This window comes from Pygocentrus nattereri, chromosome 7 (genome assembly GCF_015220715.1).
Source record: "Pygocentrus nattereri isolate fPygNat1 chromosome 7, fPygNat1.pri, whole genome shotgun sequence".
Taxonomy (NCBI): domain Eukaryota; kingdom Metazoa; phylum Chordata; class Actinopteri; order Characiformes; family Serrasalmidae; genus Pygocentrus; species Pygocentrus nattereri.
The window spans coordinates 37,449,406-37,521,494 of NC_051217.1; the positions used below are offsets into that span (position 1 = coordinate 37,449,406).

General features: G+C 40.8%; 2 protein-coding genes across 2 annotated transcripts; both read right to left on the reverse strand.

The window, feature by feature from the left end:
- Window positions 1-21,135: 21,135 nt before the first annotated feature.
- barx2 (BARX homeobox 2) lies at window positions 21,136-49,677 on the reverse strand. The gene is made up of 4 exons (XM_017709078.2): window positions 49,145-49,677; window positions 32,411-32,711; window positions 24,572-24,656; window positions 21,136-22,114 (listed from the first exon to the last, which is right to left on the reverse strand). Exons 1-4 carry the CDS (start codon window positions 49,329-49,331, stop codon window positions 21,803-21,805), a joined length of 885 nt encoding a protein of 294 aa, XP_017564567.1. The 5' UTR covers window positions 49,332-49,677; the 3' UTR covers window positions 21,136-21,802.
- Window positions 49,678-58,286: 8,609 nt separating this feature from the next.
- On the reverse strand, window positions 58,287-62,967 carry rbm7 (RNA binding motif protein 7). Its single transcript, XM_017709080.2, has 5 exons — window positions 62,783-62,967; window positions 60,196-60,358; window positions 60,009-60,096; window positions 59,805-59,907; window positions 58,287-59,496 (listed from the first exon to the last, which is right to left on the reverse strand). The coding sequence occupies exons 1-5, from the start codon at window positions 62,873-62,875 to the stop codon at window positions 59,158-59,160; spliced, it is 786 nt and encodes a 261-aa protein (XP_017564569.1). The 5' UTR covers window positions 62,876-62,967; the 3' UTR covers window positions 58,287-59,157.
- Window positions 62,968-72,089: the final 9,122 nt, after the last annotated feature.

Here is a 72,089-nt window from a genome sequence, read left to right on the forward strand (position 1 = left end):
TAAGTATTGTAATTCTAAAATTATTACTTAATTACAGCTCAACATTTCAGATAGTGTCTCAGAATTTTTATTATCCCATCCATCCATCCATCATATTCCGCTTCTCCGGGGTTCGGGTCGTGGGGGCAGCATCCTGAGCAATGAGGCCCAGACCTCCCTTTCCCCAGCCACTTCCACTAGCTCCCTGGGAGGGATTCCGAGGCGCTCCCAGGCCAGCTGGGCGATATAGTCACACCGGCGTGTCCTGGGTCTTCCCCGGGGTCTCCTCCCTGGTGGACTTGCCTGTGACACCTCCCAAGGGAGGCGTCCAGGAGGCATCCTAACAAGATGCCCGAACCACCTCAATTGGCTCCTCTCGACGTGAAGAAGCAGCGGCTCTACTCCGAGTCCCTCCCGGATTACCGAACTTCTCACCCTATCTCTAAGGGAGAGTCCAGCCACCCTGCGGAGGAAACTCATTTCGGCCGCTTGTATTCGCGATCTCGTTCTTTCGATCATTACAAGACAAGAATTTTTATTCTTTTTTTTTTATTAGAAAATTTATTCACTTCATTTTAAACAATCATACAAATAATCACAAATGAAATGAAAGGCAGCAGAAAGAAGACAAAACTCTTATGATATCTGGCCCTTTTTTCCCTGAAATAATTTCGAACACTAATAATTTATAGAAGACAAACTAAACAAAAACAACTCTAAACAAAAACAACAAAAGTCATTCTCGTACAAAAGTTCACAAAAATATACATTATACTATTCCATATTTTTTAAACAAACCAACTTTTATCACCCTTTTAAACACATGCATTGATCTAGCATTTTAACTTCACTCTCCAGGTTATTCCATAACCTTATTCCTTGAATTGAAGTACACCGCTCCTTCAAACTGGTTCGGAATTTAGGCTTTACAAACATCTCTATCCCCTTAAGATTATAGCAGCTCTTTCTCTTAACAAAATTTAATTGAATGTTTGAAGGTAATGTGTTTTTATGAGCCTTATACATTAACAATAAAATATTAAAGTCAACTAAATCATAGAATTTCAATCATTTCAACCGATAAAACAATGTATTTGATGGATCTGTGTAATGTTTTCTTGTGATAATTCTTACAGCTCTTTTCTGTAGAACAAAAATAGAATTTATAATTGTTTTGCATGCTTTCCCCCAGATTTCAATACAGTAAATGTGGAACAATTATTGCATTATACAACATATACAGAGCTTGGTCATTAAATAACTCCCTTACTTTGTACAACACCACAATGGATTTTGTCTTAATAGCTCACAATGTTTCAGTATTTAAAGGGAAACTGTCATTTTGAGATTTAAAGGCCCATTTTTAGGCAACTGCTGTCAAAAAAAGGAGAAAATAGGTGATTTTTTTTTACCTTCAACTGGCAGGAATGGGCTTTGCTAATAATAATAGAGGATGCCCATTTGATTTCACTCATTGTAGCGATGTGATGATGGACATCTAGCTTATTTTTCTTGTTGAGAATTATATTGCATTAAAGCAGAGCTGTTGTGAAGTTTGAGCGCATTCAGAAATGACCAGCCTCATTGCATTCAATACTTGATTAATGATTTTCTCAGTTTTCTTCACCCTCATCGCTCAAGTATGGGAAAAAAGGTAAAAATCAGAGCACGGCATAAACACACATACACACACACACAAACACACACACATATACAGCCCGAAATACACACCTGTGCATCTCTTTCATTCCTCCTCATGCCTTTTGGTTTCATCACAGTTAAGTGCTTATGAAATCACGCTTGCTATTGTTTGGCAGGAGCACCCGTCCTCCTGCCTGCGGGTTTTAAAGCACTCACCTTTTCAAGGGCACGGCCACATGAGATCTGTGAATGCGCGGCACGCCGCCAGAAACCCAGCAGATAAGATCTCGAAGGAAATATTACAGTATTGCATAGTCGATGCAAATTGCACTGAATGTTTATAGCAACCGGCAGCAACACGAGGCCGTGGGGCGGTGGTGGAGGTGCAGGGCTGAGGGGGTTTGCTGGCTCTGTTCCTCATGGGACTGTGGTTTCTGATGGTTTTGACAGCCACTCAACTGAATGTGACTCACCTGAGTCAACTGAGAGCCCTGTCTCCACACACATATGTCCATGTAAGTGCCTATGAGTGACGCATAATGGGCTTTTTGTCTCATGCTAGATGGTGGATGTGACTTCTACCTGGCTCACGGAGATCCACAGGTACACACGTACTCTCTATCAGTGTGTTGTGAAAGAGAGTGTACGCGAGTAGCAAAGCATAATGGGCTTTTTGTCTCAACCCTCAAGCTCATGGAGATGTAACTTGGCTCATGCATAACCCCAACCATACACAGCCTGCACTGATTCGCTAATCCTTTCCCGGCCTGTCGATTCAGACTTCTAAACAATTTAGTTTCCTGCCTTAATTTTAGGGGGGGGGGGGGGGTAATAAAACATTGGCGAAAGCTTCGTGACTCGTCCCCTCAGAACAGCTGCAGTTTAATAAAGCTCGCAATAACTTTCCAATCGAAGCTAAAGCTTGTAAAACCAAATAGCATTTTAACACCGCCCCCCCTTTCCGCAGTTCACCCCAAGCCCCGTCATGCTGGAAAGAAACTTCAGGCTGAGTTACTTCTACCTGTAGGCTCATGAACATGATTGTGGCTTTCTATTTTCCAGCCCCGTTGCTGGAGCCCTGGGCACTCTAAAAATATATGAGGCGGTTAATACTCTTGATCAGGAGGACGGTCGTGTGCAGACTATGACATAGTAAAAAGCAACCTGTGTTTTTCTTTCAAACCATATTTTTATACAGACTTCTGCGGCCACTAATCCAGACGTCGTTTGAGGTTGTGCTGTTTGAGTCCATTACTTTTAAAAGTCCCTGTAAATCTTGAATAAATTGGATGTATGTAAAACTGCAGGCAGATGTAATGAGGGAGATTTAATGCATAAACTTGGACTCTTGCAGGGGTGTAGTTTTAGGCAGTTTTGGGATTTTCCAAAACAAAGTTCAAAGTAGTGACATAGGCAGTAAAGATGGTTTTGTGAAAAAACTTGGTAGAATTTTCAAATGCATTAATGTCCTGTCATGTCATAGCATTGCTATGTACACTGATCAGGCATAACATTATGACCACCTCCTTGTTTCTACACTCATTGTCCATTTTATCAGCTCCACTTACTGTATAGCTGCACTTTGTAGTTCTACAGTTACAGACTGTAGTCCATCTGTTTCTCTGATACTTTGTTAGCCCCCTTTTACCCTGTTCTTCAGCAGTCAGGACCCCCATGGTCCCTCAGAGAGCAGGAACTATTTGGGTGGCAGATCATTCTCAGCACTGCAGTAACACTGACGGTGGTGTGTGTTAGTGTGTGTTCTGCTGGTACAAGTGGATCAGACACAGCAGTGCTGCTGGGGTTTTTTAAACACTGTGTCTACTCTCTGTCCACTCTGTTGGACACTCCTACCTTGTCAGTCCACCTTGTAGTTGGAAAATCAGAGACGACAGCTCATCTGCTGCTGCACAGTTTATGTTGGTCATCCTCTAGTCCTTCATCAGTGGTCACAGGACGCTGTTGGCTGGATATTTTTGATTAGAGATTGGTTGATTTAATTGGTTGATTCTCAACCCAGCTGTGACACTGAGGTGTTTAAAAACTCCAGCAGCACTGCTGTGGCTGATCCACTCGTACAAGCGCAACACACACTAACACACCACAACCACATCTGTGTTACTGCAGTACTGAGAATGATATACCACTCAAATGGTACCTGCTCTGTGAGGGACCATGGGGGTCCTGACCACTGCAAAACAGGGTAAAAGTAAAAAGAAAGAGCTACAAAATGAATCTATATAGTAAGTGGAGCTGATAAAATGGACAATGAGCATAGAAACAAGGAGGTGGTCAGAATGTTATGCCTGATTGGTGTATATGTACAATATGAATAATATTGCCTTTCCTGTCAGCTGTACAGTCATCACTCTAACTATTCCAATGCTTCACCGTCTAGTGATACAAAATAATAGCAATCAACCAGAAAGCAGAATTTACATAATTAACCAATACTAAAACCCGCTTCACTGTAAAGTACACATATGTTCATCACAGGCAAATCAGACAAATGAGATGGACAAAGAAGGTTAAAAAAAAAACACACACAGCAAACTTAAAAACTTAAACCTAATGTTTATTATTCCAGGCTAAAGCATACTGCCATAGCGAGTGAACCCAAAAGAAGATGACATGATTGAGATAATATCAGAAAGCTGGCAGGCATGAAAAATGTTTATGGTCCATTTGTCTTTCCTATGATTATTCAGTGCTCTGAAGTAATTCATAGCATCAAGTTTGCTTTATTTATTTATTTAATTTCATAAAGCCTATAAAGCGATGCAAAAATATACATACATACATAATATCTGGACAAGGCCCACATTTTTCATCCTTCTGTCTGATCTTGAAACCTCATTGTATTTTGAAAATAAACATAACTTTAACTTTTTGTTTTTCTCATTCTTCCTGCCCACAGTACACTTGTGTGCAAAAGTTTCGGTCAAATCACTTTTTTTTTACTATTCTAAGTGAAATTATTTTTAATATCTTCTACACTTCTGTACATTTTACTGCACATATATACAGAATATACTTCACATTTGCTGAATTTAACACATTTTGTGTGAAAATATAGTTTACACATTTTTTTGTGTATTATTATGTTAAACAAATAAATAGAAAACATGCACTGAGATGCCATATTTAAGTTAGTTCCTTGCAGAGGATGTTTACTTACTTACTAAAACATTGTGAGTTCAGCTTCTTTTATTATAAGGGTTTAAAAATGACATCACCATCTATTTGACAGGAAAGAAGACAGTTACAGCCGCACACGACACACACCTTTAGAATATAGCTTATGAAATACGAAAGCTATGAAGAATAGGACGAAGTGCATTTTGGAAGCACTAGTGGTTGCAAGGAGTTTAAGAAGCTACAAGCTCTTTCAGTGAGGTCTGAGTTGCGATCATATCTCTTATAGAAACTTTGTAATCCAGCCTTGAACTGCACTGACAAATAAATCAACAATGAAAAATCCAACATTTAATGTCTTCTGTGATTATTTTTCCATTCCTCTATGTTGAAAAGCTGGTGATTAGCAGGTCCGTTAACTGTCCACTGACGCCTTGGGTCAAGTGTGTCGACCAGTCAGCGGTTGTAGCTTGAGATTAGTACAAAATAGCATGTAATTATGCAAATTTGAATAGCTTGATGTTACTAGGAACATCAAGTGTAGATAGAAAGAAACATACTATTTACATTTAGTGTACATAGCAACCTCATTCTATTTATACATAGTGCAAATAGCATCTGCTTTAAAACTACTGCCATGTAAATGCCAGACATGGCGAGGCCAAAAAGAAATAAATAAAAACTCAGAATGGAGTGGAAGAGGAGCAGTTACAGAACCCCTACAGTCGTGTTCTCAGGGAGCTGCCTCTTGTGCTCTCATTGGCTGTTTATGAACACATTTCAAACTACTTGCTGTATCCCACTCCAAGATATGTTGCCGATAATTTCAAACACCATGAAAAACGTTGTAGAGCTTTGTGGACTGAATAAGCAGCATCTTTGACCTGTTGTAGTTCTGATGGGCAAGAGCAGCGATTAGTTGCTAATCTTCTGGGGTTCACACATTCAATCTTCATCCAGAAAGCTGGGGCTAAAATCGTCTTGGAATATATTGCTGTCATCCAGCTTGTGTGTCAGAAAATTTCAGGTGATATATTTTCAAATGTAGCGTCATGAATTGTTTGTATTTGAATATTTGCAGTACGTTTCTTGCCTAAGACGTTCATTTGCTCACTGATCTGTAACAGTCAGCAAAGTGGGACCCTGTTCTACTGGCTTTAGGCCCTGCCAGTCAAGCGCAGTAATCCTGCCCACCGGCTATCCTGCGACCCCGCGCCAACCTCTGACATCAGTGTGGTTGGAGTGGAACGGTTGCCCGCAGAAACGCCTCCAACATCCGTCTCTGTTGGCATATTTGACAGAAGGGAAACAGTAAAAATTCTAAGAAAAAGAGAAGGTCCTCAACACCTGCCACTCAAACCGACCTCCTCCCCCGCCAACTTGTGGAGAAAATCAGGCAAAGACAAATCGGCTGATGGGAATAGTCAACGATGGAAATGTCAGAAGTAGAAAAATGTAGGTAGAAAAGAAAACCAGGCAGCTTGACATCGACGTTTCTGAATCTTTCCGCTCGCTTTGGGCAGAGTGCCCTCAGATCTGGTCCGCTGGCATGGGGGAACGTGTGAGCAGAGGATTAGTGTTGAGAGAACGTTAAAGCTGTTTGCACAGGCAGGACAGTTTTCTTAGCATTCTCAACCAACGGGACAGAACAGATCCAATCAGTGGAGATTAAGCTCCAGTGGGAGAGTCAAATATTTTATGAAATCTGCGAGCGCTGAGCAAGTCTATTTACTGCTGAAGTGAAGTTTGCTTGAGAAGAAAAAGGGGGGAAATTGTTCTGCGGCAAACATCGGAATGTCTTCCAGGCTGGATTTACTCACTTACGGTGGGAGCCCATTGCCTCTGTGAGGCGGTCTCTCTATTGAAACAGCCTGTCAACAAATACGTAATTGCACAGTCATTTCCAAAGGCACTTGATCCTACTTTACACAGTGTAGCTCTCTCTCTCTCTCTCTCTCTCTCTCTCTCGCTCTCTCTCTCTGGGGTGCTTTCTTTCTTGGCTTGGACTGCTGCTTCCCGGCGTGAAATGAAGAAAGCGTGTTTCATTTCGCTTAAATGAAGTGCATTAAGAGTTCTTTAATCATTAGGGGGGAAACCGCAGGGAAAGAGACACTGGCAGGAGAGGCAGCTAACGCTGAGAGAAAGCTAACAGGGCCTCGTGATAGTGAGTATTTGTGTACGCAGCCCAGTTGCCCAAGAAAGAATTTCGGCTTTATATCTTTGGCCTTGTGTTGGACCTTGGTCTTGTTGAAGAAAGAGGAAGCCCTGAACTAATGCACAGTGTAGCCAGGCTAAAGGCGGCTCCAAAGGCCTGGAGCAAAGTGGGCAGCAGACGCAGAGAAGCTGGGTGCAGCTGTGCGTCTCAATGACTTATAGCTCTAGCACTTGCGTGACAATAACCGTGCTTCACTCTGCCCATCGGCCTCCATTAGGTGGAACCTGATGGATTAGTGGTGCGGCCCAACAAGAGATTCAATTTGAGAACCATGTGCTATATTCCAGAGGTGCTCTGAGTCGATTAATGCGAGTTCGGGTCAAGTCTTGAGTTACTTGGGTTCGAGTCCAGGTTCAGTTAAGAGCCCTGGCAGAGAATTTTAGTTCAGCCTCGTTATTAGCTGCAGGCGTTGATTTGTACAAAAGACGATACCTATTAAATACCTATTAAGTTTAACAGAGCTTAGGAGCTGTGAGTAGAAGAACAGTCTGAGGGACAGAGCTGAAACACTCCACTGATCAGGCATAACATTATGACCACCTCCTTGTTTCTACACTCATTGTCCATTTTATCAGCTCCACTTACTGTATAGGTGCACTTTGTAGTTCTACAGTTACAGACTGTAGTCCATCTGTTTCTCTGATACTTTGTTAGCCCCCATTTACCCTGTTCTTCAGTGGTCAGGACCCCCATGGACCCTCACAGAGCAGGTACTATTTGCGTTGTGTGTTAGTGTGTGTTGCACTGGTCTGGGTGGATCAGACACAGCAGTTTCCACTCACTGTCCACTCTATTAGATACTCCTACCTTGTTGGTCCACCTTGTAGATGTAAAGTCAGAGAGGATAGCTCATCTGCTGCTGCACAGTTTGTGTTGGTCATCCTCTAGTCCTTCATCAGTGGTCACAGGATGTTGCCCACAGGACTCTGCTACTATTCTCAGTCCAGCAGTGACACTGACGAGATTAAGAACTCCAGCAGCACTGTTGTGTCTAATCCACTCAGACCAGGCAACACACATTAACACAGCACCACATCAGTGCTACTGAAGTGCTAAAAAAGGATCCACCACCCAAATAACTGAGTACCAAGTACCTGCTCTGTGAGGGTCCATAGGGGTCCCCACCAGTGAAGAACAGTTACTGTGAGCTAATATATTAACTCATGCATATAAGAAAAAGAAAGCTCAGACAAACATCCTATTGTGAATCTGTAGTATTTTAGGGATTAACTAACAACAAATTAAATGTGATTTTCTCATTGTTAATAAATTATACTTGTCATTTTAGTAGTAAAATAATGGCAACACATTCTTGTACTCAGTACTTTTAAATTAGAATTACTTGTAAACTTCATCATGTATTTGTTATAAAATGTGCACTAATTATTACTAATTATTACAGTATTATTCCTGTAAAATACTTACTCACTTAATGCTTAAATGTGTGATATTACAGTGAGGTTTTGAATGTGTTTGCGTCTTTCCACATATTTGAGGTCTCTGTGTTCTTTATTAGCGTACACTGTGTGCACAATTATTAGGCAAGTGAGTATTTTGACCATATTATCATTTTTAGGCATATTTTCTAACTCCAAGCTGGATAAACTTGAATCCTTAATGGATTTAAGCATAGCAGGTGATGTGTATCTGTGTAATGAGGGAGGGTGTGGCCTAAGGAGGTCAACACCCTATACCAAGGTGTGCATAATTATTAGGCAGCTTTTTTCTTTAGGCAAAATGGGCCAAAAAAAAGATTGAACTGACTCTGAAAAGTCAAAAATGACCAAAAGTCTCTCAGAGGGATGCAGAACTCTTGAAATTGCTAAGATATTGGGGCGTGATCACAGAACCATCAAACGTTTTGTTGCAAATAGTCAACAGGGTCGCAAGAAACGTGCTGAGAAAAAAAGATGCAAATGAACTGCCAAAGATTTGATAAGAATCAAGCGTGAAGCTACCAGGAACCCATTATCTTCCAGTTCTGTCATATTCCAGAACTGCAACCTAGCTGGAGTATCAAGAAGTATAAGATGTTCAGCGCTCAGAGAAACGGCCAAGGTAAGGAAGGCTGAAACCCGACCACCACTGAACAAGACACATAAGCTGAAGTGTCTAGACTGGTCCAAGAAGAATCAGATTTTTCAAAGGTTTTATGGACTGTTTAAATGAGAGTGACTCTTGACGGACCAGATGGACGGGCCCGTGGCTGGATCAGTAACGGGACGGAGCTCCACTTCGAGTCAGACGCCAGCAAGGTGGAGGTGGGGTACTGGTATGGGCTGGTATTATTAAAGATGAGCTGGCTGGACCTTTTCGGGTTGAAGATGGTCTCAAAATTAACTCCCAAGCCTACTGCCAGTTTTTAGAAGACACTTTCTTTAAGCAGTGGTACAGGAAGAATCTGCATCTTTCAAAAAGATTTTTATGCAGGACAATGCTCCATCACATGCATCCAAGTACTCCTCTGCATGGCTCGCCAGTAAAGGCATTAAAGATGAAAAACTTATGACATGGCCCCCTTCCTCACCTGACCTCAACCCAACTGAGAACTTGTGGGCAATTCTTAAACGGGAGATTTACAGTGAAGGAAAACAGTACACCTGTCTGAACAGGGTCTGGGAGGCTGTGGCTGCTGTTGCACAAAAGGTTGATCGTCAGCAGATCAAGAAACTGACAGACTCCATGAATGGAAGGCTTATCACTGTTATTGAAAAGAAGGGTGGCTATATTGGTCACTATTTTTTTTTTATGTCAGAAATGTTCATTGGAAAGCTTTGAGTTGTTTGTTTATAATTCTCCCTTGAACAGATGAAAATAAAGTGAGATGGGAAAATGTGGGTTTTTCATTTAGCTGCATAATAATTCTGCACTGTTATAGTTGCCCAATAAATGTGCACATATAGATATTCCATCCATCCATCCATCCATTTTCTAAGCCGCTTCTCCGTCAGGGTCGCGGGGGGGTGCCGGAGCCTATCCCAGTGGTCATCGGGCGGAAGGCAGGATACACCCTGGACAGGTCGCCAGTCCATCGCAGCATATAGATATTCCCTCCTAAGAAAAATAAAACTTCACTTTATTTTTCTTAAACATTCATGTTTGAGGTTTATTAACATTTTAGATTAACCGAGAGAACAGTAGTTGGTCATTAATAAAAATAATCCTCAAAAATAAGACTTGCCTAATGATTGTGCAAACAATGAATAGGCTAGAACCCGTCACTAGTTTTGCTATTGGTACATATCATCATTTTATTTTACACCACTAAAGAAGTACACTGCACCAAATCTTATTCAGTTGATATCTACAATTTGTTTGAAATCTAGAACTTATCATCACTTTAAACAAAATAATGTAGCTCTTTGGAGTTTCTTTCTCAGTCATTCCAAACCCTGGTGCCTGTTATCGCTGACCTCCTTGGCAATTCCTCTGAAATGGTCTAAACGACAGCAGAAAAACTGATTCATGATGCAAGGAAGCCCGCAAGTGTGTGCATGTGTGTGTAGGAGGCAGCCGCCTGGCAGCACGTTGACCTGCGCCTCAGCGTTAGCTGAGGCAAGTGGGGGGCGGCTGGTGGGAGGCTAATTGCTACTTTAAATACATTAGCTCAAGCTCCCAAATACAAGGCAGCAGCTGCTGAAGCAGAACGGCATTAAGCCACTATTACTGAGGTGTCGGTGGAAGGAGATCAATTGCCATCCCAGCTACTGATTGGTTAATGATAGGAAGGGATTCAAAGACAATCAAATTGATTGGGCCTCCCCCACAGATGATGTCAAGGAGAATTTATTTCAGAGCCGTGGCTTCAAAGCCGAGAGGAAATCTGGCCGTATGGAGAGGGTAGTAATTAGATCTTTAGGAGGGGAAAAACACTGACACTGATAATGATTTCATTTCATGACATAGCCTGACATGCAGATTTTACTGCACATCGTTCTTGGAAATCTTATGGGAATAACTGTCAATCCGTCTTCTTTAGTTGTACTTTGAGATTTGCTGTGTCTTTTAATATGAGTAGAGAAATATAAACAAAGAATAAAGATTAAAAAAGGAATGAATTAAAACATTCTACCTAACAGAATTATATCTTTATAAAGATATAAAGATCAGCAAAAAGTAGTGTTTCTCATGATCTTGGACTTATATTGAAAATGTTAGACATATTTTTGACCATTTTTATATGCATTTATATGTATTATTTCTCCTTTCTTGCTCTTTTAGTTTGCTTATCGTTGCCACTGGGAACCAGTAATTCCACCCAGTAGTTCTTTGGTTATTATAGCAGTGAAAAGTAATATCTTTTATATAACTTATCACTGTTATAATATATATATATATATATATATATATATATATATATATATGTGTGTGTGTGTGTGTGTGTGTGTGTGTGTGTGTGTGTGTGTGTGTGTGTGTGTGTGCTTCATGATGAAAGGACCAAAATTACTTAGAAAAAAATGACTTAGGAAAAAGGTCTGGTTACATTGACTTACATTGAAAATAAAATAGGTCTTCTCCTGTAAAGAGTTATTATTTTGGAGATATGAGGTATTGTTCTGACAGAAGTGATTTAAACAAACTTAAATGAATAATTAGAACAGCTCAGATTGTAACTACCTAACAACACATGTATAAACTATCATAAACACACAATCACTGATATGTTTTCTCCAACATAATCTACTGCTTCAGGTGCAGCCTGGCTGTAGCACAGAAAACTTGGACTTAGTTTATGTTCGTGTTTATGGTAATGATAGGTTTTCATCCTCTGCGGTGGAAAACAAGGGGGTCATTGTACATGCGGTTTGAGGGAGGATCCTCCTCTCTGGATGGTGATTTCAGCTTGTGGAATGCAGAAAGCACTTCTCTTGTCATAACAGAGGTAGAGGGAGGATGTTAGGGGTGAGTTTTTCTTTCCTTTCTGTAACTGCCTGAGTGCGAGTTAAGCTGACAGGCGAAGGTGTGCAACGGATGGAGCGTTCGGAGCTCAGGGTTTGGGGTGGGGGTGGGGTGGAGAGGGTTTGATGTTACAGCACCTTGCCTGACCCTGGCCTGAACTTAGGGGCCCGGGAGAGAAAATTACAGCCTCTCCAATTAGGGCTGCTCTACCTGCAGGGTGTTTCCATAACCCATCCCTTACCGCACCACACAACAATTACCCAGAATGCCATGGGCCTGCCATGGCCTGCCATGCCAAAACACAATCACAAAGCCTCTATCTCTTTACATGTGCCTCACTCATGCCTACACTACTCACTGTGTACTGAACAGGAGGTCAAACTTCATTTATTTATTTATTTATTTATTAACACACAATCACAAGGCCTCTATCTCTTTACATGTGCCTCACTCATACCTACACTACTCACCGTGTACTGAACAGGAGGTCATACTTCATTTATTTATTTATTAAAACACAATCACAAGGCCAAGATTTCATCCCAATCCTACAGAATACCTGCATTATTTGTCCTGCTCTCACTCACAGCCTAAATGTTTAGTCCTGTTTAGTCCGCAGTCCTGTATAGTAGTGTTAGTCATGGTTGATGGTGTTTGCTACACACCAGACTTGCGTTTATTTGACTTTGTCACATATTCACATTTATTAAAAGCACTTTTCACATCTGTGGCTGTCTGACTGTCTGACAGTTTGGCCATTTGTGAAGGCTACATGAAAGTAATTCATGTTATGGTTTGTTTCACAATTACTTAAAAGGAGTTTATTAGTTTTTGTTATTCTGCACTGAAATATTATTTGTACAGGGACATTCACTCAAAATTCTGTTGTAACTCCCATGAGGATGAAGCTATCTACCAAAAAAATATGCTACATATATTGATGTATGTGTAATCGATTGCATTACATGCAGTGCTGGAAGTGATCTCCGTTTTCTGCCAGACACATGAAGGGGTACGAGGGTAGGCACCCCGAAGTTTCAAACAGAGGTTAAGCGTCATGACAGCTGTCCAGTGCCTACTTCATTGCTCTGGTGCAGGGGCATCCTGGCTTGTTCAAAGCTCCATATACTGGGGAGCACATTGCACATTGTTTCGTTCAGACTGCTTCATCCTAGCAAGAGTTACTATCGATATTCATGGTTATTCTGCTCCTGTCCGCACTGTGCTGGTTAACTTCCCACTCCAGTGCATGACACTAAAAACGAGCTCCCCACCACAAGATAATGTGACAAGCCCTTCCTCACAGTGGGAAGATGAACAGATACATGAGTGGATCTTTTCTGATTTGATAAAGAGCAGAGCTTCATTTGTTAAACTGTTCATAAACAGAATGCGCTGAAACCATAAGAAAAACAAATACTTTTCACATTTTTAATTAAAAACCAAAATGTATTAGGTCTTCACTCTCCACTACCAGTGATGAAAATCTGTTGCTAATGGCATTAAACAAAGGTGAACCATTTGGCTAGATACCAGTTGTAGTTCATTTCTTTCATTTTTATTGTTAAGAAGTGGTTTGGTGTGAAATGTTTGATTGTAGACAAACATACTGACTTGGTTGTCTCTGCAGAGGTGGTGAGGGGAAGCAGGGACTTCCAGAAAGCCTGCAGTGTTAGTTTTTCTCATAAAATTGCTCCCATCCATTGGAAATCAAACCAGTTGATTCCTCTGTCAATTTGTAATCATGGTCATAGTTAACCTAAGGTTTTAGGACTTTAGTTAGTTTCTGCATTTCAAATTCTAACCAATAGGAGAGCTGGCTAAGCTATATCTACCTAGATAGCAAATTTCTCTTGGGCATTTTAGGAATTTAACCCTTTTGTTTGCCTCCCGAGACTTGAATGCAGGCATGATTCTATTGAATGAATATGAGCTAAAAATTACAGACATGCATTTTTAATAAAGAGAAATCTTTAGGGCTTCTTTGAAGGCCTAGAAGGCTTGGAGGATTTCCTATTGTTGTAGAATTATTACAAAATATTCGTGACCCTGGGATACTATATTATTTATTTAATAATTTACACTGTCCAGATTTCTCCATTTTATGGTCAGATAATTACATGAAAAATATCGGATATCAGCACTGACCCACGCTGGTGTATCCCTACTAATTTTATCTTAAACTAACGCTATTCAATTACCAACCAAGTAATCCTCAGTACACCCGTCTCACCAGTAGCAATGCTGTGCTTGAAAGGCCCGAACACAGGCTAATATGAGCAAGCATGGTGAGAATTGTCTTCTCCTCTTTCTGTACCAAATGCATTGAGCTCTAGCTTCTCGATGGCCATGAGGATGAAACCATCGCTAAGGACACGGCCCTGCGGTGAAGTCAGCAGTAGTTTATTTGCAGCTCAGTCTCTGAGCCTCAGGCATCGAAACAAGGCCAAAATCAACAAAAGCTGAGCTGCCGATGGCTTGTTAGGGTTGGCAGTTGTCACCACGTCGACTTGCTGTCCATCTCTTTCTCTCTCACTTTCTCTCTCTTTGTCTCTTGGCCCATGCATGCAGATACCGGCTCTGTTTTTATAGCTGTTTGTAATGTCCTGCTGTACTGCGCCTGACTCCTTCCGCTGCGGAAAGCCAATCACAGTTTTACAGGGTTGTTTTGTTGTGAGGTTTGTTGTAAAGTATTCTCTGTTGATCTTTGCAGAACAAATGCAGCTCATAGCACATGACTTCACATGTGGGAGGCGTTCCTTAGAATTCCATGCAACTGTCTATGGAATGGTAGAAATCTATTAGTTCACTACCGGTAGCTTGGAAGTGTACAGTTGCCTGCAAAAATTTGAAAATAAAAAAAAGGTTGGTGATTTTCTAAGTGAAAATTGAAGTGAAATACTTTTTTTTTTCGAGCAATTTAGTGTACAATTTCACTTATTTACTGAGTTTCGATCAGTTCAGCAAATAAACAGATATATCTTAAAATGTTCTAGGTAAAGGAATCAACAAAACATGTAAATTGACTGTGGCAGGAACCTTTGCCTACAAAAATATTTATAATGTATGGATGCAGAAATTCAGTATCTGTATTTGGTCCATGTAGCAGTGTTAAAAGGTAATATTAAGAACAATTGCTTTTTTCATTTATTTAGAAAAACAGTTTTCAAATATTTACTCACTAAGTTATTAGGTTTTAACAAAAAAAAAACACTATCCAATGTTAACTATTTAAAATCAATGCACTGCAAATACACTCATTAGACAAACTCTAAAAATGACTTTTTTTTTTACAATGAAATTCCTACTGAAGCCTGAGTAGACTGATAAACCAGTGTGATGTTATTAATCTCAGTGTTACTGAGCTCTGCTAAAGCCTGAGTAGACTGATAAATCAATGTGATCAGTTATTAATCTCAGTGTTACTGAGCTCTGCTAAAGCCTGAGTAGACTGATAAACCAGTGTGATGTTATTAATCTCAGTGTTACTGAGCTCTGCTAAAGCCTGTGTAGACTGATAAATCAATGTGATCAGTTATTAATCTCAGTGTTACTGAGCTCTGCTAAAGCCTGAGTAGACTGATAAACCAATGTGATCAGTTATTAATCTCAGTGATACTGAGCTCTGCTAAAGCCTGAGTAGACTGATAAATCAATGTGATGATCAGTTATTAATCTCAGTGTTACTGGGCTCTGCTAAAGCCTGAGTGGACTGATAAATCAATGTGATGATCAGTTATTAATCTCAGTGTTACTGAGCTCTGCTAAAGCCTGAGTGGACTGATAAATCAATGTGATGATCAGTTATTAATCTCAGTGTTACTGAGCTCTGCTAAAGCCTGAGTGGACTGATAAATCAATGTGATGATCAGTTATTAATCTCAGTGTTACTGAGCTCTGCTAAAGCCTGAGTAGACTGATAAATCAATGTGATCGGTTATTAATCTCAGTGTTACTGAGCTCTGCTAAAGCCTGAGTAGACTGATAAATCAATGTGATCAGTTATAATCTCAGTGTTACTGAGCTCTGCTAAAGTCTGAGTAGACTGATAAATCAATGTGATGATCAGTTATTAATCTCAGTGTTACTGAGCTCTGCTAACGCCTGAGTAGACTGATAAACCAATGTGATCAGTTATTAATCTCAGTGATACTGAGCTCTGCTAAAGCCTGTGTAGACTGATAAACCAATGTGATCAGTTATTAATCTCAGTGATACTGAGCTCTGCTAAAGCCTGAGTAGACTGATAAATCAATGTGATCAGTTATTAATCTCAGCGTTACTGAGCTCAGCTAAAGTCTGAGTAGACTGATAAATCAATGTGATGATCAGTTATTAATCTCAGTGTTACTGAGCTCTGCTAAAGCCTGAGTAGACTGATAAATCAATGTGATCAGTTATTAATCTCAGTGATACTGAGCTCTGCTAAAGCCTGTGTAGACTGATAAACCAATGTGATCAGTTATTAATCTCAGTGATACTGAGCTCTGCTAAAGCCTGAGTAGACTGATAAATCAATGTGATCAGTTATTAATCTCAGTGATACTGAGCTCAGCTAATGCCTGAGTAGACTGATAAATCAATGTGATGAGTTATTTATCTGAACACCTGAGTTTTCTAATTCAAGTCATTCTAAATGCATTGCTTTTTTAAGCATTATAATGGAATATGTTATTGAATCGATACAGTGTATCCAGTGTTTAGCCAACGCTACTTCTATAGGATCAGATGCGGAAGTCTGAGAAGTCTTGATCTTGGTCTTCTGCAAAGGAACATGCTTTTAAGATTTCTGCACCTGTGGATAAAAACAAGCCATCTAAACAGTTAAATTTTCCTGAGTGTTTTTTGGTGACATTTATGTATTGCTTCTTTCCCATTTTCCTGTCTTTGTACCTTTACGTGACCTTACCTGCCTTTACTTGCCTCAGGGCTGCTTTTACCCTGCCCTTTCTACCTTTAGCCTCTCCACTCCCACCCCCACTCCTAATGGGAAACACGTATGCATGCATACGGAGATATACACAAATATATTGTATGTAGACCATATGCACACGTTTGCATAGATGCCTACATGCACACAGGTACATGTTAATGCTTTATTTCAATCAGCACAAAGTATCCGGACCCAACATTCTGCTGCAGCTTATAGAAGTGCAACCATTAATTACATGTGCCTGAAAGCATGCCCAGTATGTTTGCACAAGGTGTAGAAGTGCACTGTGCCTGCCTTACTGTTAGCAGTGTTTACTTTAGCAATCATCCATGAGTGCCACCAGCCCACACAAATGCACCTTACACACTTCAAACCTGTTGGATGGGCTCACTGCGCGGCTTTCGGGTTTAAAATAGGTCAGCGTAGAGGAAGCGTGAGGCAAGACAAAAATGGCTCAACATTGTCATCTGTTTATTTGTCAATTGAACAGGTTGTGCTGCATTTGCAGCACAAAGTGAATGATTTATTAGTGTCAGAGCACAAAGGATTATTCATAAACGTCGAGTTTCTGCTGGCTTGTCTTCATGCACAAAACCATCCCAGTTCTCAATTATTTTATGAATGAAATGTCTGTTCAGAAAAAAGGGCACCTGCGCCATCCCAATCCTGCTCACCTATGATCTAGATCCGATCATATCATGGAAGAAATTCAAGCAGAAACAATAATTAATAAACTTCATTCATGCAACCGTGCAAAATGTCAAAGCTGTGCTCAGGTTAGTTTTTTAGATATTCATTTTTTAAGTTTGCCTCGTTAGACTTTCAACTGCATTACATCAACTGGTTTTGAGATGGAAAAACTGCATTTGAGTTAATACAGTCCAACTCACCTACAACTTGTTTAGATCATCAGGTTCTAAAATGCATTAAATTAACTGTCTCAGGTTGGGAAAAGTGCATTTAGATCATTCCGCAGGATCTATCCAATCGTGTTTTGGATTTCTGTGGAAAACTCAACCAAAACTTCAATTTTATTCATACAACTATGCAAAATGACAGATGTGATTTTTTTTCGTGAGGAATTTCTCAAAATTGAGAAATTGCTGAACTGATTTCAGGAAAAATTGCATTTGGGTCATTCCATGGAAACTCTTCCATGGACTTCTTCCACAACATCAGGATTTCCATGAAAAATTACTAAAAAAAATAAAATCAAATAAAAATATTCAAAGTTGTGCTCAGCTACAAGTTTTGCCCAGCAGGTTCTAAATTGCATTAAATTAATGAGTTACATTACATCCACATGAGTTACATCCACAGCAACACAGCTAGATCCATCAAGCCATGTCATTTCCAAAAAAGTCATTCAACAACCTTAAATTCATTAATAATGTCACACAACATTTTAAAGCTGTGCTCCAATTAGCTTTTTAGTTATGAATATATATATATGTATATATGTATATATATATATGTATATATATATATATATATATATATATATATATATATATATATATATATATATATATATAAAACTAGACCACCTAATAAATGAACTATTTGTGGGCATTTATTAACACAAAGCCACTAGATTTAAAGTGCAATGTTATTTTTAGTGTTGTCTTTATATCAAGCCAATATTTCAGCTCAACTCAATATTTTAGATACTGTGCAGAACCTGATGGGACTGTGTGATAGAAGGAGCACCAGCTAATGGAGAAACTGAATTCAATAACAAAAATGCAAAGTCAAATGTAGCATAGCTCAATAAATTAAACTCAAGTTTTGGCTTGAATTTTTTAGGAAATCCTTGATGTGACTGGACAGGGCCCTGGTGAGTTGGCATGAATTGACCCATCTGGCTTTCTTAGCATGAACCTGCTAACGCCAAGTGAAACACAAGGTCCATATGGACCAAAGAGTTAAGCTAGCGTGAGATTCTCTGACAGTGGAAGCTTTGCCTAAAGCTTCATGTCTTGAACAAGACACCTTCCATCGTCTCAACACCACATTTGTCTTGTCACCTCAAGCTGAAGAAGTCAAATGAAATTCCATCAGAGGTGACACCTACCTGTGAATGACCCCAACCAACGTAGTTGAATGTCTTCTTTATTAAATGCATTAAATATGCAAAAACACACACTCAAGGTGGAAATGACACAAACTTTGGTTAAAAGGGAAAAAGATTTAGCAAACATAGTCCACTTTTCCAAAACGAAAAAATAATAAAAGTACATCCGTCGCTCTCCCAGAAATACTTAGTATGTGCAGCAGGATTCATATCAATCAATATTTTATATCAATCAGTTTCCATATATGTATGTTTATGTACATGTGTTTTTTTCAAACATATTGTAAGGAGAAAAAAAACAACAACAACAGCTTTATAGCTTTTAGCAAAAGCAGAAATGAGTAGAACAATGGACGCTGTGTGGCATGCAGACTGGAAAGAGCTGCAACGGCTTTGGGTTTATAGACTGTCAGTCAGCGGGCTGGAGGCGTGTGCTGCTCCGCCCCAGGCTCCAGCGTCTCCCACACATTTTAGTGTTTGTCAGTTTCTTACTTTTGCCTGACACCCACAGTGATTTATGCAGCTCTCCACATCTCCAACAGGTTTAAACACTTTCTTTAAGCGATTAAAGAAACATTTCAATGCTTAAAATAAAGTTCAAAAGACATACATCACGGTGCAAAAGCCAGAGACCACCATTCATTTGTTTAATATCCAAAACTGGAGTTCAAACAGTATTGAATTTATAGAGAAAATGAGACTCCTAACAACCATGCAAGACCTGGTAGACGCCCAGCTTTCATCTTTGAGTGAAGAAGAAATCAAGCTCTACCCTAGCTTCAGATCTGGAAAATTCCCCCGGTGTTTCTATCCATCCGTCCACTGTGAGAAGACAACTTAATACTATGGGTGTGAAAGGATGGGAGGAAAGGAAACAGACTAAAAAGAAGCTGCTGGAGTCCTCAGAGCAACGGACTGGCCTATCCAGTGGCCAGACTTCTGGCATGACTTGGATCATGAAAAGAAGAAAATCTAACCAACTTCTAAGACTGAACTTCGGAGGTGTGGAAAAATATCCCTGCAGATTTCTTTGGAAAAACCCTGGAATATCCAAAGCTGTTCTACAAGCAAAGGGTAACAATCTATATACAAAAAAATCTATATCGCAGATGTCGGAAACGAAACCTTGTATCTCCATTTTTGACAGTTTTTGACATAATTTGAAAATGTCTGTTGTCCTTTACATTGTGTGTAAATTTCATGATGATTGGACCAAAAGAATCCAAAATTACTTGGAAAAATACTCTGGTTTCATTCACTTGCATTAAAAGTAAAGTAGGTTTTTTCCTTCTCCTGTAAATTTACAATTTTGGAGATATGAGGTTTTCTTCCAACAACAGTGATATTTATCTGTTTAGACTTCTGTTAAATATATGTTTTCTGCTTATTTTCCCGGTGCTGCAAAATGAATAACTTGCGCTTAGGGTGGTCTCTGAGTTTTGCACAGCACTGCATTCTAAACTACTATGCAGTGCAAAAATGACCTCCATTAAGCTTCTATGGAACATGAAAAGTTCTATCAGAGAGAGAAGCTGTTTTTTAAAGTCTGTAATATATGACTAATGTAGCTACACAATAATCTCTAACAGTTGTGCTGTTATTTTAGACGTAGGACCTCATTAAAACAGGTAATGGTCTTAGACAATTTTCCAGCTCCACACTTAATCTTGTGGGTACTGATGCATTTTATGTTTGCAGTTGTGCAAAACCTGAATACAGTTCTATTGGATTACATTGAAGTCTATGGGATGTCATTTTTGCCTTGACTGACAGAACAAACCCTTACATCTCCAAAAAAACGGGACTTTACAGAACAAGGAAAAACTTTCACAACTTTTAAATGACGTTAATAGAGATTGTGGACTATTTCTGTTGGTCTATTCATCATGACATTTTTGACAAGACATAAACTGGCTTTTTCAAATGATGTCAAAAAATTCAAAATGACAAAAATAGTTATATGAGGTTTCGCCTCAGTAGTGCTGATTTGACTGTAGACTGAAATCAGCCAGGCCACACAACAAAGAGAGGAAAGGATCGAGCTCAACGCTTTCATAAACCTCACGGAATACGAACACTTCGGTTTCATACATTCAGCATGAAGCAATGTCGACTCTGCACAAGTAATAAATACAGTTCCAAATATTCATATATAAAGACTGGGAAGGTGGTCATGCACACAAAAGTAAGTAAAGCAAATTCAATCTTATGAAAACAGAACCAGCGTCTTAGCTTGATAATACAGAAAATGTTCTTTGGAAAGTTTAAAAATAGCACTTTTAATAGCAGTTAATAAGAGTAATAACAAGCCTGTGCCCATCCTTGCCAAGCTTGCTTTAAAAAGCCATATTTCCTCATGTAGAAAAATAAAACACTGTACAAGTGTACACCTGTGTTCAGTACTTGACTCTTTTTTGGCATTTAATGGGAAAAGCTTTTAAACATGAGACAAAAAGGCACTATTACCTCCGAGGGCATTTCAGCATTTCAGATATACGATCTTTGGCAGAGAACAAGACGCCGCAGTACGCAGACAGACCGTATTCAACACAGGCAATAAAACAGGCAGCAATTATGATGTAAGGGAGGAAATCGCTCGGGAAAATAAAAAATAAAAATAAGCGCTTACTGTTTGTCCATTTGGAACACGGAGTACTAGTGTTAGGGTAATGTGCAACTGCCTCTGTGATGCAATTTTGTCAAAGTGCATTTGGCCGTGCACAGCTGATCATAAAATACTGAACTCAGAAAGTCTCAGAATGGCAGCTGAACCACAGAAGCGATGTTGCAGAGTGACTCACAGCACCTCGGCCCATTCAGCCCAAAGCAGGCCTTGCCCAGTTCAGGTCTTTTGAGCTACGGTGATCAGAGGCACTAAGTGCTTTTGGTGCACTCTCAGTCTTTGCGTTGTGGAGGCTAACCACGTTTAGCTGGTTGTCATAGTCTCTGACGATAACTGGGTCGCCTCTTCCCGACCTGAGGCCTCCAGAGGCAGGGGGTGGAGGGGTTCGCTCATCCCGCTGCTCGTGCTCAGGTCTTGGGGCTGCGACTGGAAGGCTTCTCCCTGGGCTTGGAGCTGAGCCTGGGCTTGGACTTGAGCTTCGGACCTCAGTTGTGCCTCCTCTGCCATCCGAGCCAGCCGCCGCTCCTCTGCCTCAATCTCCTCCGTGGTAGGGATGGAGTTTTTCTTGGGTCTGCCTTTGGGCTTGGTGGGGGCTTCATGTCCTCCTTTTAGCACCTGAATCAACACATATATACCAGACATATATTTTCAAATAGTCAATGTAGGTGACACATAACATTGCCATTACCATGCTATAAACATGTCATAGCAGATGTCATGAGAATGGAATGACTTGCCATGACAGATTTTGTTGAGTAATAACACCTTTCACGTTACCATAACTGGTAATTGTTTTAATAGCTGCCGTAATGTTGGCCGTCATAACTCATGACAGCATATGGCATGTTCACAGCATGGTTATGTAGCAGGATTTAAATAAAACATTACCAAAAAAATTAGCTTCTTGCTAATGTTACAGACTCTTATAATAAACTGTGAGATGTCTGCACTCCACCAGAGGGCAGTAAAGAGCTCACATTTTACATCTTGGTCAAAGCACATGCTTAATTCAATGAACGAAGTGTAGAAAGACTACTGCAGCCGACTAAAGGCTACTGCGTATTGTACGAGAAGCACAGTACTATTGACAGTACAGTGCAGATATAGCACATGCAAAACACTGAAAAACACACAGGTTAACCCCTAAAAAAACCCTATAGGGACTTTGAGCTGGTTGCACTATTTTTAACTTACACAAGTGTGGATTAAAACGTTGGGCTCACCGATGGGCCCTGACCATTTAAGGGGCTAACATCAAGCTGATTATTTTGATGGTGAAAGTGAGAAGACAATGGTAAAAAGCAGAATGGTTTACCAAATAATTTGTTATGTAGTTCTGAGAGTGAGGAAAGAAGTTTGAACCCACCCACAGGCCTATAGAGTTTAAGAGGTTAAACGAGGCCTTGATAAATGTAAGCCTGGGTCAAAGGCCAATGTGGTTATTACAGTGATTAAGGGAAGATGTGTGGCCCAGAGGGGCTGGGCTATTACGGCCATTAATCTCCTACAAGAACAAGCTGCAGAGCTTTTGTTCTTGGCCGAGGAAGTGGCCACACTGACGCAGACCTGCAGTGTCCCCTAAATCATCACTCATGTTACACTTTTAAGCGCAGCGCCTCTAGGCTACAGCTAGCTTGACAATATATATGATGAATGGAGAGCATTCTGAGGAGAGCAGGTTAAAAACTGTTTAATGGATTTTTAATGATATGTTCCAGAATCTCTGCTTCCAAATAGCTACTGCAGCTTGGTGGTCCATTTTATTGCCAAGTCAAAGGTACGCAGCGTTAAGAAATGTGAATATAAACCTCCAATCTGTCGGATCTATTTTGCAGAAAAGATCAAGTGTAAAAGACCCAGTCAAAAAAGAGCTTTTACAATGCAAAGCTTGACTTTATTATCTTTTAAATATAACAGGTAATTCATAGGTGAGGTGAAGTGCATCAGGTTAGCCTTTTTAACATCAGAGTCACTCTCGCTTCTCTGAGCCTTTCACCAAAACCGATAAAGAAGGGTAACACTTTACTTTATGCTGTTCATAAGGCTACATGACACCTACATAAGCTTGTCATGACAACTGACATAACCCTACATATCTGTTTATGAATGCTTATTCCAATAGGCACTATCTCTCATTAAGGCTACTTTGGCTAACTTTGTTCAAAAATGGTAAATGTAACCTTTATAGAAAAAGACATCTGTTGGAATAAGCATTTATAAACATTTACAAAGGGTTTGTCAGTTGTCATGACAAGCTTATGCAGGCATCATGTAGCCTTATGAACAGCACCCTACAGTAAAGTGTTACCGAAAGCAGACCACTAGGTTATCAGTCAAGTAAAGTAATATTTTCAGTAAAACTATATTTTTAATGGAAAGTGAATCAGTGTTTGAAGCTGGCTACCCAACTGACATACATTAAGCTAACAGCTTGACATTATTGTTTATTCAAAAACATCCAAAAAATAACAGCGAAACAGTAACTTTCAAGGAGAAGGCAAACATTTCCTTAACTCTTAATGTCAGGTAATATACACAGGTGTTTTTCTAAGTAGTTCTAGAGCGTTTCTATTGGTTAATACATTGTCAATTTTTTACGTAATGTAAAATATAGGCACTCTCTTTATATAGGACAATATCCATAGGTTCATAAATAGAACAACAGAAGTTTAAATTCCACTAAATTGTCCTCTGCTGCCTCCTGATAAAATAGAACCTTAATAGAATGCAGTTCCATGTGATTTTCTCAGTTTTGGCTTTTTAGAGCTGGTAGACTTTAAAATACCCTTCAAAACTGATGGACATGGATATGCTTTATTGATCATATGTCATTTTGCAGAGTAGCACAGAGTTGCCAGCAGAGCAGCACTGTTTGGGGCAGTGGAGGGCTGAGTGCTTTGTCCAAGAGCACAGCCAGGAATACCCAATCAGTCCTGGGATTTGAACCTGCGACCTTCTGGCTGCTCGAGAGAGTTCTTTAAGAAGCATAAAATGGCCAATATAGTCAAAACTTCATCATGTGTAGGGTTTCTGCAGACTATCACACAATTCTTAGTTCATCGTTACACTTACCATTTTCTTCCACTTCATGCGTCTGTTCTGGTACCAGGTCTTAACCTGGAGTTGAGTGAGTCCCAGAGACTGAGCCAGGTCCAACCTGAAACATATAAAAACACACACAGAGAACATGTAAATCACTGTAAACGATCAGTACAGCACTACAAAAAATGACAGCGCTTGCAAGGCCTTGGAACAGTTATTGGAACCGGCTGCAAATGACCAATTGAACCAGCTGCCAATGACCAAATGAAACCACAATTGTGAATGAATGTAACAGTAATTAGACCCAGCCATGTCCTTTGTGCCGTCTGTCAAAATAAAGGTAGCTATGTTCAACTGGCAGTGAAGAGGATCCCAACACCAATCCTGAAGTCACCTGTTGTACGACACATAAAAGCCAGTGGGTGGCCCTCCATGGTCCAGATGTCCATCTAATCACTGCATAATCAGCGAAGCTGGCGTGACATATCAAAGGGGGTTACATGACTCTGTCTTCCCAGACGGCCTGTAATCGCAGACCTCCCATCGAATCCTATCACCATTTATCTATACAGGAAAAGGTAATCCTATTGCGGCAGTTCTTAGCTCCCCTAGAGGCGGCCGAGGGTCTTCTGGCAACTTCAGCAAGCTTTCCGTGACTAATGCAGCGATTGGTTTGATGGTAACGTGATAGCCGTGAATAGAAGGGGGCTGTATCAAACGGCCAGGCAATCAAACGACTGGACAGGGATTCCAGCCACGTCTGCCTTCAAAGTGGCTCCCAACAGCCTGAGAAGATTAGCCAGTATTTCTCGATCCGTCAGAGAAGTGCTCGGCCATTTGAAGTGAGGCACAAAGATCTTCTGGAAATGAGCAGATTATCGCACTCTGTCATGTGCTCTCTTTCTTTCTCTCTCTCTCTCATTTGCAGTTATCTGAGAAACGACATGAATCTCAAATTCCTTATGGTCATACACAAACTGTGCAAAAGTTAGAGGCCGCTCTTTCATGTGTCCAAACGGCGATTCAGTACATATTTATCATCAGAAAACATACAGAAGCGACACAGAAGCCTCAACAACTATATATATATATATATGTTTTTTTTTTTTTTTTTTTTTTCAGTATCCACCATTTGCCTTCATTCCACCACAGCCTCCTTTCTTTCCAGAAGACTTTTTTTGCTTTCAGATTTTCAAAGAAATATGCAGGGATATTTTTCCATGCTTACAATTTTCAGTCTTAGAAGTTGGTTGCATTGTATGCTTCTTAAGATGAAGTTAGATCAATTACAAATTTAGAGTCATCAATCCATAAAACCTTACTCCACATTACAGATCTGTTTCCTTTTCCTAGTACAGCTAATCATCCTTTCAGACCCATAGCGCTGAGTCATCTTATCACAGTGGAAGGATCGACAGAAACACCTGTGGATGTTTTCAGATCTGAAGCAGCTTGATTTTTTCCTGTCTCTCAAAGATGAAAGCTTTAAGTGCTGTTTATCTGATGCGGACAGTGTTGGTGTCTGACAGATCTTCCAGGTGGTTGTTAAGTGTTCTCTCTGTGTCTCTAGTTATTTTCCTTTGTCTTTCTCATTCTTGATATGTAATTATATATACACACACACACACTCACCAGCCACTTTATTAGGTACACATTGCTAGTAAAAGGTTGGACCCCCTTTTGCCTTCAGAACTGACTTAATTCTTCATGGCAGACTTTCAACAAGGTGTTGGAAACGTTCCTCAGAGATTTTGGTTGGTTATTTGAGTTACTGTTGCCTTTCTATCATCTCGAACCAGTCTGCCCATTCTCCTCTGACCTCTCACATCAACAAGGCATTTTCGATCCACACAACTGCCGCTCACTGGATGTTTTCTGAAATTTTTCTGAAATACTCAGACCAGCCCGTCTGGCACCAACAACCACGCCACGTTCAAAGTCACTTAAATCACCTTTCTTCCCCATTCTGATGCTCGGTCTGCAATTCAGCAAGTTGTCTTGACCACCTATTGAGTTGCAGCCATGTGATTGGCTGATTAGCTATTGTGATAACAACGAACTGAACAGGTGTACCTAATAAAGTGGCTGGTGAGTGTGTGTATGTATATATGTAGGAACAAAACCTCATATCTCCAAAAGGGTAACTTTACAGGAGAAGGAAAAAACCTACTTTATTTTTAATGTAAACCAGAGGAACCAGACTTTTCTCCATTTAATTTTGTGCTGTTTCTTTTGGTCCATTCATCATGAAATTTACAAACAATGTAAAGAACAATGGGTAACTTCAGATTATGCCAAAAACTAAAAAATGACAAAAATGGAGATACGACGTTGTGGAAGTAGGGAGCAGAAAGGTAAGAATGGACAAATTAAATACTGATATATTTACATATTTGACATTTAAACTAAATATTTATAATGTTTCTTGCTTTTTTCTGACCCTGAAAACTGAACATCTTGCACTAAACAGCTGCTTTGACTGGAACTTAAATAAATGAGGGGTGACAATTCTTGACTCAGATCCAATCTTTCTGGATGTGGTGGTTCATATTTGTAGGAGACCCATATCTGTCATTAGTGCGAACACAACTCATCCATGAAAGGACCTGCATGCACACCTTTCACCATCATGTTAGCTGATCTGGAAACACCGAGATGCAAGCCACAAAAAAAAAAGAAAAAGAAAAAAAACTCAAATAAGATCAAATAAGATGTTTCTGTTCACACAGCTCTGAAAAAATTCAGATTTCTGTCAAATTTCAGAAACAATCTGCACCACTTAATCCACATGATGTCGAAGTGTCACTAAGTGTCACTTAGTGGCAGAAAATGCAACAAAACAGAAGAAATCAAAGAAGCTGCAGGTGTTGTCAAAACAACGGACTGACCATCCCAGAGCCCAGAACTCTGGGATGACTTGGATCATCAGAAGCAGAAAATACAGTCAATGTGTACTGAACTTTGGAGGTTTGTAAAAACATCCCTGCAGTTTTTTTTTGGGAAAATGAAAGCAAGTTTTCTGAAAACACTGGAAGCTGCAATAAAGACAAAGAGTGAACACACTAAATGGTAAAAATACATTTATATGTTGAGGCTTTTGAAATACAAGGCATTCTGGATGTGAATTTTATTTTCATTATAAAATTACCTACGGCTCTGTTCATCACTCTGGATACATCTACAATTTACTAACTTAAAAAAATAGAAACCAAAAAAAATATACTTTTGTGCAAGTATGTTGAACAACATCACTGTTACTGAATTACTATTGAAAACAGTGATTCCACACTTTTGACCTCTCTCATGTCTGACTGTCAGTTTTCCAACAGAAAGCAAACACAGATGGTGCTTTTCCTTTCACCTAGACTTATTGTGGAGTTATTTGGAAGTTATTTTGAAATTGATGTTCATGATAATGATAATGCTTATGCGGTGATCATCTCTACCTCATAAAAACAATTATGACTAAATTATATAAATCATTGCGGTCTATATTATAGCAAGTTTTTCATTACTTTTATGAGGTTTTGATTGTCTGGTTGCTTGCGCAAGCTCATCTGCGGCCAAAAACAGCAGGCGTGCGAGAGAGAGAGAGAGAGAGAGAGAGAGAGAGAGAGAGAGAGAGAGAGAGAGAGAGAACAGATAGACCTGCGGCTACGGTGATCTCCTCATTCTTTGGTCCTATCTCTAGAGGGGGAATTCCTCCAGGTTGTGGTTTTCATTCCACTGGGATTTTAATTTGTTCATTACTAAGACTAAGAGTAGCAGATATGAGCATGTATCTCGTGTGTATGTATGTGTTTGTTTAGCTCTTTGTGGGCACAAGATGTCCCCAAAATAAATGCTTTTTTACGAAGCAATTCAGGTTTTGGAAAAAGTAAATGAGCCATTTGGCTCATGAGCATAAGGTTAGGGTGAGATTAGGAGTAGCACAGCAACAGCTATAGTGTTTATTTAACACTTTATTTGAAGGCCACCTACATAAGGACTTCATAATACATGCATAAGCATTGAATGAGATATTTAGAAAGCAATACTTTAGTGTTTATGGCAATAATTGCAAGACAGCAATGTGTTGTTGTGACAGCAATTATGTGTGACATAAGGGACCTTAAACTAAATTGGTGGACCCTTGTTCCACTTATAACACATGCCATGGAACAGGCAGTGGTCTAATTGAGAACACCAACTAGAAGGTAGGTAGAAGCCTAATTAAGAGCAAGAGACAAGATATGAATTATTTTTATAAGAACATAAAAAGCAGGTCTCCTTAATAGATGACATTTAGGTTCCAATACATGGAAATCATGCTTCATAACAGTGTTATAAATGCCCATCACTTTAGTTTAAGACCTCTTATGTCAATTACAATGTCATTTACTTCATGAAGCATTTGATGTCATCTTGTGATTAAGCTGTTGATAAATACTCAGCTACTGCTTTATAAATGCATTATTTAATGCATACACATGTGTTATGAAGTTCCTCTGAAGGTAACCCTACCATTATGGCAATATAGAAAGCACTGGAAATGCCCCACCAGGACAGAAATGTGCACATATGTGCTGCAATCCAGGTTGGAGAGCTAGTTTGCAGGTGAAGTTTTGTGGTAGGTGGCCCGTCTGCATCATGGACGATTTACTCCTTGTAACGTGGATGATCAGTGACAGCTCCATTGCTTTTTTCAGGCAGGAGCAATGTGACCCTAGGCTGAACAAGACGGAAAGTACAGCCAATTGTTTTCCATAATTGACACATTTTGAATCCTTGTAGGTGGCTTCTACAGCTCCAAACACAGTCTAGCTTTGGACCAAAATGACAGTATGTCCAGTACAGCCAACCCCCCGAAACATGAAGCCTTAAATCAAATGGAAAATGCGTTAAGGCTGAGAAAGAATGACCCACGAGAGGCGACCTAAGACACTTCGATTACCTCATCTCATTGTGCAAAGCTCTAAAGCAGTTTTATATACACCTGCATGTGTATTAAATGATTGGCATGAAATCAATGTAATACATTTCTGTTTGCTGTTGTTGGCACATGTCCCTCTCCTCTTGAATGGGGGTAGTGTTTCTTTTAGAGGTTTTTTCTGTTATTCAAAAAGCGTGAGGTTAAAATGTTACTCTTGTCCTGACTAGAACATTGCAGTATGTCATTCGTTGGCTTGTGCCGATTAACTGGGCTTGAGACGTTCCCCAAAAACATAAATCAAAATGTCACAATGATAATCAGTGCCATTCATTCACCAAACCTGCTCCTAAAGCAAAAAACCTAGTTCATGCTTACATTTACATGTCATTGAGGATTCTTGTTTTGCAAAAGATTCTCTGCATTACAGTATAATTCTGTTTGATTGATAAATAAGGACAGATGGTGGATGAATACTGAGAAAGTCAGGATACTTTGCCAACTTTTTGCACTAATGAAAGCAGGAAATTTTAACAGTATGCACTTCCAGTACAGTAGTGTCTCTTCATAGTTCTAACCTCGCTGGGAACACAGTGCGAAGTGTTTGCTAGTGCGACCACACCCTCAACTGGAGGCCGATTCAGTTTTGTCACATCCGTCTCAAATGTCTGTCATCATTTGTAATTAGCTTCATCACTGCCAAACCTTGCAGGAACTCCTAACCCGTTGAAGTTGTACTTGTGCCATAATGTCAGGCTGAACTTCTTACCTGCCGTGTTCTCATATCTAACATGTCTGTCTGACACAATCAGTAGCCAAGCAGATCTTTGTAGATGTGTGCATGGGCGAGAAATTGAACCTGACCCGCCCCTATGACTTTGAGGCCTGACCCGAAGAGGCCCAACTGGTACTGCTAAATTTGAATACCAAAACCGATCCGAATTCACAACTGAAGAAGGCTGAAAAGTATTGCTAAATTTGAAACCTAAACCCATGACTTTTTAGACCTGACCTGACCCAAAGAAGCCCAAATAATACACTACATTTGAAAACCAAACCTGAGCCGAAACCAAGACTGAGACCTGACCCAAATAGGCCATGACTTGTTATGCTAAATTTGAAACCTGAACCTGAACCTGCTTTCACACACTAACAGAGAAAGTCCTGTCCTTTGTTACTAAGTACATGATTGAAGGAAAATGAACTAAACATATTTATCTGAAAGTCATACTTTTCCTCTAGTTCAGACTAACCTGAAGTGAGAAAATACTCTGACACTGACTTTTCTGGCTTGCTGCTGTGGAACGGCTGCACCAACGATAAATTTGTTATTGAAGAGGTGATGTGCCAGTCCATCTGCAATCATAGCTCAAAATACTACTGTCTGATGTAAGAACCAGACATAATGTCTCCACAGCGAAGAAGTCCTTGACTGATTTGGAATTTTAAACAGTTCTCTTTTTAGCATGCTCTTTTTTGTTTCCTCCACAGTGAATCGTTATTAAGACTTGCTTTATCAGGCTCATTGTACACTATACTAGAAACAGAGAGATTACAAAAAGGCACATATTCCATCCAATAAAAACAAGTTGCTACACAAAAACAGTGTGATGAAAAAAAAGAGGCCAAACTAATTCGACACAAAATCCCTCCTGGGATCAAGTCGGGTAGCAGACTTATAGATCTTTGACAAACGTTTAACTATTAGTCACTGGCTCATCTCCTGATTCTTTCCTCTGCAAGTTCCAAGTGCTTCTGTTTAATCATCTTTGTAAACTTGTGCTACTTGTATTACCATTACACCATGTAATTAAAAAGCCATAGATTTGGGTCAGTTGTCAAATGCAGCAGTACTAGTTTTGCCTGATCGAGTTGAGCCTCAAAGTCTCTTGTTCGGGTCAAATTCCAGTTTAAACTTCAGCAGTACTGTTCAGGCCTGTTTGGGTCAGGTCTCAAAGCCATAGGTTCTGGTCAGGTTTCAAATTTAGCAGTACCAGTTATGCCTTTTCAGGTCGGGTCTCAAAGTCACAGGCTCGGGTCGAGTGTCAAATTTAGCAAGTTGTACCTTTTTGGGCCAGGTCTCAAAATCTCAATTGTAGGCCGATTCAGTTTTGTCACATACATCTCAAATGTCTGTCATCATTTGTAATTAGCTTAATCACTGCCAAAGCTTGCAGAAACTCCTAACCTGTTGAAGTTGTACTCTTGCCTTAAAGACAGGCTGAACTTCTTACCTGCCATGTTCTCATGTCTAAAATGTGTGTCTGACACAATCAGTAGCCAAGCAGATCTTTGTTCATGAGCACGAAATTGAACCTGACCCACCCCTACAACTTTAGGGCCTGACCCAAACAGGCCCAACAGACCCAACAAAATTTGAATCCCAAACCTGATCCAGAGCGTCAAATTTAGCAAGAACATTTCAACCTTTTTGGGCCAGGTCTCAAAATCTTGTGTTCAGGTCAGGCTCGGGTTTCAAATTTAGCAGTACCAGATGTACCTATTCAAGTCGGGTCTCAAAGCCCTGGGTTTGGGTCATGTTAAGGTTTACATTTTTTTATCACCTTTCAGGCGACTTCAGATCAGGTCACAAGGTAATGGGTACGGGTTGAGTTCAGGCTTTAGTTTCAGGCCCATGCAGACCTCCACAAAGATCTGATTGACTTTTAATTGTGCCAGACACACAGGCAGAAGTTCAGCCTGACTGTACGGCTAGATTACAACTTCAGTAAACAGGTCTTGGTTCTCCAGTCCTGAAGGGCATTGCAAAATGTATGCAATTGAATCACCACCTCCAAATGATGGTATCATGATAAACAGATATATTTTTACACACTTATTTATATATAATATTTATATATAATACTTATATATAATTGCATTTAGCTCATTTTCATGCTTAAATATGAACCTCTTTCCAACACAATGCTGATTTAAAGTTAGTTAAAGCAGTTACTGACCTGTCCGGGGTGGACAGATACTTCTGCTTCTGGAACTTCTTCTCCAGACCCATGAGTTGGAGCTCGGTGAAGATAGTGCGGCTACGGCGGGGTTTCTTCAGCCGGGGGGCACTGTGCTCTGTGTCTGATTCGCTGCTGATGCTGACTGGCGTCTCACTGGGTGGCAGTTCGCCGGGCCCCGCGTGCAGTGGCAGATGGGCAACCCGGCTGGGAGGTGACGGCTGGGACAGGTGGGGCAGCACGCTGGGGGGCTGCCGGGTGATGACAGAGAGCAGGGGGTATGCCCTGAGTGAAGAAGGACCTATGACAACATGTCATAAACAAGAAAAATGTTAGTGTTCTTAAAATCATGGCAGCATGCACAGAAGATCACGTCAAAGAGTATCATATTGACCTACGGTTGAGTGAATCTGGAAATCAGAGTTACTTTCCTCACATGTTGTGAATTCTAAAGAGGTAGTTTGGGTAAGAGGGTGATTCTGCAGCAGACTGGGGTTCACTATCAATGGAGATCACATTGCACAGTTAGGACGGATTCACTCTTATTGAAGTGGAGAATGCAGAATGCGTTCTGCTCAGGGGTCGCATCTCCTCGCATACTGAAGGGAGCCGTCTTCCAGTGACAGCCAACTCTATGACCCCCTCTTACAATTGGTATGTGATTGGTTCCTAGGCACCTCACGGTTGGAAATATAAGCCGCTTTGATATCAGATGAATGTTTGAATCACCCTGTGTAACTGATAATGCTCATGAAGCATTTACTAGAGATGTGCTTATAATATACGATATTTTTTTATGCACATTGCCAATTCTGATACATAAACATTTAAGCATTTAGATTATCTTTGAAGAGAAATGTAAAATTGATTTGTAGAGGGTTACAAATGCAGTAAAATGAATAACATTCAGACATTTTGGATTCACAGCCCAGCACTGTCGAAATATTCTGCTCTTCCAGAGTACAATATATACATTATCAAATGTTGGATTGAAATATTAGTCAAATTTGTAGCCAACACAATGCTAAAATTATTGTGCATCCCTCGCATTTACTTTCTCAAACACAAGTTTATGATTAGTTCAATGTTCCAACCTCTGTATCTGTATGTTGAGAAGTAAAGTAAAGCAAGTAAAGCATTACAGAGTAGAAACATGGTACTTTATTTCTAGGTATTTGTTCCTATTGACAATGTAAACAGCAATGTGGATACGCTGAAGAGAACACTTTCCCATCCTTCCAAGGCACTCTGTGCCTGAGTCATTCAGTTTCAGTTCCTAAAGTTCATCCATGCTTTTAAGAAAAAAAGCTTAGAAGCCAAATATTAGAACAGTTTTCAATTAAGTATTTATTTAGTTTTGTTAAATTTTTGTGGGGGTTTTTTGCCACGCTTTTCTTTTAAAGGCTGTTTTGTGCACATGGTCCTCATTAAAGAGTAAAAATGGCTTTTGGTGACTCCATACTGACACGACACAGCGATCCAACAACGTGTTTAATCTACGGTCAGAAAAGTGACCCTAAATTGAGCTCCGAGACCCATTCGGCTACTTTCATCGTTCTGCTTGGTTTCTGGTTTTCGCAACCATTATGTCCAACCGTGCTAAATCCTCCTTAACAGCCTGTCCCCTTACGCCTTAACGATGGAAGGGAAAGCTAACAGGCCTGACCTTCTTGATGTAGGTGACTGAACTGCAGGACTGCTACGGTGACGTAACTGGTGTTTTACACCACCACCTTTGAACTGCTGGAAGATAATGATTCTCCCGTGAAGCTTGCGTTCACAATCACAGTGCACTCTGGGTAATAAATTGGAGGGTGGATGCTGGGTTTTCAGCCCTAAGAGTGGTCCTAAAACTTAAATCTTTTCATATCTCTCTCTCTCGCTTTCCTTCTTTCTCCCTCAGACAGCATTAAGACGCCAGAGTCCATAAAACACAGACTAGGACTCAACTGAGCTTAGTGGGACATAAAAATACAATTTTGATCCATTGAATCTTTGGGATTTATTCGCATTTAGAGAGGAAGAGAAAGAAAGAGAGCGAGAACGTGAAAGAGATGCTATCACATTCACATGACTCACAGGTTGACTCGCTGTTTTTCGCATACTTTTAGAGTAGAGATTACAGAAAAATGTTTTGATTACTGGTCGGTTCAAATTAACCCCTTTTTAGGAGATAATTCTGAGAAGACTGGATATAAGATCCACTTACATATAAGATATAAGGTATAAACTCCACTTGCGTAAGAGAAAGTCAAATGACAATAAGTGAAAAAAAACATGTTTCCAAAACTCCCAAAAATGATTAAATGATGCAGAGAAAATGGGACTCATAACAACCATCTGCAAGACCTAGTAGACCACCAAAACTGCCCCCATCAGGAAAAAAAGTATTTAAAGCTTTCATCTTTGAGAGAGAAGAGAAAATCAAGCTGCTTCAGATCTGTTTCTGTCCATCCTTCCACTGTGAGAAGATGACTCAGCTCTATGGGTCTGAAAGGATGTGTAGCTGTCAAGAAGCTCAGTCCAGAGTCCAGACATCAACATCGTTTAATGTGTTTGAGATTACTTAGATTGTAAAAAGCTGAAAATGCAACCAAGGCTGAACTTCTAAAACTGAACTTTGGAGGTCTGGAAAACTATTCCTGCTCTTAGAACCAATACGATTTTGGGAAATTCAGTAAATGAAGAGGTGGTGTCTGAATATACCAATATATCGCTGTTGTCGGAAGACGACCTTGTATCTCCAAAATGGAAACTTTACAGGAGAAGCGAAAAACATACTGTAAATATTTTAACGGTGGGTGGAGGAAAGACGCCAGGGGCAGGGGGTGAAGGCGGAGAGCTCTCTTTTATTTGAAAACAAAACACTCGGCTTTTCAGCCTACAAAATAAGACACGGCTCGCAGGGACTTTTCAGTTCTTTCTCCCTTCCACTCATTTAGCTCCACTCAGTCGGCTCGGTTTGGCCCGGTTCTGCTCTCGCGCCTTCCCTGGTCTCCTTCTCTCTCTGCCACCTACTGAAGGGAGAGATGGCTATAAGTAGGCTGGCAGAAACGAGGCACAGGTGAGCATCATCAGCTACTTAGCCCACTGGTTCAGCCAGACCAGCTTCTCCGTCCCGCATTCGACGCATTCGACGCTCCACACATACTTTACATTTAATGTAAGTCAATGGAACCAGACTTTGTTCCAAGTAATTTTGGGCCATTTCTTTTGGTCCATTAATCATGAAATTTGCAAACAATGTAAATGGTAACATGCATTTTCAAATTATGTCAAAAACTGAAAAGGTTTTCTTTCAACAGCGATATGCTAACATTCAGAAGTTTGGAATCACTGTTTTCAATCATAGAAAGCCAATGTTGTTGCTGATGCATGCTCTATTATACGTATCAGGCTCCGGTCTTGGTGGGCCAAAACACTGCTGTGTTCAGTACACTGGATTATTAAACACACCTGATTCAGCTCAACTGTTAATTAGCAAGGCCTTCATGAACTGAATTCAGAGCATTAGATGAAGGTAAACACTAATTTCTACAGCATTTTGGCCTGGGAGACCACTTGCTTTGTGAGTTTGGTAGGTTTGGTCTAGTGTGAGAGCTGTTTTTGAGCCCTGGAGCCACCCAGAGAGACGACCTCCGGTCCACCTGAAATAAGGGGTCTGGGTTTGCTTGATGTAAGGAATTGTGCAATCGATCCATGATTCAGATGGATCCATGATTCTCGTGCATATGAAAGCCATAATGAGCCCCTCCCCCAAACAAGTCCAGAATCTGACTCGAGTTTTCAGAACAAGTGTGAAAACACCCTTAGATGCGTCCAGATAATAAAATGCGCTGCAGATAATAAAATGACGGTTATAAAGCATTGAGAATAAAGTTGGGCATAACTTAAACATTCAGAATACCTAATAACTGAAAATGGTAGATAACTTGGTCAAAAGTATGTAGACGGATCATCAGGACACAGTCTAAAAATCGGTTGAAATGTAACATACGCTTTTTATTTTTATGTAGTTAAACAGCCTCAGGTAGAACATGCCTTTAGGTCATAGGTAAATCATGCACCAATACAAAAAGATACACATGAGAACGATTACATCTCCCAAGAAATGAGCTCATTGCTAATGTTCCATGTCTTCAGCTGCTTGTTCAGACATGAAACTCTTCCTTGCTGCTTCTTCATACTCTCCCATACAGACTCACAAAAGCAAGACTTTTGGTATTAATATTTTGCTACATATGCCCTATAATACCTACAATACCTACACTACCCCAGCCCCCAACATACATATGGTTTAGCATTCAACCTTCTCACTCAGCTGTCGGTGACAGTTACTGCAAATCTGCACATGCTGACCGTCACTCTAAAATGTAAGCTTTCAATATATCAGTTCTTACTGAACACAGACCTGCTAGCCTGAAAGTCCGAGTCCAAGTTCTTGAAATAACTGTTCACAAAAATATCTAATCTAGACAATTCTCCACTTACTCCAGATGACGTCAGGCCAAACATGTCCCAAGGCTAATGTCACAAACAAAAACTAAAAGTCAATAGTCACCCAAATAGCCCAAACCATTTTTATATATAAGGTCACACAGATTGAGAATGATGAGCTATACAAATGAAACTGTGGGCACTTTAAACAACTGCGTCTGTATTTACAATCACCTTAGGAGGTATGCAGTCATGAGAGTGACTGATTGGGTGAATATTAATACTACTACTACTACTACTACTACTACTACTACTACTACTACTAATAATAATAATAATAATAATAATAATAATAAATTTAACATAAAAAACATGCAAACGTTTCATATAGTACATTTCATATATTGTGTTCGTGTGTGTGTGTGTGTGTGTGTGTGTGTGTGTGTGTGTGCGTGTGCGTGTGCCAAAGTGTGTTCTGATGTTTAGGATGTTTATTAACTTACTTTCACTCAGAAAATCAGCAAAACGTGATTTGACCGGGGTTCTCAAACTTTTGCATATGACATATTAACTCTAATATACTTGAAATGTGCAGTGTACATCTGTTAAAATCCAGATTTAGAAAATGGAAAGCATCACACACGGAACATCCTTCTTTAACAGAAATCCCAGTTATTTTGTCCTCAGTTTGTGCTCAAGAAACTATAAGGCAAAAAACAAGGTACAACACACAAAGTTCTGGCTACGAAAACCACTCAAAATCCCAGCTTGTGTGGTTTAGTCCGGGTAAGAGGAGGGGCCCAGTCATGTGTTTGTGCAGGCCTGCATACTGTGTATGACACACCATGAAAATCCCTGACAACCGGCAAACTGGCAAACCGTATGATTTATTTTCATCCTCTTTAAAGACAAAAGCCTACTTTGATGGCGTTTTACTCCATCCATGTTTATAGACCGCGGCAAACAGTCCTAAAACAAACACTGATGAAATGTTAAATTAGCCACGGGGAAATTTTCATGGCAGTTCCTCGTTGTCACATGCTCTGTGTCCGGAATCGTTTTGCTGTTCACAATTCAACACTGCCTCAGTTATGCGCTGTGTGACATGTTTACATGATCTTTCACATGAAAGGCAAAACTTCTGCGTCAGTGTGGCAAATAAAACATTTCCCCAAATGTAGTCAATCAGCCAAGACATATTTGGTGGCAGAATTCTTGCACGTTGGAGCTACAAAGCTAACGTCACTAACATGAAATGCAGGATTTACAGTGGAATTTCCACTGATTTGTCTATTGATGTCTATTGTGTTTTTATATGTAATGTTGAAAATGGTAAATAGAGAACATTTTGCGCATGGAATGAAAAATATGACAAAGGAGCAGTGGTGGACAGTAAGTAAGTAATTTGTTACTGTACTTAGGAAGTTTTTTCATGTATCTGTTCTCAAGTTTTTCCATTTGGGGCAACTTTTTACTTTCACTCCAGTACATTGTGCTAAATCTGTCATTTCTTTTGGTTTATGTGTATACAAACATAACATGTAAAAATTAAGAAGCGCAAAGCAAGCAAACACTATTTCATTTTATGGTAAATTTGTTTTGGCTGGTTTATGTTTATGAACAGAGGCCTACAGATCAATATAGTAAAGGAAAACTCATTTGTGAACCTGAGTTTAAAGTTTTTACTCAATTTAAATTTGTAACCAAGTTGTAAATAAATCTTAAACTGAAACTTTGCTTGTTTGTAGTGATTTCAGAGCCACTCGGTTCTACCTGATGAGAACTGTTTGCCTTCAGTGTTATTTTTTACCTAAAATGAGTTGAAGTAAGAGTCTTGCTATAAAAATGATAACAGGACATCAGAGTCATAATTAATTCTTTTAAAGGGAGGAACTTCTACTTTTACTGCAGTAATTTTTTACCTTGGGTATCTCTACTTTAACTCAAGTACATGGTTTGTGTACTTTGTCCAGCACTGCAAAGGAGACCTCAAACTGTCGAGCAGCTGAAATCCTGTATCAAACAAGAACAGAAAACATTTCACTTTCAAAACTACAGCAGTGTCTCCTCAGTTCCCAAACACTTACAGAGTGTTGTTAAAAGAGGTGTTAAACACAGTGGTAAACAAGCCCCCGTCCCAACCTTTTTGGAACATGTTGTTGGCATCAAATTTAAAATGGGCTTATATTTTTTCATTCCTCAGTTTCAACATTTGATATGTTGTCTTTGTAGTATTTTCCTTTAGAAATACGGTTTGCTTGATTTGCTTATCATTGCATTCTATTTTTATTTACATTCTGCACAGCCTCCCAACTTTTTTGCAAATGGGGTTGTACGTCTCTACCCATGAATGGATTTAAAAAATATATGTTTTAGGGTAATATCTTATCTCAAAACTAATAGAGAGCCATATCTCAGCTATCAGATGGCATATTCATACCCATATCATATAATGACTTTCAGTCTGGGAACTTCTAGAGGCTTAAGGCATCTGGTTCCTATCACCACCACTATGAACAATTCTGACTTGGTATCCTTCACTAGAATGGAGTGTTTCACACCAAACCACTCTGAATTACTTTCTCTATATCTTAATAGTTTATACATACATTTTAAACAGCCCATTAATTAGCATCATGCCTACATCGTAACGCACTCTGTCCAATTCGCTGCTCTCCGAAGTCTTAACTTTACAGGAGAAGGAAAAAACCTTCTTTACTTTTAATGTATGTCAATGGAACCAGACTTTTTTTCTGGGTCATTTTGGGCTGTTTCTTTTGGTCAAGTCGTCTTGAAATTGACATACAATGTAAAGGACAAGGGGTATTTTCAAATTACCTCAAAAATTGAAAAACGACAAAATTGGAGATGTCACCTTATGGGTGACACTGTATGACAACCTGTCATCTATAAAAATGGAATTCTAGCCATATTTTTGTCTATTTTGATGTGCAGCTGTACGCCATACAGTCTGAGAAGCCACATAAGCAAGTCTGTTTGAAATTACTTAACAAGTCTGCACAGTTTTAGGCAAGTGCGTAAGGATTTAGGCATGCGGTTTGTAGAGTGCTGTACAAACTCAGAGCTACCGCGCAAACCGAAGAAGCAAACTTCGACACCGAACATGTCTTGGCTGATCGACTACATTTGGGCTGAGGGTAAAAACAGTAAAATTTTTCGTAGAACTATCGCTTTAAGCCCTTGATTGCTCTCACTCTTATACCTGTCAAATGTTGCTACGCCTCCTCAAATGATTGGATTCCACAAAGATGATAGCACTTGGCACTGAGCTTGAACTCTCAGTAACACCGTATGCAATGTTTTGGTTCGCCGGGGCGCTGACAGCTTGGTGGTTGGATGTTTTTTTCACTCAACAACCATCAAACAGACCTCAGCTCCATAACAGCTAATGCTCGGTGGGTGAAAGGAGCACGTTTGTGTTCAGCACATCCTTTGGTGACAAGCCAAACATTCAGCAGTTTCATCCATGCACAGAGCATTTCTGATAATGCGCCGTATCTGATACAGCTATTTTAGTCTTGCTATTTTGCCTTTAACAGCGTCCCTCCTGACTGAAAGAAAAGCACCGCGATGCAACGAGATCTGGAAAACCTTTAGTGGAATGCTTGTCAGTATCGTATTACATGTAAGTGCTGTATAAGTGTTTAGACTTGAAACACAAGCCTGTGAATTTTCTCCAGTCCTCGTAAATGCCTGTGGTCACAAGGTTCGGCTCATCAGATGGATCTCCTGCCAGACTCGACCCCAAATGCAGCATCATAAAAAAAAAGTGGGAACTTCTACTTTATCATGAATTATGCATAATCAGATCATTAAGGTGTAAAGAAAGTCATTCTAGAGAGAAATATCAAGTCCAAGAATTGTTCACAGTGATGGTGATGGGAACCGGACGTCTGCCTCTAAACGCCACCTTGCAGAAAACTACTACATCATATTAGTCAACAGTTACGAAAATGCTGGCGATGTCTGATATATTATTTTGCAATAGTTTTCAGATAAACGTTCAGCTTAAAACTATCATTTTTCCAAATATCCACAGTGGAGTGATACATGCAGGGTGTTGTAAGGCCAAATAATCCCCAAAGACAACTTATTTTCACCACTATGTGGCCATTATCAACATTACGTAGAGAGCTAGATGCGTGATGTCTGAGATATTTCTGCATAATGTAACTGTTGAGGTGTAAACAAAGTCATTCAGAGTGGATTGATGCAAATGTTTGTAACATTCAAAGCAGCCACTAAGCATACCTGTCTTCTGAATGTTTATGTGCAATGTTGATCAAGTTAAAATAGTGGAATCTGAAAAACAAGCAAAGGTTAAGTCTTCTTTTGGGATTATTTTGCTTCACAGCACCCTGGATGTACCTCTCCACCATCAATGGATTTTATACCAAAGTCCTATTTCTAAATGATCATAAAACAATCTCTGAGGCATAAGGCAAAGTACTCAAAGTTATCTGCGAGGTCGTTTGTAGAGGCATTAAACGCTTCTGATGTCTGGTTCCTATCACCACCATTGTTTCTAGGTTTATTAAACCGCTCTGAATTGTTTCAGAAATCCCCCCCCCCCCTGCATAATTCATTAAAATTCATTCAGTGTCATTCAGGATGGTTTGGTGTGAAATGCTCCATTCAACAGAAACATACAGTCAAAATGGTAAGTAACCAATTCACAGTGGTGCTGATTGGAACCAGACATCTGAAGCATTTAATGTATCTAAAAGCTACCTTTACAAATTCAATGCCTGAGGTTTAAGAGAGTTAAAGTGCTGGCTTACAACATGGGTTTTTTATCTATGCTTGGCAGAGAGGTACATGCAATGCACTGCAAGTCAAAATAGTACTTATAACATTGCATATAAAAACTCAGAAGATGTGGAAGATATTTTGGACAGTTAATAAAGTAGTTTTATATGCAGTATAGGCATCTGATTTCTAGTTCATCAACAGTGTGTTTACATGCAAAGATTTCTGCCAATAAGATTGAATATATTCCGATTAAAGATTAAGACTGAGGCGTTTATCTGCTCATTCTATTCAACAATCTGATGGAACATCTTCATTTGCCTGCTCACTACAATTAACCCAACATAAAACGATGGGCACACGTAGAGAACTGACTAGATTAGACGTTACCATGACAGCAAACATCATGTAAGATCCAGTCTGAGTGAGATGAGTAGCAGTGAGCAGTGCTTATGTTTTTAATTGCTTTAAAATGATGTCATAGAGGAAGATGTCCTGTTCTGAGATACATAAGATGGACATCCGGCCCACCGCTGTCTTTTAAAGATCAAAGCATAAACTTTGTCTCCTCTGCAGACCAGTTTCTGCTCTGCTATGTTTTGCCAGAGCCGGTTTATGAGTTTTCTGCTGTTGCTATGATGCGATGCACTTGCACAGAATACACTTACATGTTCTGATTGGGAATGTAATCATTTACAGGCATTTACACTGATACTACTCCTCTATTTAACTGATTATTTACAGGATTACTCACCTTGTTCAATCGGATAGGAATTATATTCCGAATGGCCTCACTCAGACTATACTATTCCGACTGACGTGTATATATAGACGTATTGAGCTATTGGTCGGATGAGCTACTGCCCTATTTGCCTAGAGGAAAAACATTAGCAGGAGAAAAAGTCCCTTGCTGTACCTCTTTAAGCCAATAGCAGGTCCTCCTACGTCTTTCTCCTGAGGAAGCCCTGCTATTTGGCCATTTTTCACCACCCTGTCATAGGAGATTAAGCCACTGCTGATTTCTATCTCTCGCCTCCCTTCAGGGAAAAAAAAAAACAGTTTTTGCCCTCCGTTTTTGCTGAGAGATGAACCCTAAATGAAATATTATAACCTGACATTACACCAGCCCCGTCTCCAAATGGGCCCTTCTCACTTTTTTTGTTTTAACTCTCATTTGACTTCAAGGCCCTGTAGTTTTTCTATGGACATTCCACCCAATCTTTCTCAGAAACAAGATCTGAATGGGGTTAAATAATCTAGTCCTACCTGTGTGACATTCAGGATGACTTCACTGCCACAGTTATTAGCATGAAAGTCATACGAGTGATGATTAAGTGATGGTTACATGGATGTGCTTATCTCCAAAGCACTATATAATGGCATTATCAGCCTGTTTAACAGTAAAGGTGTTTGAATCACCATTGTCATGGAATATTTGAGAACACTTAAGCCAGGGGTAGTCATGAAGACACATCATGAATCACAGAACAGGTTCTTAAATGAGAACAACAGTCATAAATGAACCAGACAAAGCTCTTAGATTCGCAAAGCATTGGGGCTGCGCTGCCCAACCTATTTAGCTACATTTCATTCGTTATGTAAACTTTTGATAGAATTTTTCTTCTATAGCTACTTTCAAATGATTATAGATTAACTCAGGTATATTTGTGAGGAATCTCTTCTATACATTGGTGACTAATTCTCACTCATTCTGTTGGTCCAGCATCTTATGCTGAACTCTGGTTCTATACAACTCTCTCTCTCTCTCTAATATATATATATATATATGTTCTTTTTTTGCCAGGCTTGAGTAATTTATTTATTTATTTATTCATTTATTTTTTGTATTTGTGCTGGCTTGTCTTGGTCTTGGCCATCGATTTCACCAATTTTAGACCAGCTGCTGTTAAAAATTACACTATTTTGTCTTCTAGCTGTCACCAGAGCACACTGCCTCATCCTCAAGGAACTCAAAAAACAAATACTTGTGTGTCATTGTATTGGAAGCAGTTACAGCTTGGTCCCGAAATCGGGCCTTACTTTTATTTGGACTCCTGACTTGGTCTTGGCCGCCTTTAAACTGGATCTCAACCAGTCATAGTCTTGGATATGACTTGGATTCGACAAAGATGGTCCTGTTTTCAACCCAGTCAGTATTTCCTTAAGGTGACAACACTTTGCTTCTGTGTTCCTATTGCAGGACAAGCACATGGATTCTGCTGTTCAGTGCTTTCCACTGGTTTTGCCGTATGTTACAGCGGCCCCTCCTGGTGAAGAGTGGTACCGACAGGGGCCGTCAGTTTGAGGATGCCACGGCTCCCGTCCCAGTGGGAGAGTCCAGAAGCCAGTGTCCTCTCAGTGAGTGCCAGCCACTGTGCCAGCCAGATTCTATATTCAGCATTACAAGCCATTGAAGTACTGGCATATAGAGTATCTCACACCAGGCCTGCTTAAAAAGAGACGGTGGGCGCGGGGATCTGATATTTGGATTGGATACTCAATCCCTCCGCCCAAAGCTGCCAAACACCCCCTCCGCACACAGTACCCTATCGTCCATTTCACATCAGAGAAGAGGAAGTGTGTGTGTGTGTGTGTGTGAGAGAATAACCCCTTGCTTGACAGGACAGAGCTGCTGGGGCTATTTTTATTATTTCATCTCCTCCACCTATTCAAACGCACCGGCTCCCATTTCACCATTTACACAGCAGGTATAAAGAGCAGTGCCGAGCTCTCAGTAGGGCATGTCAGGATGGGCAAAACCGCCGTCCATTCGAAACGGAGGGTATCTCACACACAAGGTTTTCCAGCGTTAGCATAAATGCACTTTATTTAGTTCAAAAATGATGTTAAGCCCTTTATAATAACTAAGCTTATTATTCAGTAACTTCAATGAACTACTCATTTACACTTACAATAACAAACTATGCAAGTATGTAGACAAGTATGAAACTGAAATGTAAAATATGAATTTATAAAAGTGCAAAGTGTTCTTTTGGTCCCCTAAAGAACCACGCTTGAAGAAAAAAAATGGGAGTATGAAGAAACTTTTAAATGTTTCAAGAACTGTAATATAACGTAAATTATCTATACCAATTCATGGGGTTCTTCCTAGAACCTTTCCCTTATGCTGCCTTTCTTAGAAATTTAAACAGGTTCTTCACATCCAGACATTTTGTTTACAAAGATGGTTCTCTGAAGAGATTTGTGAGTGTGAAGAACCTTTAAATGTTTTGTGACATATTGTAAATTACGTACAACAATTTATGGGGTCCTTGATCCTTTGTATTATTTGGTGTGTCTATATTTTAATAAGGTTATCCACACTCACACATTCTGTCTCCAAAAAAAAAAAAAAAAAAAAAGAACCATCTGTTGAAAAGTTCTTTAGAGAGTGGTGTGCAAAGAAAGATTTCTGGCATGCTTTTTTTTTATATATATATATATATATATTGAGAATGGAGGAGATTAAACTCCACTAACAGGTCCTTCAGAGTTTAAAGAGTTACATGTGTTAGAGCTGCTTGTACTTTTGAAAATTCCACAATCGTGTCTCACGTTTTACGCAGCTAATATAAAATCAATTCAATATTTTTATCATATTTTAATCATGTCTCATATTAGAAGCAGACAAATTGCAGGTGTTGCAACTTAATTCCACTCATTAAAGTTATATTGTTTTGTCATGTCATGGTTTGACATGAAATGCCTCATTCTACAGAAACTTAATGAGTCACAACAGTGGCGACAGTAACCAGACGTCTGAATCATTTAAAGCCTCGAAAAGCTCACCTTACAGAAAGTTATCACGCAAAATGGTCATGAATTGCCCGACTGGTGTGGCAGATATTGTTATGCAATAGTTTTCGCATGAGTTTTTGGCCCTTTTGTAAAAATGCATTCATAGTGGAAAGATACGGGCAGGCCATTCAGGCCAAACAGTCCCCAAAGAAAACATTTACATATCGTTGCGGTCCAAAAAAACGGCATCTCTGATAATGGAAACTTTACAGGAGAAGACAAATTGTACTTCAATTTCAGTGCAAGTTCATGTAAAGAGATTTTATTCCAACTGATTTTGGAGCATTTCTATTAGCCTGTTATCAGGAAATTTTAGCACAAGTATCAAACGATATGGAAAAATAAAACTCAAGAAAATTGAATTTGTTTTGTTTGGTTTTGTTTGGGGGGGCAATATATAACCACCATTTAAACATTATTAACGTTATATAGATTTTAAAAACTCCGAAGGTTCACAAGTAGACTTTGTAGATGGACTTCAATGACCCCTGGTTTCTATCACCACCACTGTAAAGTGTCCGAAATATTCTCTACAATGAACACATCAGAGCACTACGAACAATCGGACAATCTGAAAAGTGGGCCATACTATCTGTACTTAACCCCTTAGAATCCCAGCCTTATTCCATACTAAGGCTTATTATTCATTAACAACATGGACTTCAGTGCAAACTGCCCGAGCAATTCTTAACTTATAGGTATAATTAGGGTATCATTTAATTGTGGGCCTGCTGGTGGGTCCCTGCCATTTAAGGGGTTAAATGAACATGTATGGAGGAATTTTTGGCTGGCGAGTACACCGCGGTGCAAATGTCCGCGCAATAAGTACTAACGCCGCGGCCTTGACTCACTCTTCGGGAACATGCACGCATGAAGCCTCCCAGTTAAGTCCACGCTAAAACCTGCGGATGAAGCACAGCTGGTGAAGAATTTAGAAACGTGTTTAACGAATCCCTCATAAACTAATTACATAGTGTTCTGATGCTGCATCACAAAAGTGATGCAACTTCCTCTGCCTGCCTGGTAACTGCGCTTGCTGCATGACCAGGCCTATGAATACGCTTACAAATGCATGTTTATGGGTGATCTGTTCACCTGCAATCAGTCTTTGAGACTTTACATGGGCTTCGGCTGCCTAACCGCATCCTGTGGGTCCCACACACCTATTCCAGGTATGGTGCCATGAAAAACGAGCATTCTCTCTGAACGCTGAAGCCTCTGGGCATGCGCTAGCAGGCCTTATTTCAAAATACAAATGTAAATCATTACAGGCTGATTTGCGGCAATGAGTCAAATGGCTGTTCAGGTGAAAAAAACATGTTTGAAAGTGCAGCGTAACACAATCAGAGGTGGATATAAGAGCCTACAGCTATCTTCAGGTAAAGGTATTGCTCCTCAGCGAAGTGATGACTTACGCACAAGTAAAGTGCTACCTAAAATAACTGACAACTCGAGGAGGAGTAAGGAGTCTGCCTTAGCACAGCCAGCATTTGTCAGCATTTGATCTTTTCTCTTCTATTTATCTGCCTATTCTTCTCGTTTCGGGACCCTTTTGGTCGAAGTAACCAGACATGAGAGCTGAAAAAGCAAAGCTGAGGCTCTGAACCAAGTGAACTACAATAATCCCAACAGAAACTGAAGGTGAAGGACTAAAAGGGCCTGAGGAATATTCCTGGCATCATTTTTGAGTAGATACATCTTTGACTAAAAGCACAAATGCACCAAAACGGTCCTTTAGTGAATGAAATGGTATGTGACGTCATACTGACATGATCAAGGATTACGAACTGAACGCATAAAGCCTGAATAAGCGACTTGGGTACCCCCCCAATTCTGGATTCTGCCAAGTTCACATCAAAATCCATAGAGAATTAATGTGTGCTTTCATTGTACGACTTAAACAAATTAGACATTTTATATTAATTAATATTAATTTATATATCCGCAGCTGTCGGAACAAAACCTTGTATCTCAAAAATGGAAAGTTTACAGGAGAAGGCAAAAACATGCATTACTTTCAATGTAAGTCAATGGAACCAGACTTTTTTCCAAGTCATTTTTGGCCGCTTATTGGGATCCATCTTTCATGAAATTTACACATGACGTAAAGGCCAACATGCATTTTCAAATTATGTCAAAAACTGAAAATCGAGAAAAATGGAGATACAAGGTTTTATTCTGACAGCAGTGAATATATATATATATATATATATATATATATATATATATATATATATATATATATGGTAGCTTATATATATATATGTGACTAGTGCATGACTATAGGTTAGAAAATATTACCATTTTAATATTAGTTTTATACAACAAGAGCACATTTGAAATTTTGACACATTTGATAGTAAAAAAAATATTATTTTATATTTACAGTTAAACGTGGTCTTGGGGTGAGAATGAATTCAGAGAAACTGCACAATTTTCGTGCAACACCAAAAACAAACTACATTTAATACAATAAAAGTATATGCTCAAAAACCAAAGACTGAAGGAGGAAATGAAACGTAGTTGTCGTTGTGGTTGCTTGGTGGGATTTTCCTGGCTCTCCTCGCCCTCATCCTCCCTTAACTACTGCGGCTTGATAGCTTATCTGTTCTTCAAGCCCCGGTAAAGCTCATTCAGGCAACACCTTAGAAGTGGAGCGCCAGAATTAAAACGGTCTACAACTTTTTTCCCTCGTGCGTTTCTTTTCCTTGTATTTATCAGCGCCGGTTTTCCTGAAACAGCTATTTAATAACTCGTCTCCACTGCCACCCTAAGCCGTTTCTATTAGGCTTAAACGCGGTGAAAGAATGATGAAATGTGATGATTGCAGGACGATGCTTCAACATCCAAGCCGATAAAACCACCAGAGTATCACAGAGATGTGTGTTTAAACCACTTGTATTTGCGATTTGTATTCTGAGTATTTTTAAATACTCATAATTTAGTATCTTTGCATATTTGTGACGGGATTTATCGACTTGTCCTCACGTCCATATTTAGTCCCGGTCATCTCGTTTTCAGGGGATCATTTCGTTCCATTTTGTTGGTTCCGCCCTCCAAAGTTTTAGCAGTGAAGACCAAAAAGAGCCAAAATTTAGCTTTAAAGCCTGAAAATTGTTCTATTTAGAACCACAAGGACCACTTCGCGTTTAAACGGCTCTGCATGATAAAACGTCTTCAGACTGATGGTGAAATGTGCTGTATGCAGTTCTGCACAGATTAATGTTCAAAATAAGGTTCCTACTGTAAACAAAGCAAAACCCGTTTTAGTGCTGGAAAGAACCAATAAAAAAATAAATAAATAATACAAAAGGTTCTACACAGAACTTATATCTCGTCTATTTAGAACCCTAAAAAACCATAAAGAACCATCTTCCAACTTGAGGCGGTATTCAAAGTTTTTTTTACACCTGCTAAAGCGGCTTTTATGCTAGGCTAGTTTTACAGTTTTACTGGTTTATTACCCAAAGAAATTTCCAGAAGTTTCCCTTTCACATTCGGTTTCTGCAGTGGTGTAAAAACAGACTCGATTTCAGCTGGTATTAAATATTCCTGCGCATCTAATGTGCCTAATTTCATACAAGACAGGCTTAAATGTTGCGAGCTAAACCGGAACGGACTGCTCGGTGAGCTGGAGCCCAGATAGTTTTGTCTGGGACACCGGCGTTTCAGCTCTGTGGTAAATATGAACGCGAGTCTAATAAACGGGGCTGAGGCTTCGAGCCTTACCGGAGCAGGAGTGAAGGGCTTTGGGTCTGACCACCAGGGCGGGACACACCGAGTAGAGGGAGAGCCTCTCGAAGTAATCGCACGTCTCCTTGGACAGGATTTCGTCGATCATGAAGGTTTTGTAGCGCCGTCTGCCCGCGGCCAGCTGCCCGGGGTTGGAGCCTCGTAGCTCGGCTTGGCACTGCATGGCGCCTCGCTGGGCCGGTGGTCCTCTGTTTGAAGTTCCTTTCTGCTCCTCCTCGCTTCTCTCGACTACTAACGCGTCTCTCCTGCGGCTTGTGTGGCCACGGGCTTGTGGAGTGGGAGGTGGAGCTGCTTTCACAGAGGCATGGTGATTGGCTTTGGTCTCCAGCGTCGGAGCGCAGCGGCTCGATGGCTGCGCAGAGTTTCAGAGCTTTTAAGAATCGCTGCTGGAGCTTCTTCGCTTCTGTTCACTGCTGCCGGACTGTCCGCAGCGATTTGACCTGCAGTGCTGGAGCTCCCTCAGACCCCCTCACTGGGCTAGAGCTCTTCTCGCCGTCCCTGAATGAAGCTCTAACTCTGCCGCGCATTCAGTCTCTCTTATCTGCTCGAGCGCGCGCTGCGTGCCTCTATATAAACCACCTGCACCTCCCCACTCACCACACACTGCATGCCAATCAACACACACGTACTGTATCTCTCTCTCTCTGTCGCTCTCTCTCTTTATCTCTCTTTATCTCTCTCTCTCTCTCTCTCTCTCTCTCTCTCTCTCTCTGTCTCTTTATTTCTCTCTCTCTCTCTCTCTCTCTCTCTCTCTCTCTCTCTCTCTATATATATATATATATATATATATATATATATATATATATATATATATATATATATATATATATATTCTCTATCTTTCTCTATCTCTCTCTCTGCATCTCTCTCTCTGTCTCTCTCTCTCTCTGTATATATATATATATATATATATATATTTTTTTTTTTTCTCTCTATCTCTCTGTCTCTCTCTCTCTATCTCTCTGTTTCTCCCTGTTTCTCTCTCTCTCTCTCTCTCTCTCTCTCTCTCTCTCTCTCTCTCTCTCTCTCTCTCTCGATATAGAATGGCCAGATGCCGTACCGCGTGCCAGTCTAACGTAAATATTACAGCCAGATTTAAGTGAATTAATGAAACGCTCCGGTTTTTCTCCTCAGTTCTTTCTCATTAGCAGTTCTACTCCTAGTTAGAGGCGGTAATAACGATGAGTACAGTAGTAACAGTAGCAGCCCTGGCTGTAATAATAATATTAGTAATGATATTGAAACAAACAGCTCTCGATGTTAAAATATTAACATTTATTTTCCACGAGCTTGTTGACATGGAATGTCCAGGAATGTTATTAATAATAAAATAATAATAATAACAACAACAATAATCATAATAATAATAAGCGTGCAATAATTAGAGAAACGGGCGGACTGTTTTGTCTTTGCTGCGATCATTTATTTTGACAGGCTGTAATTTATTTATTTATTTATTTATTGCAGCAGTTTTTGATGACTGATTATTATGATGATGAAATTTATGACTTTTATTTTTTTATTGCTATGGCTACTTTTATATAGCATCAACAATTATATTATAGTCTTGTAAAATTATGATATAGTCTTCACTGTCATTCTTGGTTTTCTTAGCATATCCAGCACTGAGTTAAATGAAGTGGACCAACGCGTTTGTTGCTCGTGGCCAAAATAAATGAGTAAATAAAAGTAAAAGCCGCCGAAGCGCCTTTATTCAGGCTATTTCAGCCAGTGAGAGCTTAACTGCAGTCAAGACGGCAGGACTGCCTGTCCGCGTAATGACGCAAGGACATCTCTCCGTTTAACGACGGGCTCCGGATTCGTGAAGCAACTTTAACTGAAAAGGCTTTTTAGCTCATTCTATGGCAAACACAACATAAAGCTCTTAATCTCCCCTTTTTAAGCGGGATGTGTTTCACAGAAAGGGAAAAGAAAAGAAAGGAGGAAAAGGAGAAAAAGAAAAGAAAAAGAAGTCACATCGGTTTTTGTAGAGTTACTGTTACGGCAGAAAAACTGAAATCCCATGTTCGTTTTAATCTTAGTTCAAAACTAAAACATCATATGAAATTATATTCAATTATTATTATTATTATTATTTTTATTATTAGTTATTATTAGTGACTTTCTTGCGGTGGTGGTGCCGTTTCTAGACACCAAATGCAATTTCTATCAATTCATTTTTTGTCGTGCTCGTGTTTCTTTTATGTTCCTTTGAGATTTTCGCTTCACAGAGACCCAAATAAAACATTCGCCCATAGGGACCAAAATAAAAGTATTGTGATTTAATGTATCGTGACATTTAAGGGGACCTGAACATGTGTGGGAGTTTAGTCCGCTGCTGTCGTCCACGCCTAAAATTTACCCTACATCTGAAAATATACCAAGACAATGTTGGGAAAACCGGACAGTCCATCTGGTTTTATCATCTCTAAATGAACTTGGTTTTGGAAACTGATCGCTCTCGTGCTCTGCCTCTGATCAACACCAGACTCCGTTTCGATAGAAGCGGCCTTAGACGGTGCACCAGGTGTTTTACGTGTTTTTCCGATTAGTTTGGAAAGCCTGGACAAAAAAGTGAGACTATTTCTACCCCTCGCTTAAAGCGTGTGGAGTCCGGTTTCCCACCTGTATTCCGACAAGCCCCGCCCTCCTGCGCTGGGATTGGCGAGTTGGGTCCGGCGTTCCGCGCCTGAGGCCGAAAGAGGCGCAGCCAATCGTTGGGGAGGAGACGGGGCTTGACGGAATACGGGTGGGAAAAGAAAACACTAGACTGTCCTGTTATTGTAAACTTTGGGGTTCAGCCACCGACTGTGATGCTTTTCTCAGATGGACCCTCACTTTGATGTCGCAGCTACAGAGGACGCCCTGTGATTGTGGGGGTTCAGGGGTCAGTTTCTCACTGCCCGCTGAAATGATTATCATTTTCCCATGCGGAGTAAATAGAAGTGCCAGGAGAGCTGAGATTATGAGGGCCATGTTCAAAGTGCAAGGGATTAGGATGCAGGAAATGTGAAGATCTGTACTGGAGAAGCTCAGGCTGCTTTCGGGGGATTGAGTGCTTGATCAAAGCCGGGAGATGGGAACAACTGTGGCGGGCTGCTGCTGGATTAGGAGCAGGGAGACATATGAGCGAGTGTTAGAGGAGTATGGGTGGGTAGGGAGGGGTCGAGAGAGGCGATGTGGCACCAGTGAACCCTAAAAGCTAAGGGTGGGGACGAGCTGGATGATGGAAGCTATCTTCTGTGAATACATATGCAGTATATTTCATTTGCACAGAAGTGCCAACTATTAAATACAACCCCATTTCCAAATCATTTAAACCTTGTTTTTGATTGAAAATAGTACAAAGACAACACATCAAATGTTGAACCTGAGAAATGTTATTGTTCTTGGGGTTTTTTTGGGGGGAAAAAAAATGCCCATTTTGAATTTAATGCCGAAACACGTTCCAAAAAAGTTGGGACGAGGGCAACAAAAGGCTGGTAAAGCTGTCAAATGCAAAAAAAACACCTGGTGGTTGATTGACAACAGGTCAGTAACATGGTTGGGTAATAAAAAACAAAAGAACTTTTGCTTTTCATCATCTACAGGACACAATATAATTAAAAGATCTCTGTATGAAAGGGACAAGGCCAAAAAACAGTATTTGCTGGCCGTGATCTTTGGAACCTCAGGCAGCACTGCATTTAAAACAGACATGATTCTGTAGTGGAAATTACTGCACGGGCTCAGAAACACTTATGAAAACCACTGTCTGTGAAAACAGTTTGTCAGTGCATCAACAAATGCAAATCTACATTGCAAAGAAGAAAGCAAATATAAACAGGATCCACAAATGCTGCCACCTTCTCTGGGCCTGAGCTCATTTAAAATAGACTGAGGTGAAGTGGAAAAGTATCCTCTGGTCTGACAAATCAACATTTGAAATTCTTTTTAGAAATCATGGACATCATGTCCTCTGGGATAAAGACCACTCACACTATTTTTTATATATATATGCACCATCCAGACAACGTCTTTTTCAGGAACGGTCTTGATTAAAACCACATTCTGCATGTATTATAACAGCATTGCTCTGTATTAAGAGTCCGGGAGCTAAACTGGCCTGCCTGGAATCCAGACCTGTCAACACTGATAACATTTGGTGCATTATGAAATGAAAAATAAGACAAATGGGACCCCGAAACTGCTGAGCAGCTGAAATCCCTTTTTCAAACAAGAATTGGAAAACATTTCACTTTCAAAACTACAGCCGTGTGCCCTCAGTTCCCAAACACTTACAGAGTGTTGGTAAAAGAAGAGGTGATGAAACACAGTGGTAAACAGACCCCGTCCCAACTTTTTTGGAAAATGTTGCCATCAAATTCAAAATGGGTGTATATTTTTCAATAAAAAAAAATAATAATGACATCTTTCAGTTTCAACATATACAGTGGGGAAAAAAAAAAAGTATTTAGTCAGTCACCAATTGTGCAAGTTCTCCCACTTAAAAAGATGAGAGAGGCCTGTAATTGACATCATAGGTAGACCTAAACTATGAGAGACAAAATGAGGAAAAAAAATTTCAGAAAATCACATTGTCTGATTTTTAAAGAATTTATTTGCAAATAATGGTGGAAAATAAGTATTTGGATGCCTACAAACAAGCAAGATTTCTGGCTGTCACAGACCTGTAACTTCTTCTTTAAGAGGCTCCTCTGTCCTCCACTCATTACCTGTATTAATGGCACCTGTTTGACCTCGTTATCTGTATAAAAGACGCCTGCCCACAACCTCAAACAGTCCCAATACAGTTGGTATGGTGTTCTTTGGATGCAACTCAGCATTCACTCTCCTCCAAACACGACGAGTTGTGTTTGTACCAAACAGTTCTACTTTGGTTTCATCTGACCACATGACATTCTCCCAAAACTCTTCCGGAACATCCAAATGCTCTCTAGCAAACTTCAGACGCACCCGGATATGTACTGGCTTAAGTAGGGGGACACATCTGGCACTGCAAGATCTGAGTCCCTGGCGGTGTAGTGTGTTACTGACAGTAGCCTTTGTAACGTTGGTCCCAGCTTTCTGCAGGTCATTCACTATGTCCCCCCGGGTGGTTCTGGGATTTCTGCTCACCGTTATTGTGATCATTTTCACCCCACAGGCTGAGATCTTGCGTGGAGCCCCTGATCGAGGGAGATTAGTAGTGGTCTTGTAGGTCTTCCATTTTCTGATTATTGCTTCCACAGTAGATTTCTTCACACCAAGCTGCTTGCCTATTGCAGATCCAGTCTTCCCAGCCTGGTGCAGGTCTACAATCTTGTTTCTGGTGTCCTCCAACAGCTCTTTGGTCTTCACCATAGTGGAGTTTGGAGTGTGACTGTTTGAGGTTGTGGGCAGGTGTCTTTTATACAGATAACAGGAGCCATTAATACAGGTAATGAGTGGAGGACAGAGGAGCCTCTTAAAGAAGAAGTTACAGGTCTGTGACAGCCAGAAATCTTGCTTGTTTGTAGGTGACCAAATACTTATTTTCTACCACTATTTGCAAATAAATTCTTTAAAAATCAGACAATGTGATTTTCTGAATTTTTTTCCTCATTTTGTCTCTCATAGTTGAGGTCTACCTATGATGTCAATTACAGGCCTCTCTTATCTTTTTAAGTGGGAGAACTTGCACAATTGGTGACTGACTAAATACTTTTTTCCCCACTGTATGTTGTTATCGCACTATTTGTTAATATAGAGTTTCCATGATTTGCAGATCATTGCATTTTATTTTTATTTACATTCTGCACAGCGTCCTAACTGTTTTGGACATTAGTTTGTATAATATCTTTTTTGTTCATACCTTGCCTTTATTACAGCTTCCATACTTTTTAGAAGACTTGCCTTTAGCTTTTTAAAGAAATCTGCAAGAACATCTTCAAAGTTCTGTCTTAGAAGTTGCACTTTCTGCATCTCATGATTCAAGCAACTCCAATTCCAAATTTAGACTTATCAGTCCACAAGACCTGTTCTAGATAAAATTTTCCTCTTTTCATCTTTCTTTTTCTCAGGACCAGATTCTTGACAGCTACGCTTCCTTTCAGACCCTTAATATTGTCTTCTCACAGTGGAGGGAAAGACAGAATCACCTGTGGATTTTCTCAGATCTGAAGCAAGAGTGGAGCTTGATTTTCTCCTCTCTCTTTTAAAGATAAAAGCTTTACGTTGTTTATCTGATGGAGACACTTTTGGTGGCCTTCCAGGTGTTGTTCTTTGATTTTCCTCTTTCTTATGCAAATGGATTGTCCTAGCCAGTCCCATCAGAAATTGTCAAAATACTTGCGAATCGATCATATACATGAAGAAACTAACTTGGCCATGTGGCAGCAAGCACCATGCAAGCCGAGGGTGGAAGTAATCTGGTCGACGCAAGCTGGGTCACCTGTTACGTTAGTTGAGGTTTGGCCATAGAACCCCATATGATACCAACCTAGAGAGGGGTAGACTGGGTGGTTTTAGGTCTGTTTCCTTTAAAGATCCAGAGCTCCTGGAGAGCTACCATCTTACAGAGTCTAGTTCCGACCATAATCTACAACAATTGCTCCAGCTGCCTCCAGAAGTCCTTGATTGGCTGGATCAGGTGCATTAGCTTTGGGCTGGGGTCCAGCATGTGGGTGGATCAGGGTTGGAACTAAACTCTGCAGTAAGGTAGAACTCCAAGAGGAGGCTTTTGATCACCACTTTAAAGTCTGCACATTAGCACACACTTGTTGGCGGTGGGAGTTGCTACAGGGGTACATTCTCCACCCACCCCACACCCGTCGACGCCAAGCAGCTCAATCAATTAAAACTGTAGACTGTGTCCAGAGTTAGCGCTCTCCAACAAAGCTCTTCCTAGTACAGCCCGGGACCAGGGGATCGGCTGTTCTTTACCGAGCAGCGCTTCCAGGCATCAGGGTGCAATCTGATCCTTGTCAGATTAGTGGCAAGACAAAGAGCTCAGTACGCAGGGTGCAAATGCACCTCCACTTTTAGAGCGTGAAAGCTTTGCTGGGATGAACGAATTGGTGCGGAACGGGAGCCACTGTTCGTGGCCTAAGCACTTTCGGAAGGGTAGATTATGACCCTTAGCTTGGACATTATAGGATTCCGGCTGTCACGTTGTTGTAAGCGGGGCCACAGCAGGCAAAAGGCGATTCAATCAGGGCAGCTAAGTGTAACATGAGAACTGGGGGCGGTCACGATTCACTCATTTGGGCCTATGGAGCCAGGTGCCTTTGAAGTCTTAGGGAAAATTAGCTTAGCGGGTGCTAAGGTCCACGTAGCCAAATGCATCAGTTTTAAACGGCCACAATAAAAACACCCTGCCCTTCTGATTTCCACAAAGCGTAAAATATAGGTCCAGGCAAAGCTGTATGCATTACTGTGCATTACTGGTCTATAAGGCAGGGCCTACACAGCTGTCCCGCCTGTAATTACAGGTATTAAACTTCATTTCCACCGCCGTTCCATTGTAGTCACTTCTTTAGAAACACTTACATGATATCATGCGCTTAACTTGTCAGCACTCAAATCCTACTTCTTCTTTACATGATTTGTGGGCTTTGCTAAGAGTATGTGAATATTTGCAGAAATCTTCGGTATGTGCAGGATGTCAAAATCACAATTGAGAACATTTTTGACTAATCCTCTTGAAAATGCATACAGAAATGGATTATTTGTAAAATATATTCAGCTGTCTAAACTGTCAGCCATTAGATGGATGACAAAGTGAAAAACCAATATAAAGTGGCTTAGTAAGGTCAAGCTGCTAGAACAGCCTCAATGTACTTTGGCATAGATTGTATGTCTCTGGAACTGTACTTCAGGGACAGAACACCATTCTTCCAAAAATATTCCCTCATTTGGTGTTTTGATGCTGGTCCACATCTCCCATGGATGTTCAACTGCTTTGAGATCTTGTGGTAACATCATGTATAACATTCTGACCACCTCCTTGTTTCTACACTCATTGTCCATTTTAGCAGCTCCACTTACTGTATAGGAGCACTTTGTAGTTCTACAGTTACAGACTGTAGTCCATCTGTTTCTCTCATACTTTGTTAGCCCCCTTCTTCAGTGGTCAGGACTCCCATAGACCCTCACAGAGCAGGTACTATTTGAGTGGTGGATCGTTCTTAGCACTGTATCACTGATGTGGTGGTGTGTTAGTGTGTTGTGCTGGTACGAGTTCATCAGACATAGCAGTGCTGGAGTTTTTAAAACACCTCAGTGTCTCTGCTGGGCTGAGAATAGTCCACCAACCAATAATATACAGTCACCAGCATCCTGTGACCACTGATGAAGGACTAGAGGATGACCAACACAAACTGTGCAGCAGCAGATGAGCTGTCATCTCGGACTTTACATTTACAAGGTGGACTGACAAGGTAGGAGTGTCTAATAGAGTGGACAGTGAGTGGACACTGTTTAAATCTCCAGCAACACTACTGTGTCTGATCCACTCAGACCAGCACTAAAACACCACCACCACATCAGTATTACTGCAGTGCTGAGAATGATCCACCACCTAAATAGTACCCTATAAATAGTAAACCTATATAGTAAGTGGAGCTGATAAAATGGACAGAGAGCATAGAAACAAGGAGGTGGTCATAATGTTATGCCTGATCGGCGTAACTGTGAACTGACTTGCAGTGACCCTTTCCTCTAAGAGGTCAAACTAAGCCATGCCAGCAAAATGCTCACACAATCTCCAAACCCATTTATTCCCAAAAATCTAAAAGCAGATATCACTTTAGTCACTTTTTCTATTGAAACCCTACCCAGTTGTGATTAAAAGGTCCTGCCTTCTGTGCTCCACTAATGAATGCTTAAATCTTTTCCTCTTGGCATCTTGATTCAAAAACAAGGTAAACCTTTTTAAACATGCTTCAGGGCATGGTTGGGGTTTTACTGTTGAATTGTTGTGCACTTTTATGAAATTATGTGTGCTTATGCTTCTCTACTCATTCATTCTTTCCTTTGTCTGTAAGCCTTGTTGGCTTATCCCAACATGAGTATGAACCTCCCCTCAATATGTTTACAGCAGAGCATTAAATCTGTGGGCCAAAAATTATAAGAATAAAAATACATAAAAAGACATGAGTGAGAGGATACCATGTTTACAAACTTTTATATAAAAAAATGCTGTATGTACAGTTGAGAGTTGTTTTTGCAGCATTTCTCTGAACAGAGAAAGCACAATGTTTAAAAACCTCCAACAGAAACTTTGTTACTGAAAAGTACAAAGCATGAAAGAAAATCTCTTTCCATTCTAACAAAATTCCTGAGAAATCACAGAAAGAAATGATCTTTTTCTTTAACTTGACATCCAGTTTAACAAAATATTTCATTCCCCAGGATTATTTCATATAGCTGCTGTAAAAAAAAAAAACATCCCCTGCTGGTAAAGTATATAAAGGCCCCAAATTACTAAAACATTCACCACTCAAAAAGATCATTAAAGACAGTGACCAGTTTAGAAATGTGTCATTCAGTGCCACGACAACTTAGTGTGGTACCGAATTAGTGTGTGTTAAATCCTTAGATACATCTGGCCCCTCAAAACATAATTATGTCTGGATCATCAACAAGAAGACCACACCGGCCACATATCATACAAATATTATCTTTTGAAAAAAAAAAAATAGATCACATCAGACATATTGGGCGTTGACCCCTGAGATTCAAATAAGTCTTCAAAATGTGGTTCATAAAAAAATAAAAAAAAAATTGGTAAAATGCCCTACTTATTGTTTATGACCTCATATTTTAAATGCATCTTTTTGTTCCTTATAGTTAAAATTCTTAGGTGTGGTGTCAAATTTCATAATTGCTTTACACCATCTTTGATGGAGCAACTAACACCCCAAAAAATCATCCGTTTAAAAAGTTCTCTTTTAGAAAACAACATAAAATACTTTCTTTAACAGTTTTTGTTTCGTTGTTTTTTTTTTTTTGTATAAAAAGAAAATGCTTCAGTATCGCTTCCAGCGTCCGTCCTTGGACCCGTCTCTAGAGTCTCTGCGTCTATCCGGGGGGTACTCTCTGCTTCGGCCTCCGCTGCGATCGTCATGCTGGTAGAACTCTCCTCGCTGGTTGTCGCGCCGATGGCGGTCGTGGCCACCGTTGCGGTGATCCCGGCCGCCGTGATGTCCACCGCCGTCTTGCTCCTGGGAGTGGCGGTGGCTCCGGTGAGCTGGGCTCTCCTGCTGCCAGGGGTTACTGCTCCCACCCCTAAACTGCTGCATGCCAAGCTGGAAAGCTCCGTTCAGCTGCTGCAACTGCTGCATTTGAATCTGCCACATGTTGTTCATCTGTGGAAAAGAAATAGAGATTTGAATATTGTGCAGACATTTGCCTGGCTTAGGTCATGGTTACTTCATAATAACCAAGACCTTTTTTTTGTGTGGATGGCTTCTGGATCGAATTTAATCCTCGAAATACCCAATGACCGAACGTCTGGCCTCAGATTAGAAGAATTTGGGATCAGATTCTTACCGTTTCAAATCAGCAGCGAACTGTTTTTGCCAACTATTAACTCTGGCGGGCTATTCAAGCAGTCACATGCGCTTAACAACCTAGCTGTGAACAGGCATTTAGCGGCAAAGATGGGAGCGCTCACCAGGGCTTGCCTCTGCAGACTGTCGGGTGATGAGAAAGACCTCTGGAACTGCTGAGGAGGGGAGTATGATGGAGAGCCCATCTGTTCTGGGGTCCTGTCAGACCTGCAAATTCAACAAAAGGCAGTAAAACACCAGACCTACTGTTAAAAAGTCAAGGCAGAATTTCTGCTCCTTTATCTAAACAGAAAATTTGTGAAGGATACCTGCCACCGCGATGACTGGGTGTGTTTGCTGTACTGGGGTTCTGTGAGTTTGCCGGGCTCTTACCCTCTTGATTAATATGACTGCTACCTGTCACATACCCACAGGATTCATACAATTCATTAGGGTGTCTGTTTAATCGCATAGCAACAACATTCTTGAGAATGCAGAACCACGAAAAGAGTTAACCTGCTCTGTACTGCAAGTTGAGCTGCCTTCCAAAAAGCCGGATTCCATTGAGCAGGTTCATGCTGTACGGGACGGAGACTTCATGTTTGAAGTTCACAAAGGCAAACTGTTTTGACCTTCCATCGTTGTCCTTTGGGATTTTGACTTTGAGCAAAGGCCCAGCCTACAACAAAACATTAAAAAAAGAAAGAAGTATTTCAAGAACACGACAAGGACCAACACAAACACTATAAGACAAACCTCGTACTTACAGTTACAATGTAAAAATTGTCTTTGTTAAAGTGAATAAATACCCCTAGATCAGGCATAACATTCTGACCACCTCCTTGTTTCTACACTCATTGTCCACTTTATCAGCTCCACTTACTGTATAGCTGCACTTTGTAGTTCTACAGTTACAGACTGTGGTCCATCTGATTCTCTGATACTTTGTTAGCCCCCTTTTACCCTGTTCTTCAGTGGTCAGGACCACTAATGAAGGACTAGAGGATGACCAACACAAACTGTGCAGCAGGAGATGAGCTGTCGTCTCTGACTTTACATCTACGAGGTGAACTGACAAGGTAGGAGTGTCTAATAGAGCGGACAGTGAGTGGACACTGTTTAAAAACTCTTAAAAACGTAATTCTTTCCACTACACTCTCAGAAAAAAGGGTACTGTCACTGGGGCGGTACCCCTCATGTCATTGGGGTGGGATGCTCAAAAGGTACATCTTTAAAGGTACCTTTAGTCAGGGAACATAACTGTACTATAATCCACTGAAATGATATTTTCCAAGTTGTTATGACTTCACACACCCCGTCTCGCCTCCAGGCTTCAGGAAAAACTTATTTAAGGTGCACAGTTGGACCTTAAAACCACCGTTGTACGTTTGAATGAACATTTACATTGTTTTTACATCACCTTTTGGTATTGGCTCAGCTTGCTTAAAACCTCAGCAGAGGTGGTACCAAAGACAGTACCTTGGACCAAGTATCAGATTTGGCTAGGTGAGTAAAGTCAAGCCAGTGTGGTGCCAAATGTCACATACCGGTCCTGATCTCACTTCCCCTGGTTTCTGGTCATGGTATTCGCAGTGTTACTAGACAAATTAAATATATCATGATTGATTTATGAGTCAACAACTACGGGAGGAACAGCTAAAAGCACAGATAGACGTGTTTTTGTAAAAACCAACACAACAAAGCAAACGCACAACTTAGTTAAAACAGTGACACGCCGTAGCGTGTTACTTGCTAACTCTGGCCGAGGGTCCTTGGGAAGTAAAATCAGTGCGGGTATGTGGGACTGGGCTTCACAATGGTATCGTACAGTGGAAAAGCACCATCACTTGAAGTCCAGTACAATACCAAGGCTGTGCGTATCATTCAAGAACATGTCTTGGACACGTCCTACTCAGTTCAGTGATCCCTCAAAGAAGTTCACTAATGCTCAGGTTAATAACTGGCTCATCACCGTGATTTATCAGTCTACTCAGGCTTTAGGAGGAACTTCAGTGCTTGTAAAGAAGCATTTTTGAGTTTACGGAAAATAGTTACGCTGATAGCCGGTGTGTATTCTAAAAGCATGTGCCTTAAAATGTGAAAAATATGAAGTATTTTCTGAACACTGAACACAAAATGTGACTTGGACTACAGTTACTTCATTTCTGTACTCTGAATGCGTTTTTCCGACACTTATATATCTCATTACACTGTAAGCCTGCATGAGTTCAAAACCCTTTCCTTAAGAGCTTCTAAAGCCATAACATGATCGCTCCAGACGTCTGGTTCCCATCACCACCGCTGTAAACAATTCTGACTCGGTAAGGTTCTTCAGAACAGCACAGTTCCCTCAAAACTGCTCTGAATGACTCTGTACACCTTGCCTCTGTCTGTCTGTCTCTCTCTCGATCAAACGCATTCTGAAAAATTCCCCTTTAACCCCATCAAGTTTCTCCTCCTTAAGGGCTCAAACTCCCGAGCGGTCGTGTGTCTCGAAACGTGGGGAAATTACTGAAACACGCAAAACGGCGTGGGAATCCCTAAATAATTTACTCCACTGACCTACAAAAGTCTGTATTTATGCCTTAATAGAATCAGAAAGGACAGCTGACTAGACTCAACCACTGGTTGGATATTCTTATTGCGCCAACGTGTCCCGAATTGTCCCGCTCCCCCTTAAAAGGTGCGGCGGTCTTACATTCTGACGCCTCGCGAGAACGTACCTGCATCACCACTTAAGGTGGAACGGGAAAATTGGAATAAAGACGCTGGCGAGTAGTTCAGCAGCTGACCAGCTTCTTTCGTTGTAACTACAAGCGTCCAGGATAGCTTCAGCTTAGCTTAGCTAAGCTAGCTAGATGAGCACAGACGGTAAGAACTAGTGGACGGTGGTCCCAACGCGCTAAAAAACTAAACTTCCCACAAACAGATTTTATCCTGTACACATTTCATTTAGTCGTGTTTATTTGCGCGCCACGGTAACACTGTACCGTCCCACGGATGCTAGCTAGCTGGCTAACGAGCTCCCGTCTCTTTCTCGTTAGTTACAGCACCTGGCTAGTCAATTAGCTACGAGGCTAATAAGCACTGCCCGGTATCCTACCTGTAAAAACAGCTCGAACAAAAGCTCTTCTGTTACTTGAGGGTCCAAGTTGCCGACAAAAAGAGTCCGGTCCGCTTCGTCGGCTATTCCCATTTTGGTGAGGTTCACAGGCCGAAAAATACCAGCTAACGTTTGCTATCCACGTCCCAGTGTTAGCAATGTTTGTGGGGGCGTCCCAATATGCGGACTTGTATCCTAGTAGAACGCCTAGGTAGTGCGTAGTGTGCGTGCATGTGTCGTAACTAGGAAGCACAGAATTTAGGCTGAGCATTTCATTTTTTAATGAAATGAGACTATATAAAAGACAGTAATTAATAAAAAAGACAGTAATTAATAAAAAAATAAAATAAAAAAGTAAACCATAACCACTACTTCAGAGTGGATAAACACCAAACGTAAGCAATATAAACGATTTAACCCATATTATTTACAATTAAGCCTTTATAATAACAATAATCGTGAAAGAGAAACTCCAAAAATGAACTGATAAATCATACGCAATATCAAAAATAAATAAAAGGGTTTTTTTTTATATTTGTATAAGAATCCATGATCTAGTCAAGGATGATGGTATTAACATCTATTAAAAATACTAGCCCGCGTGTTTAGTCCCAATTTAATTAGTTACAACACAATTCTACAGATATAATCCGTGTTCTAGTGCGCTCAATTCTACTGTATTTAAAAACCGGCCACACTAGGCGTTCTAGGTAGGTCCCGAGTGCGCATATTGGGACGCGGCCTATATCTGATGACTACTGCCGTAAAAGAAGTCAAACCATACGTCGATAGTCACTGTTGTGCTGAACTGGCTTTTGTTTCATTTTTGGCCCCCTGCAATCCTCAATTTGGCCTCATAGCGGCGCCGTTTGTCGCTGTTTTATAAAAGCGCGCCTAATCTGTCCTTTCACAGGCAGATTGGAACCAGGGAGTGAATATTTTCTGCAGTCATTTCTTTCATCATGCTGTTGGGGATTTTGTGTAGCAACAACACACTAGTCTTTAGGTGCTCTTTGTTTCCACCTTAAAAACCTGGCCTGCTGATATGCTGATGACACCCCGGTGAGATCAAATCGCTGATTGCAGCATCTTTTACTCCAGCATCGCAGGCGAACAGGCCTAGAGACGAAACGTGGACATGACTGGCTTACTAATCAGATCGCCTATTGGACCTTGGCTCTCGTGTTAATAAGGTTAATTTAAAAATCTAATGATTTTTCAGCCACGCTTCAGGGACTCCTATGCGAATGGTTCCAATGTTAAAGAGCAATGTGTTATTTAAGGTGGTGGTCCTGCTTTGGGTGCTGAGTAGGGAGAGAAAAAAGCTGTTTCACATTAAACTGAAACACTTGCTGGACTGGGGTTCTAATGTTGCTCAATAGTCCTGGGGTTCTGAAGAATTTGCCCACCTCTCTTGTTATTATGCTGCATGATTAATGCACATTTTTTCCTACCAAACGGTATTTCAGTGACTCATCGAGAGCTGATGAAATTGGGACCTGCAGTCCCAACCAGGTGCCATTATTTCATGACCGTGTCGGGAGCCAGTCATGTGTGCACAGTCATAAACACCAGTGATGTATTGAGGTCACTTTGATCATTCTGGATCCAAACGGCAATGAGGTATTTCCAGTTGGCGGCTGCGAATCGGGGCTCGCTTCGAAAGGCATAAAACAGCACCTGTGAAACCCTCGGTGTCAAAATGAGCACATGCGTATTTGTCTTCCCACCGGTTTCGTTCTCATCAGTCCTTTCTTTGCCACATTCGGTTTGTGCCGTCGTTGGGCAGCTTTGAGGAAGCTGGATTTCCTCAGGACAAATGACGTGGAAAAGGAGAGCGGATGTGGAAAGTGAGGAAGGAGCGAAGTAATCTTCAAAAATGACTTTTGCGTATTTATGGGTAGCACCGTTTTACTGTGATTGAATGTCAGACCCTCTCGCAGTCTCGCATAAATATCCGTATCTTTGTAGCAGCGATTGCATGGTCATCACTCACCTCTCACACATTTACACCTCGCTTTAAAAGGTGACTTTCTGTGTGATTTGTTCAGTTTTACCTCAAAAATTGCGCTTGGAACACGGTCACTGTGGATCTCCAACTTTTTCAGGAAACTGGCTGTTGGTTTGACAAAGCCATTGATCTACTCATAATCTATGATCAGATTCTACCAGCCTGTAAAATTAATACAGTTTTCAGTTTCCAGGTCTCAGTGATGCAAGTCTGAGTCACATTTTGGGTCTCTGGTGCGAGTCTGATTTGAGCATCAAGTCTTGATGGTCTGTGGAAGTAGTTGGATTTGAGTCTCAAGTCTCTGGTGATTGTCTAAGCAAAGTCTTGAGTTTCTGGTGCGAGTCCAAGTCTTGAATCTTCGGAGTTAGTTGGAGTCGAGTCTGAAGTCTCTAGTACGGGTCAGAGTCTTGAGGCTTTGGAGGTTGAGTCTGCAGTGCTTATCCAAGTCTTTGGAGTTAGTTGGAGTCTAGTCTTGACTCTCCAGTGCTAGTCCGCAAGGAGTCTTCTGTCTCTGGAACTGAAGAGAATAGAGTCTTGAGTCTGTCCAATTCGCATTGCAAGTCTTGAGTGTCTGGTGCAAGTTTGAGTCATGAGTCTCTGGAGCTAGTTGAAGTCGAGTCTGGAGTCTCTGGTGCGGGTCAGAGTCTTCGGTCTTTGGAGGTTGAGTCTGCAGTGCTTATCCGCATCTTTGGAGTCAGTTGGAGTTGAGTCTTGACTCTCTGTTGCTAGTCCGAATTGAGTCTTGTAAGTAAGTAAGTAAGTGATACTTTTTTGATCCCACAACCGGGGAACTGTGTCTCTGGAACTAGTGGGAGTTGAGTCTTGAGTCTGTGATGCTAATCCAAGTTGCATTGGAAGTCTTGAATGTCTTTTGCAAGTTCGAGTCATGAGTCTCTGGAGTCTCTAGTTGGATTCGGGTATGGTGTCTGTTGGTGCAAGTCTGACTCACGTGTCAAGTTTAAAGTCCAAATCAAGTCTTGATTTTGTGATATGAGTCTGTGGTGCTAGTCTACGCTGAGTTTCGTGTCTCTGGAGAGCTTCATATCTCTGAGGTGCAAATCACAGTCGAGTCTCGTGTCTCTGAGGTTCCAGTCCGAGTCTGAAGTCTCTAGTGCAAGTCTTGAGTCTCAGGTGCGAGTCCGAGCTGAGTTTTTGGGAATCTCGAGTCTATGGTGCAAGACCAACTTGCAAATTTTTCTTCCCCACATCTTCTTTCTTTTTAATGTCAGTGAATGATAGTTTGTGGTGCAGTGAGATCTGCCTCGCCACATGGCAAACAAGTGCTTTGTCACACTGTGAAATTAGACCTCTGCATTTAACCCATCCATGCAGTGAAACACCCACATACATGCACGCTAGTGAGCACACACACTAGGGGCCAGTGAGCACACTTGCCCGGAGCAGTGGGCAGCCCTATCCACGGCACCCAGGGAGCAATTGGGGGTTAGGTGCCTTGCTCAAGGACACTTCAGTCATGGACGGTCAGCCAAGGGGATCGAACTGGCAACCTTCCGGTTACAGGGCTGATTCCCTATCCACCAGCCCACGACTGCCCCCAGATTTCAGGCTTGTTAACATTAATGTGGCACTGCATTAAGCCACTTAGGAAAGCTGACAACTAATAGCTAAAATAGGTATTGTACTAGCTTTAAAAGGCTGTATTGACAGTTATCACTATGCATTACATCTGCATTTCCTACCTTCTGAATGAACAAGAAACACAAAAATTTTTGAATGGCTGGTTGTAAATGTATTTTTCTATATGCACATTCTTGTTATTTATTTGATACTAAGTTTTCTTTGTTGATGCGAAATTGTACTTCAGTCAGGGTTAGTGCTTTTTACTTCATATTTTATTGTATATTTTTCATGTTATTGCTTGTCCTAGGGCCCTAATGTAAATGAGATGGTGGGTGAGTCCCTGTCCCATTACAAATAAAGATGATGATGATGATGATGATGATGATAATATTAAGACCTATAACATGTTTAAAGTCTCATTTATTCAGGCGTTTGCCTTGTAATTCCCACCTGTCCACCCCTAAGAAGACCTCTGTCTTTTAGTGACCTTTTAGAGTGAATGACACAAACAGGATCTGTAAGGTTGAACTGAAACATCCTTTTTTGTTGACACTTGTAGAACTGGACTCTATTCACAGGACATTGATGGAAAGTTAACTGACCGCAGCTGAACAAACCTTGTTTTGGAGGTAAATCTACCACTCTTGCATCAACCATACTGCTTCCACTTGTGTAGAAGCCTTGGGTACCGATGACTGTTGGGTAAATATTCGGACAGAAGATGGCAGTGTTGGTCCTCAGAATTTCTCAGCATAGTCCAAGATCAGCAGGAATTTGTAGCGTCTCGGAGCTGAAGAAAGTCCACAGCATGCATTCTACCAAAAGAGACAAAAGAAAGGGAAGAAAGAGAGCGAAAGAAGGACAGTCCTCCGACTCTGCCCGATCTGCAATTGTAGGCCGCCTCCCTGATGAAATATTAAAGGCCGATTTCATGGGCTGGAGCAGGCAGGCCGGTCATGCAGACACAAGCGCTACTCGTCAGGGGGGGATTGCGTCGCGTTTGCTCTTAGCTAGTCACGACTTAGATGGAAACTGCTATGAAAGGAGAAGCTAATTACACTCAGGATGACCTCATCACACATGCCTTTAACTGGCTGAAATTAAAGCACTGGACTCATACAAGTGCCTGATAGCATAATAAGACTTTATTGACTTCATTAACCTCACTGTATTTAATTTATGTGTCATGACCCGTCTACATAATGGCATCCACTTTGCTTTATTGATTTGCTATGTAACTTCAATTCACATTTTTAAGCTCGCTCAGATCTGAACACAAGGTCAAAATGTTGACTTTACATTGCCTGGAATGAATTGATGGCACCGTAGGCATATCCAGGGACCACAAATGGAGGCTTCAATTAACAGACGTCCCTCATATGGAAGGTGTTTCTGCTTGGCTGAACTAACTCTAAATGGCTCAGAGAAAAGCACCAAGAGATCCGATCCAGACGGAACATTATCATTAAGAAAACACTCAAGCATATTGAATTTTAGATTGAAATGTGTGCCCACCCAATGGGCCCGAAAAGTCAAGCATTGCGCTTAACATGATTAGCACATTAGCTTTAGCACCTGCAGACAGTTCCTTGTTTTAGAGGCATAACTAAGACACTGTAATATGAAAATGTCAATGTAATTTGCTTGTTGACTTGCTATTGTTGCGCCTCAAACAAGCTGATGCTCTCAAGGCATGTCACTCCGCCTGCTAGCATCTTACGCTAACCTGAATGTTTATGCTAAATTTTACAACCCATTTAGCTTTTTTTACATGTCACTGGCCAAATAAGGATATATTATTACACTCACCGGCCACTTTATTTGGTACACCTGTTCAATTGCTTGTTAACCCAAATAGCTAATCAGCCAATCACATGGCTGCAACTTAATGCATTTAGGCATGTAGAGGTGGGCAAGACCACTTGCTGAAGTGGGATTTAAGGGACACGTGGTGTGGTTGTTGGTGCCAGACGGTCTGGTCTGAGTATTTCAGAAACTGCTGATCTACTGGGATTTTCACACATAACCATCTCTAGGGTTTACAGAGAACGGTCTGAAAAAGAGAAAATATCCAGTGAGCGGCAGTTGTGTGGACGAAAATGCCTTGTTTATGTGAGAGGTCAGAGGAGAATGGGCAGACTGGTTCCAGATGATAGAAAGGCAACAGTAACTCAAATAACCAACCAAAATCTCTGAGGAATGTTTCCAACACCTTGTTGAAAGTCTGCCACAAAGAATTAAGGCAGTTCTGAAGGCAAAAGGGGGTCCATCCTTTTACTAGCAAGGTGAGTGTAGATTCCACAGAACACCTGCTGTGCGAATTTTGCAGAATTCAAAGGCCGACCTTCACATTAGTTAAAACAGAAATTCAAAAGGTCTTCATTTTTCAGTAGCACAAAACAAAACATGTTACCCATGTTTTCAGTATTGAGGCCGCTCTTTGCCTTTATTCCAGCTTCCATGTTTTTCAGGAGACTTGCTTTCAGAAATCTGCAAGATTGTAACACTGATCCAAAGTTCAGTGTTAGAAGCTGGTCACATTTTCTGCTTCTCACCATCCAATGAATTCCCACAATCTGTGATGTTGAGGTCTGGACTCTGGGGTGGCCAGTCTCTTCCTCTCAGAGCACTAACACCTTCTTTGGCTAATTGCCATTGCTAATGCTAACTGGTAAGCACCATGCACCCAGTGGAAACTCCTTTCGAAACCAGTGACATTCTGAAGTGGTGACTTGATTAACCATCAAATTTACAGACAACAAACTTGTCTTTGTTGATCAACCACATTAGGAGTAAGAGGAAAATTGCCCAAATTAGATTTTTGAGCAAGCCATCGCTTTCACTGAAGAGAAGAAGTCGATGTGGGCTGAGGTTAAGCCCACTGCTTAGGGCGAAATGGGTGCGAGTAAGCGTTAAGGAAACCGAGAGACCGTGGAGAACCCTAGATCTAGGCCACCAGCCTGGAGTGCAACGTCACCCGCTTTCTGTCCACCACGTCCGTCCTCCCTGTGGGCCTCTTGCTGGTGGCCGCAGTCTTCATTCAACCCTTCGACCCTACGGTCTCCGTTCCTCCTTCCCTCCCACTCTCCTTATTTTAGCTCAATCTACTCCTCTGTTCATTCGTTCATATCTATAATTCATGCGGAATGAGATCATTAAATGTGCAAGGATATTTGTGGAATGAAAGTTTAATTAAGCTAGCCGCTTGGCCAGCGGTGGCATGGCTGTCCGTGTGGCTTCCTGCCGGCCGAATTGATCTGAGCTGAACTTGGGCTTAATGGCCTGAGTGGACCTCCCTTTCTAAAGGCGACAGAGGGCTATTCAGATGCTTTTTAGATGCTGTCCTGGGCATGTAGGGATTCTTTCTAGATGCCGCAGGAAGAGTATTGGGATCAATCATGCTTAATGCAATGAGCTGGCAAGGTCTTGGCCCTCTCCTCAAGTAAACTGCTGCAGTTATTTATGAAAGCATGGCATGCGTGAATAGGTAAACAGGTGTATATGCAATACAAGAGCATGGAAATAGATGTAGGTATTGTGTATGACATACACAATGCATCTGTGTGACATCGGTTCATGGGATGGTAAGTATAATAAAGCTTATAGCTCTTGTTTAAGGGGGTTTATTAGTGCTAGGGGGTCATATGAGACACCATCATACTAGAAACTCATCATACAAAACTAAACCAAAACAGCATGACATAAAGCAACAACAAAGCAACAGTTACACTGGGTAGTATTGCAGCAGAAATCAGACACGAGCAGATCTTAAGATGAGAGTTTTAATCTCGAATCAGGGAGTGAGCAAAATCGAAAACGGTAAACAGTCCAAGGGTCAAAACACAGGTCAGAAAACTCAGGCAACGGTATCCAGAGGGCAAGACAAAAAGACGAAAAACAGAGAATCCAAACAATGGTCAAAATACATGGAATGACAGTTATAACAAAACGCTTAGTAAGATCGGAGATACAATACTTCTTCTCTACTCTAAAGTCGGAAAAGGATGGAATGCTCTGTCCAGGTAGGGAGGGAATTCTTGCCCCAAGTGGAGGAGTTTAAATATCTTGGGATTTTGTTCACGAGTGAAGGAAGGATGGAGCGAGAGGTTGACAGGCGGATTGGTGCGGCGTCTGCAGTAATGCTGACCCTAAAGAGTGAAGAGAGAGCTGAGCCAGAAGGCGAAGCTGTCAATTTATCAGTCAATCTGCATTCCGACTCTCACCTATGGTCATGAGCTTTGGGTAGTGACCGAAAGAACGAGATCGCGGATACAAGCGGCCAAAATGAGCTTTCTCCACAGGGTTGCCGGGCTCTCCTTAGAGATAGGGTGAGAAGCTCGGCAATTTGGGAGAGGCTCTGATTAGAGCCACTGCTCTTCCATGTTGAGAGAAGCCAGTTGAGGTGGTTCGGGCATCTGGTAAGGATGGCCTCTGGACGACTCCCTTGGGAGGTGTTCCAGACATGTCCGATGTGCAGGAGACCCTGGGGAAGACCCATTATATCTCTCGACTGTCTTGGGAACGCCTCGGCAAGAGCTGGAGGAGGTGGCGGAGGAGAGAGAGGCCTGGGCCTCTTTACTTTGGCTGCTGCCCCCACGACCCGGACTCGGATAAGCAGTGGAGGATGGCTGGATGGATGGATGGATGGATGATTGAGAGTGTTGATAGGAGCTCGAGTCATGGTCAGTAGTCACGATCTCCTGTAGACTTCTGGGAACTGGAGTCCGAACTTGACTCCGGTTGTGTCGGAGCAATCACACGATCGCATGAAAAGTATGCTGGGAGATGGAGTTTTGAAGGATGTTCAATGGAGGCATGACACACTGTAAAGAAGTATTTTTTTTTATATATTCAGTGCATGTTGGGTGGTCTTTTAAAATTATGTTTTGTATGTATTATATATTACATTGCTATATTACTTTCTTAAAGCAAGTGTATGTTGTTTACTGCGCAATATGGAGCGTGGTCTACAAGTAATGTGTTTTTCTTTGCTGGATGAACTACAGATTTCAGTGCCTGCAAAGCTAACAACATATGGCTGTGAGTACAGGTTTGTGCCTGCAAAGCTAACAACATATGGCTGTGAGTTTATATATATATATATATATATATATATAATCAATTAATGTATGTATTTTTATATATGTGAAGCATTTCAAGGACCTAGCTTGCAACCACTATCGCATTCCACTCACTCAATCACATTTGGCAGGCTGAAGACAAGTCCACAAGTGGGAACTGTTAGGAGTTGGCTTTTTTTTGGGCTTTAATGAAAGTGAGGAAACCGGCATGAACCCACCGTGATTCATCATTATAGCACATATTGGCATTCTGAAAGAACAGTTAATTTTCATTATATGAAAGATATGTATTTGCAGTAAAGAAAGGACTGGGAGGCATGGTAGTGGAAAAGTAAATCATGTCCAAACTAAAGGTAAGTTTGAATGCAAGAATGTGTGTCTGCACTGTCCACATAGTTTATATAAGAGTACACTGTAGCCCTGTTGATTCATGCCCTTGTTAGTTCAACAGTATGATGAAATCACATTCTGACTGGAAGCCCAATTACAGCCAGGGTGAGTAGTCAAGAGTGACCCCACAGCCAACAGTTGCATCATGCTTGCAATACTCTGAAATATTTACACACAGTTGTGTTGTGGCATGGTGACCATTACCACCTCAGCACTTCATCACTTCCTCTGACCCCTTCCAGTC

Bases quoted from the DNA above. Each gene is read 5' to 3' on its own strand.
- barx2 (XM_017709078.2), bottom strand. From the start codon at position 49,331: ATGCAGTGCCAAGCCGAGCTACGAGGCTCCAACCCCGGGCAGCTGGCC. The intron at 32,712-49,144 runs GTAAGGCTCGAA...ATGTTGTCATAG, and splicing joins AGCCCTTCACTCCTGCTCCG to GTCCTTCTTCACTCAGGGCA. The intron at 22,115-24,571 runs GTAAGTGTAACG...GTGTTGATTCAG, and splicing joins GCATGAAGTGGAAGAAAATG to GTGCTAAAAGGAGGACATGA.
- rbm7 (XM_017709080.2), bottom strand. From the start codon at position 62,875: ATGGGAATAGCCGACGAAGCGGACCGGACTCTTTTTGTCGGCAACTTG. The intron at 59,908-60,008 runs GTATCCTTCACA...TTGAATTTGCAG, and splicing joins CCCAGTCATCGCGGTGGCAG to GTCTGACAGGACCCCAGAAC. The intron at 59,497-59,804 runs GTGAGCGCTCCC...TCTTTTCCACAG, and splicing joins GTCTGCAGAGGCAAGCCCTG to ATGAACAACATGTGGCAGAT.